General features: G+C 47.4%; 1 long non-coding RNA gene, 1 other non-coding gene and 1 pseudogene across 2 annotated transcripts; 1 reads left to right on the top strand and 2 right to left on the bottom strand.

Annotated features, from left to right (window-relative positions):
* The first annotated feature begins 23,040 nt into the window (after positions 1–23,040).
* LOC128473719 (CAP-Gly domain-containing linker protein 2-like) lies at positions 23,041–40,146 on the top strand (annotated as a pseudogene).
* On the bottom strand, positions 35,373–35,502 carry LOC128476061 (small nucleolar RNA SNORA35). The gene has a single exon (XR_008347087.1). It is a non-coding gene; the product is annotated as a small nucleolar RNA SNORA35 (small nucleolar RNA).
* On the bottom strand, positions 36,735–38,168 carry LOC128472946 (uncharacterized). Its single transcript, XR_008346229.1, has 2 exons — positions 37,844–38,168; positions 36,735–37,480 (listed from the first exon to the last, which is right to left on the bottom strand). It is a non-coding gene; the product is annotated as an uncharacterized LOC128472946 (long non-coding RNA).
* Positions 40,147–72,089: the final 31,943 nt, after the last annotated feature.

Below are 72,089 nucleotides of genomic sequence, written 5' to 3'. Positions count from 1 at the left end.
TGAAGGAGAAGTCAGGCAACAGGAAACAGGGAGGACCGAACAGGCTGTGGGGGGAACAGGCAGAAAGGAAAAGACTGGTTTCAGAATGGTGAGAAATAAGCAGCCAAGGTGGAAGAACATGCAAGCGGCAGCAGACTGAGATGTGGAGGAGGCAAATGGTAGTGGACTGGGAAAGAGAACAGGCAGGGAATGTCAGGTAGCTCTAGACCAGCGGTAGACATAGCAGACGTAGGGTCACAAGCAGGCAGCAAATTGAGAAACTGAAGGCAGAAGCATGCATGTTTTGGGGGCAGGTAAGAATAGACTGGGTAGTGAACAGCAGACTGGGGGAATGGAGAGATGGCCGACTTGGGAGGGGGACAAGCAAGTGGCAGAGGAATGGTGGTGAAAAAGGCAAGCTTGGAGAGGTAGCAGGCAGGTTGCCGTTTTACTAGGGCATGCAGGAAGGAATGGGCAGGCAGCAGACTGTAGTGAAATTGACAGCTAGCAAAGTGAAAGGGGGACAGCAAGTAGGAGGCAGCAGACTGGGAGTAGGAAGAGGCAGGCTACAGTAAACTGTCTGGTAGAACAGGCGACAGCAGAAGGGAAGAGACAGGCAGCAGATTTGGTTTCCAAGAAGGCAGCAGACCTAGGGAACATGCAGGAAGGAGCAGACAAGAAGAAGACAGTGATAAACAAGCAGGAGGCTAAGCAACAGGTAGTAGATTAAAGCGGTAGAACAGATCAACAGAGTAAAAAGGTGAAAGAAGTCAGCGGTAGTTGACTGGATAGGAAAACACCCAGAGAACAGCCCTGGATAGGAATAAGCAGGGGTAAATAGAGTAAGGGAGGGGGTGAGAGGTAGGCAGCAGCAATGTTGTGATAGGCAGGAAGCAGACTGAGGGGGAACATGCTGATGGCTTTATGGAACATGCAGGTGAGAGATAAGCAGGCAGCAGACTTGTGGGTCTGGCAGGAAGAAAGAGTCAGGCTGCACAGTGAAGGGGGGGGGACAGGCAGGAGGCAATGGACTTGGCAGGAGAACACTCAGGTGACAGCAGACAGTGGTATCGGGCCGGATAGAATCAGCAGACAGCAGACGAAGAACAGCAGGTGGAAGCAGACTGGGAGTGGGAAGAGGCAGTCAGCAGATTGAGTAGGGAAAATGGAGGGAGGAATAGGCAATACACAGACATGGTGCTAAACATGCAAGCAGCAGAGGGAATGGGCCATACAGACAGGCAGCAGACAGGAAGGAACAAGTAGGACAGGCTAGGCAGGCAGCAGAGTGAAGCTGGGAGAATAGGCAGGTGTTTGGTTAGCATGAGTGAAAGGTAGGAAGCAGATTAGAGGGCATGAAGGCCTCAAAGTGCAAGGGGAAGTACAGAAAATATTAGCAAACAAGGGACAAGGCAGGCAGCAGAGTGAATGGAGGAGAACAGACAAGCAGCAGCAGAGTAAGAGGCAGGCAATTGTTGACTAGTTAGGAGATCGACTAGAGAACACAGGCAGGCAGAACACAGTAAGAGAAACAGTTAGGCGCAGCATAGTGGAGTTGGGAGAACAGGCAGGGATTGCATGCTAGTGGGAAGGGCATGTGGCAGCAGACTGGGGGTGACAGATAGCAACAGACTAGTGGGGGAAACGTAACTTGGAATTAGGCAGGCAGCAAACTGGGGAAGGGTGCAAGATAAAATAAGCAGGCAGCAAACAAAGGACCAACAAGCAGTTACCAGAGTGGAAAGAAGCAGGCAGCAGACTGGGAGGGGGAAGAAGCAGGTGGCAGTAGACTGGGTAGGACAACAGTCAGGCGGTAAAAGACTGGGAGATTGACAGAGGTAGACCAAGAGGGGTAGGCGAGCAGCAGCAGATTTGGGGATATCAGGCAGGTAACATACTTGAGTGGAATAGGCATGCAGCAGCAGAAATTGGCAGAGGAATAGGGAGTTTGCAGCAGAGTGGGAGGAGGGAGAGGCAAGCTGCAGTAGGTTTGGGATGAACAGGAAGGTGGTAGCATACCAAGTAGAACGGACAGAAAGGTGCAACACGATGGGTGTAAAAGGCAGGCTGCAATAGACCTAGGCTGGGAACAGGTAGGTGGTAGGAACGGGGGAACAGGCAGGGGTGGGATAAGCAGGCTGGTTAGGTGGGGACTTCATGCAGGTAGGAGTATACAGGCTGTAAACTAAAAGAAAGAAACGGAATAAAGGGAGAAGAACATGCAGACAGCATAATGGGACTGGGAAGAAGCAGACAGGCCGGGGGGAGAAAAGACAGGAGGAATAGAGAGGACTAAGCGGGCGGAAGAGTAAAGTGGAAAGATCATACAGGTGACAACAGAGTGGGATTGTAAAGAGGCAGACAGCAGATTAGGGGACAAAAAGATAGCAGACAAGGGTGAACATGGAGGAGAGAATGGACAGGAAAGGGGAGACTAGGCATCTGTCAGCAGACTGAGAGGGGAAAGAAGCAGGCGGTAATGGACTAGTTAGAGGAACAGGCATGCGGTAGTTGAAGGGAAGAGGCAGGTAGTAGTTGACACTCAATGAACAGACCAGGGCAAAAATAGTCAGGCAGGAAAAGATTGAGAAGAGGCTGATAGGCCAGAGACAGCAGACTTGGAGAGGAAAATAAAGGTGGGAATAGGCAGTCATCAACGTTGTGGGAGCAGACAGCAGACTTTGGGTGAATATGCATGTAGAAAAAGGCAGACAGCAGACAGGAAAAGAACCAGGCTGGTGTCAACATAGCAAAGCTTGGAGAATAGGCAAGTGGTTGCATATAAAGGGTTAAAAGGGCCACTGGGTATGAGAACAGTGAGGTGGCACCAGGCAGTTGGGAACAGACTGGGGATAGAAAAGGCTGGCCGCAGTAGACTTGGGGAGGAACAAAAAGGCAATAGCAGACCGGGCAGGAGAATAAGCAGGTGACAACAGAATGAGGGGATAGTGTGGCTGCAGTAGACCTAGAGAACAGCAAGGTTGAAGCAAATGGGGGAACAGACAAATAAGGGATACACAGACTGCAACAGACTTCCAGAGTGGTATACTCAGGAAGGAAAATACATGGTTCAGACTGGGAGAAACAAGCAGGCAGTAAAGGTGGAAGAACATGCAGGCCACAGCATACTGTGTGCTGGAAGAGGCAAGAAGCAAATTGAAAGGGGTGTTAAGGCAGTAGATTGGGGGTGGACATGAAGGAAGCTATAGGCAAGAAGTAACCAGAGCTAAACAGGCAGGCAGCAGATTGAAGGGGGGGGGGGAGTCAAAGATACAATATAAAGTATAAAGACGCAGCCAACAGACTGGGGGAAGGAGATTGGGGGTGATAGAAATGCAGGAAGGAATATGCAAGAAGCAGACAGGGAGGGAAGCCAGGTAGCAGAATGAATCTGGGAGAACAGACAGGCAGCAGCAGACTGAAAGTGGGAACAGGCAAGCTGTAGTAGACTAGGTAGAAAAACAATCAGGGAACACACCAAGGCGGGAAAAGGCAAGCGGAAATAGACCAGAGGAAGTGGCAACAGACTGGGGGGGGGGCAGACTTGGTGAGGTATATGCAAGCGGCAGCAAACTAGGAGGAGGAATAGGAAGATAGCAGCAGACTGGGAGTGGGAAGAGGAAGACAGCAGCAGTCTGGGTATGAGAACAGATAGGTCAGGCAGGTGGAAACAGACTGGAGGGTCAGAGAGGCACCAGTAGACTTGAGGAGAAACTGGAAGACAGTAGCAGACTGGGTGGGAGAACAGGCAGGTGGTAACAGAATGGGGGATAGGCAAACTGCAATAGACCTAGGCTTGGAACAGATAGGATGCATCAAGCAACAGGCAAGTAAGGGATAGGCAGACGGCAACAGACTAGGAGGGGACATGCAGAAGAAGAAAGACAGGCTACAAACTGGGGGAAGCAAACGGGCAGCAGAGTGAAGGAGAGCTAACAGACAGGAAGCAGTAGACTGGCAGTAGAGGGGGAGAAGCAGGTGTCAGTGGACTGGGTGGAAGAGCAGTCAGGCGACGGGGAACAGGGAGGACAGAATAGGCTGTGGGGGGAACAGGCAGAAGGGAAAAGACAGGTTGCATAATGGGGAGAAACAAGCAGCCAAGGTGGAAAACTGAGATGGGGAGGAGGCACGTGGTAGTGGACTGGGAAAGAGAACAGGCAGGGAATGTCAAGTAGCTCTAGACCAGAGGTAGACCCACAGTAGGGTCACAAGCAGGCAGCAAACTGGTATGGGAATAGGCAGGTAGCAGATGAGGGGGAACAAGCAGATAGCATTGTGATGAGGAAAACAGGCAGGCAACAGCAGACTGTGAGCAGAAAAAGCAAGGAACTGCAGACTTGGTAGGGGAACTGACAGGTGGTAACAGATGGGAAGGGAACATACTGGTGGGAACAGGAAGATGGAATTAGACTGGGGAGGTCTAGGAAATAAGAAGTAGGAGGCAGACAGAGGTAAGATAGCAGCAAACTGAAAGCAGAAACTGGAGGCAGAAGCAGAAGCATTCAGTGCAGGCAAGAATAGACTGGTTGGTGAACAGGCAAGATTGGGGAATGGACAGATGGCCGTAGACTTCGGAGGGGTACAAGTTGGTGACAGTTTGGTTGCGGAAAAGGCAAGTTGCAGCAGACTTGAAGGGGGAGCAGTTTGACAGCAACAGACTGAAAGGAACAGGCATGCATATATGTGCATGCTGCAAGCTTGGAGGGGGAGCAAGCATGTTGCTGTTTTGGTAGTGGCATGCAGAAAGTAATGGGCAGGTAGGAGGCAGTAGTGAAACTGATAGCTAGCAAAGTGACAGGGGGACAGCAGACTGGGAGTGGGAAGAGGCAGGCTGCAGTAAACTGGTTGGTAGAACAGGCGAAGAGACAGGCAGCAGGTTTGGTGTGCGAGAAGGCAGCAGACCTTGGGAGAACATGCAGAGAGGAATAGACAAGAAGACATAGTGAAAAACAAGCAGGATGCTAAGCAACAGGCAGTAGAGTAAAGAGGGAGAACGGATAGGCATCAGAGTAAGAGGGGGAAGAGGCCAGCGGTAGTTGAATGGATAGGAAGAAGCAGGAGTAAATAGAGTAAGGGAGAGGGTGATAGGTAGGCAGCAGCAGACTGGGAGGGATAAAAGAGCAGCAAACTAAAAGGAGAAACTGAATGCAGAAGCAGGCAGTGAGCAATGTTGTGGGGGGTAGGCAGTCAGCAGACTGAGGGGAACATGCCGGTGGCCTTAGGGAACATGCAGATGAGCAGGCAGTAGACTTGGGGGTCTGGCAGGGAGAAATAGACACGCTGCACAGTGAAGGGGGGAGAATAGGCAGGAGGCAGTGGACTTGGTAGCAGAATACTCAGGCAACAGCAGACAGTGGTATCGGGCAGGATAGAATCAGTAGGCAGTAGAGTAAAAGACGAAGAACAGCAGGGGCAGCGGATTGGGAGTGAGAAGAGGCAGTCAGCAGATTGAGTGGGAAATTGCAGGAAGGAATAGGCAATACGCAGACGGTGCTATACAGGCAAGCAGCAAAATGAAGGGGCAGTACAGACAGGCGGCAGCAGAGAGGAGGGAACAAGTAGGACAGGATAGGCAGGCAGCAGAAGCTGGGAGAATAGGCAGGTGTTTGCTTAGTATGAGTGAAAGGCAGGAAGCAGGTTAGAGGGCATAAAGGCAGCAGACTGCAAGGGGAGGTGCAGGAAATATTAGGTAGGAAGCAAACAAGAGGCTAGGCAGGCAGCATACTAAATGGGGGAGAACAGACAAGCAGAGTAAGAGACAGGCAATAGTTGACTAGTTAGGAGAACAACTAGAGAACACAGGCAGGCAGAACACAAGAAGAGAAACAGATAGGCGCAGCATAGTGAGTTAGGAGAACAGGCAGAGGTTGCATGCTAGGGGGAACGGCAGTTAGCAACAGATAGCATTAGACTAGTGGGGGAAACGTAAGTTGGAAATAGACAGGCAGCAAACTGGGGGAGGGTGCAAGACAGAATAAGCAGGCAGCAAACACAGGACCAACAAGCAGTTAGCAGAGTGAAGAAGAAGCAGGCAGCAGACTGGGAGGGGGAAGAAGGAGGTGGCAGTAGACTGGGTTGGAGAACAGTCTGGCGGTAACAGACTGAGGGAATTGGCAGGTAGCAATAGACCAAGAAGGGGTAAGCAAGCAGCATCAGATTTGGGTGGAACAGGCAGGTAGCATACTTGAGCGGAATAGGCATGCGGCATCAGAAATTGCAGAGGAAATGGGAGGTTCCAGCAAAGTGGGAGGAGGAAGATACAAGCTGCAGTAGGAGAACAGACAGAATGGGAATAGGCAGACTGATGTAAACCTAGGTGGGGAAGAGGTAGGTGAGGAATAAGCAGGCTGGTTAGGCAGGGACATCATGCAGGGAGGAATAGACAGGCTGCAAACTAGGGGAAACAAACAGACAGCAGAGAAATTGGACTGGGAAGAAGCAGGTGGGCAGCAGAGTGAAGGGGGGAGAAAAGACAGGTGAAAGCAGAGTAGGATTGTGAAGAGACAGGCAGCGGATTGGGGGGGTGTATCAGACTGGGGTGAACATGGAGGATGGAGCAGGCAGGAACCAGGCTGCAGAGTGAAGGGGGAGAACAGACAGATGCCAGCAGACTGAGAAGGGGAAGAGCCAGGCGATAATTGACTAGTTAGAAGAACAGGCAGACGGTAGTTGAAGGGAAGAAGCAGGCAGTAGTAGAAGGGCAAAAATAGTCAGGCAGGAAAAAACTGAGAAGGGGGTGATAGGGAGGCGACAGCAGACGTGGAAAGGCAATAGGCAGAGAGCAGCAGACTGAAAGTGGATACTGAAGGTGGGAATAGGCAGTCATCAAAATTTTGGGTCTCACAGCAGACTTGGGGTGAATATGCATGTAGAAATAGGCAGGCAGCAGATAGAAAAAGAATCAGGCTGGTGGCAACATAGCGAAGCATGGAGAATTGTCAAGTGGCTTCATACTAAGGGTGAAAAGGTAGGCAGGAGATTATCATGTCATGAAGGCAGACTAGGGGGACATTCAGGAAGGAATAGGCTGAAAGCAGACAAGGGAGTAAACAGGCAGGCCTGTAACAACAGACTGTAAGTGGGAAGAGGAAACCAGCAGCCCACTGGGTACGAGAACAGTGTGGGAACAGACTGGGGATGGAAGAGGCTGGCCAAAGTAGACTTGGGGAGGAACAGAAAGGCAATAGCAGATTGAGTAGGAAAATAGACAGGTGACAAAAGAATGGGGGAAAATAAGGCTACAGTAGACATAGGAAACAAGAAGATCTCAGTAAATGGGGGGAAGCGCAGACTGTTACAGACGGGGGTACATGCAGGCAGACTGAAAAGGGGAGAGCCGACAGTCGTCAGGAAACAGGAGGGAATAGGCAGGACAGAATAGACAGACAGCAGACTGGGAGTATGAAGGCGCAGATAGCAGATTGAGGCAAAGAAGGCAGCAGATTGATGGGTAACATGCAGGAAGAAACAGCCAGACAGCAGACTGAAAGTGAGAAGAGGCAAGCTGTGGTAGACTGGGTAGGAAAGCAATCGGAAAAGACAGGGGGAGGAAGGAGAGTGGAAATAGATAGTGGGGTGTAGGCGCAGGTGGCACCAGATTGGGAGTGGGAAGAGGAAAGGGTACAAAAACAGAAAGGTGGCATCAGACAGGTGGCAACAGAATTGGGGTGATAGGCAAGCTGCAATAGACCTATGCCACAGAATGGAGGAATGGGGGGGAATGAGGAATGGGGGGGCAGGCAAGCAATGGATAGGCAGATGGCAACACACTTGGGAGGGACATGCAGCATGGAAAATGCAGGCTGCAGACTGGAGAGAAACAAGCAGGCAGCAGAGTGAAGGCGGAAGAAAATGCAGGCGGCGGGAACCTGTGAGAGAGAGGAGGTAGGGGGTGGTGGGGTGGGTAGGTGAACAGGCTGGCGGCAACAGACTAAGCAGGAATATCAGTTAGCACTAGACCAAGAGGGAAGATACAAGATAGACAAGTGGCAGCAGACTTTGGGGCACAGGCAGACAGCTAATTGGCATGGGAATAGGCAGATAGCAGATGAAGGGGGCAAGTAGATAGCAGAGTAAAGAGAGGAGAACATGCAGGCAACAGAAGACTTGGAAGGGGAACTGTCAGTTGCCAACAGGTGGGAAGGAAACATACTGGAGGGAAAAGGAAGGAGACGTTAGACTGGGAAGGGACAGGGAGGCAAGAATAGATTGGGTGGTGATCAGGCCAGCAGACTGGGAGAATGGACAGGGGCTGAAGACTTGGCAGGGGAACAAGAAGGTGGCAGCAGACTGAGGGGGATTAGGCAGGTGCAAGCAGACGTGAAGGGGCATCAGTTTGATAGCAACAGGAAGGCAGATGTGCAGGAATGTGCAGGCAGCAAGCTTAAGTGGGGACATGCAGGATGCAGTTTTGGTGGGGCATGCAAAAAGGAGGGAAACAGACAGCTAGCAGAGTGAAAGGGGGACATCAGGCAAGACTGGGACTGGAGGGGGAAGATGCAACAGCAGAGGGAAGAGGCAGGCAGCAAAAGGGTGGGCAAGAATGTATCAGACTTTGGGGGCGTGTGCAGGGAAGAATACACAGGAAGAAGACATAGTACTAAGCAGGCATGAAGCAGAGTGGAGGGGGGAGAATGGACAGGCAGCAGCAGCCATAGGGTAAACATGCAGGAAGCAATAGTCAAGAAGCAGACAGGGGCTAAACAGCCAGACAACAGACAGAGTTGAAAGAGGCAGGCTGTAGCGGACTGGGTAGGAGAACAATAAAGGAGCAGACCGAGGCAGGAATAGGCCAGCAGAAATAGATTATTGGTGGGAGCTGGTGATAGGAAAGTGACAGCTGACTAAGATGAGAAACAGAAGGCAAGAATATGCAGACAACAAGGTTATGGGTTGCAGTAAGGCTACAGGCTGATGGGGGCATGCAGAAAGTAATAGGCAGGCAGCAGACAGGAGGAGAAACATATAGCATTATAGTGAAGCAAGGAGAATAAGCAAGCTGTAGCATACCAGGGGGGAAAATATGCGGCAGGAGTCATAGTCAGACAGCAACAGACTAGGAGACCGGCAGACAACTTGGTAGGCAGCAGCAGACTGGGAAAAGAGGAAGGTGGTAGCAGTAGAAAGGGGGGAGCAGACAGACAGCAGCAAAGTCAGGCAAGGAGCAGACTCGGGGAACAGACAGATTGCAGTAGACTGCGGAGGGGAACAGGCAGGTAGCTTTAGACTGGGTAGTGGAAAAGGCAGGTGGCAGGAAAGAATAAGCAGGCAGTATACTGGGAGAGGGGAAGAGGCAGGCGGCAGCATGCTGGGTTGGAGAACTGGTCGCTGTCAAAAGTAGGGGGTCAATAAGCAAAATAGATAGGGGACAATAACCAGGCGTCAGCAGACCGGATGGGATCAGGCAGGGAGAACAGTAATAATAATAAGGCAAGAACAAACTGGGTGCAGGCAGGGTAGCAGTAGGAGATTAAGGGTGTACATCCAGGCAGCAGCAAGCGGTAACCAACTGGGGAAATAGGCAGGAGGCAGCATACTAGGTGGGAAAACGGAAGGTAGGAATTGTCAGACAGCAAACTTGGAAAGGGAAGCAAGCAGCAGACTAGGGAGGGAAATGCAGATAGGCATGCAGTAGACAGGGTGGCCTGACAGGAGGCAGCATAGTGAAGGGGAGAACAAGAAGGCAGCAGCAGACTGGGTCGGTGATCAGTTAGACGGCAGCAGGTGGGGAAACAGGCAGGGGGCAACAGACTGGGAGATAGGGAAACTGCAATAGTCCAAGGTGAAGAGGGGGATAGGCAGGCAGCTGACTAGGAAGCAGAAGTGGGAGCCAGCCGTTAACTGGGCATAAGAACAGTTAGGTGGCATCAGACGGATGACGAGACAGACTAGGGTTAAACAGCCAATCAACAGCAGACTGTGGCTGGGGAGGAACAGGAAGGTGGGAGCAGACTGGAAGAGTTGAAGATTGGTCAGGCAACTGCAAGTGAGGGAAATCAGGCAGGCAGCATCAGACAAAGATAGGAAGTGGTGGCAGGTAGGAGCAGACTGGGGGAGCAGGCAGGCAGTAACATGCTGGGGGAACTTGGCAGTAGTATGCTATGAGTCACCAGACAGGCGGTAGCAGAGTGAGGTAGAGAGATGGCAGCAGACAAGGGGCAACAGGCCGGCAGCAGTAGAGTGAGGGCAGGTAGAATGTAGCTGACTAGAGGAGAAACTTGCAGGAAGGAACGGGTAGACAGAACAGTGGTGATCAGGAAGGCAACAGACTGGGAGGGAGGACAGTCAGGCCGACACATTCAGGTATCAAAACACTGAGTGGGGAAAGATAGACGGGAATAGACCGAAGGGGGCAATAAGCAGGCGTCAGCAGACCAGATGGGATCAGGCAGGGAGAACAGTAATAATAATAATAAGGCAAGAACAAACTGGGTGCAGGCAGGGTAGCAGTAGGAGATTAAGGGTGTACATCCAGGCAGCAGCAAGCTGTAACCAACTGGGGAAATAGGCAGGAGGTAGCATACTAGGTGGGAAAACAGAAGGTAGGAATTGTCAGACAGCAAACTTGGAAAGGCAAGCAAGCAGCAGACTAGGGGGGAAATGCAGATAGGCATGCAGTAGACAGGATGGACTGGCAGGAGGCAGCAGAGTGAAGGGGAGAACAAGAAGGCAGCAGTAGACTGGGTAGGTGATCAGTTAGACGGCAGCAGGTGGGGGCAACAGACTGGGAGATAGGGAAACTGCAATAGTCCAAGGTGAAGAGGGGGATAGGCAGGTAATTGACTAGGAAGCAGAAGTGGGAGCCAGCCGTTAACTGGGCATAAGAACAGTTAGGTGGCATCAGACAGATGACGAGACAGACTAGGGTTAAACAGCCAATCGACAGCAGACTGGGGCTGGGGGAGGAACAGGAAGGTGGGAGCAGACTGGTAGAGTTGAAGATTGGTCAGGCAACTGCAAGTGAGGGTAGGCGGTAGCAGAGTGAGGTAGAGAGATGGCAGCAGACAAGGGGCAACAGGCCGGCAGCAGCAGAGTGAGGGCAGGTAGAATGCAGCTGACTAGAGGAGAAACTTGCAGGAAGGAACGGGTAGACAGAACAGTGGTGATCAGGAAGGCAACAGACTGGGAGGGAGGACAGTCAGGTCGACACATTCAGGCATCAAAACACTGAGTGGGGAAAGATAGACGGGAATAGACCGAAGGGGGCAATAAGCAGGCACCATCAGAACTAATGGGAACAAGCAGCAACAGAGTTGGGGGAATGGACAGGATGCAACAGACTGAGAGAAGGAACAATCCGACACTAACAGAGTAGGAGAGGTAAAGGAAGGTGAAAATAGAAAGGCAGCAAACTGCATGGGGGGAGGCAAGTAGCAGACTGGGGGGAAATATGCAGGTAGGAAAAAGTAGGTCACAGCAGAGTGAAGGGGGAGAACTGGCAGGGATCAACAGACTAGGGAATAGGGACGCCGCCATAGTCCAAAGTTGTGGGGATAGATAAGGGGAGCAGTCGTGGATCAGCAGACTGGGAGAGGGAACAAATGGCAAGAGGCTATGATAGGAAATGGAGAGTAGGAATAGGTAGGCAGCAGATCGGTGAGGGACATGTAGGAAGAAATAGGCACAAGAGTATAAGGAGGTGACTAGAAGGGGGCTGGACATGCAGCAGACTTAAGGAAGGAACAGGTTTGGTGTATAATAACTTTACTGATATTTTGTAATATAATAAAGTAATCATATACATATATATTGTCTTATGTTTTCATTTTGCTTAATATGCTGTCTGAAACAATGTCTGAAAATGTAGGATGCCTGCAAGTGGGAAATTGTGCCATTTTTGTGGTCCATATAGTGGTAGAGTGGCTATGAATTGTGTGGGCCGATTAACTCTATTAGAGAAGAATGTCTATTTATGGATGGAGAATAAATGTGTGTATGTATCTGTGTGTGATAATGTGAGTATGTTTGAAAAGAGGGTAAATCTTTGATGATTTTATTGAAAAAACTGGTATTCAGAAAGCGTAGTTACTGAATATGAAGAGAAAAATCCAAGGTATAAAAGATGGAAAGACATAAGGATGAGGATGGAGTTTGGGACCACTTTCATGGAATGCAGCTCAGTATTCTGCTGTCCACACAACCAAAGTAATATGCTGTGATAGGCATGTCTCCCCAGTCAGACAGAAAAGAGTAAGAAGGAAATGTATTTTTGGCACCGAGTTATCAAGTCCAAGTTGTAGTATTTAATGATTCCCATCTGTCGCTATTACGCTGGTCTCTTGGGGAGGTCCTCACCGCAGAATTTCTTCTGCCCAAGCTACTGCTGCTGAGAGAGGAGCTCTCGGCAAGAGTAGTCCAGCACTTAGATGATCCCAACAGTGAGATACCTCCCGCCAGCTGAAGATAGGCTCTAACTGGGAGATAGGGAAACTGCAATAGTCCAAGGCGCAGAAAGCAGCAGGTGAGTAGAACAGGATGGCCGAGTCTTAACACAAAGCAGGTAGTCAGACGAGCCAGGGGTCAGGTACACAGTACAGGTAATCAGACGAGCCAGGGGTCAGGTAAACTAAGCGGGTAGTCAGACGAGCCGGGTCGGTAAACAGGAGTTACAGGCAAGCAAGGGTCGGTAAACAGGAGTCTCAGGCAAGCAAGGGTCAAAAACTATAAGGAACAGCAAGAGCAGCAATACCATAACAGTAAGGACCACAACAGGGTGCCTGTGAGAAGCACAACCGGCTTTTTAAATCCGGTGCCAGTTCACAAGCCCCCCCCAGACAATAACAAAAACCACGCCCCCCGGCCGTCCATCAATTCCCCAGCAGCACGCAGCGTGCCAGAGAGGCAGACCCTTCCTAGGATGACGATCTGGGGAACAGACCGATTCCCCAGATCGTTGTGTATCTCGGGTGGAGGGTTGTCCGCTGCCCGGGGAGATGGTTTCCTGAGACCCGCGGCCAACCCTCCTCCCCCTAGTAACACATGTGCCGCGGGTGGAGGACCGGTCGTGAACACCATCATTCTGTCTAGTAGACATGTGCATGGCAAGCAGAATTCAGATTAAATTCAGATTACCTTTTCATTTTTATTTTGCCCCATTGCTTTTGAGCAACAAATTTAATTTCCCAACCCTTTAATTTGGATAAAATTCTGAGAGTTTTTTCAACAAAATTCAGGGGGAGTTTCAAGGTGGGAGGTCCCTGCACTGATCTTTAACTTACAAGAGCAGCATCTCAAGGTTTAAAAAGAAATCCAGAGTAGATTTTGCATTGTAGGACCACCAACAGCATTACTGCTCCAATAGATACACACTGTCACGACCACGAACACCAAGGCACTCACCACAGAAGTTCTTCTGCTCCGAAGCCCACACCAAGGGAGACCCTTAGTGACAGGGAGTGGAGACTGGGATGATTCCAACAGTGAGGAGGCCAGATGCAGGTGGATAAATTAAGGGCCGAGTTGGAGTGCAAGGTGTAGGAGCCCCGACAGCAGGAACCAGAAGACAAATGTAACAGAGCCGGGGTTAACTCAGGTAACGTACTCAGGATAGCCGGGTCGGTAACAGAGCGGGTAATCAGACGAGCCAAGTTGGTAACAGCGGGTAATCAGACAAGGCAAAAAACTGGTAACCAGGATAAGCAGGAGAAGGTACAGAAGCGCTAGGCAAAGAATCGTCAGGCAGGCAGAGGTCAAAAACTAAAGTAACGAGCAGTAGCAATAACTCTGAATACATAGACCACAACAGGGTACAGACTAAAGCATTTCCTGGGTTTTTAAATCTGGCGCCCTTACAAGCTTCGCCCCCTGGACCTCATCAACGCAGTTCTGAGCAGTCGCCCAGAACTCCGCCTCCGGACCCGTCCAGACGCGCCCCCATTGATACAGACAGGAGGAACGCCGCTGGACCGGGAGCGGGTAAGTACAGAATACTGGGGATCAATCCTCCGTCGGGCATCATGTCCCCAGACACCGCCTTGAAACCTAGATGCCGGTGATTGGGGACCTGACCGTCCGCATCAAGGGAGACATCCGTCACCCCCCGGTAACGGCTGCTCGCGAACGGTCCTCTGCCCGCGAGCACCCGACACCGAGGGAGAGATAGTGACACATACATCCAGCAGAATGCTGAATTTCTCCAAAAGAAAGGCAGGCCATTGGTACTGGACAGAATTTCCCCAGGATTCAGAATGTAAAATAATTAATCCTACCTCCAGAACAAGGAAGGTGATAGATGAGCAGCAGCTGAGCTTGGCTAGTCAGCTTTCTGATACCAATTTATTAAAGGGTCACCACTTTAGGGCGCTGGTCTGGCTTTGGGATGGTTAGGTGGTGTGACGGACCGACCAGGGACCTCAGATTGTCCCTCTCGCCAAGAGCGACTTCTCCCTTCAGGACAATAATTCCCCGCAATCCGTAGGCAATATCCCCAAGCAAAGTAAAGGCATATCGCTAATCAGTACCCAAATAACCAGGCAAGACAAGTCTTTAGGTACAACAAAAGGAATAACTGATTTATTTTAGACACAGGCGGACGGATATATCCAGCAAAACACACATTAACATAAAACAAGATACTGGGATACAAACCGCCCCCATAATCTGCCTCCCAGAGACAACAGAGGCAGTAAAGGGATTAACAATACAAAAGGACACCAGCACCACCAAATCTGGGAGATACACACATTATCTTTATTAGATTATCTCTCAGACCTTAGTGTGTCTTGTGCAAACTTTTACAAAATAAGGTATTAATATACGTTTCTATTAATAACACATTAAAGAGTTTCATGTCACTGGATAACATTAACGGAGGGGACTTTGGAAATCAGGGCAACAATAGCGGAGGGGTAGGGTGACTTTAGGAACCGTCACAGGTGGTACTTACCAAAGAATGAAGGGCCTTTGCCCATATCGCTGCTGCTCCAGTGGATCTAGCACTGATGCTGCAAGGGTTTGGGTATCAGTGGTACTAATGCTGCTGCTTGCACTTTCCACGTCCAGCCTCTGCATTTCTCTGCGTCATTTCCCTTTTGTGCTGCATCCCACATACCCTACAGATAAGCAAGCCCCTCCAAGTTTTAAAATTGTTTTTTAGGGACCAACTGGAGGGGTTCTTACCTGCCAACACTTTCTATATTATCTATGCTAACTTGCCCTTAACTCTTGGGTCACAAATCATGCCCATTTAAGGCTCATTTAAACCTGATCTGATCAGTGTTTTAACATCCTGGTGTAATCTGTCACCCTGTTCTGCTCTGAGGACATGGAGTGAAGATGGCTCCAGGGCCCCGGCGTTCTGAGGGGTCCTGCATTATTTACTCCAGCCCTCTGGGTTCCGATGGGCCCATACATCTTATCTGTCTGACGAAGTAATGTCATTAATGGGCACGCAGCACAATGAGGGAGCACAGCACAGTGAGGGGGCTACAGACCACAAGAAACATACAGGAGGGTCCTCCACAAACAAGTAGAGGATGCAGTAGATACTGTGTATGTAAATATATGTGAAAAAAGGAGAAATGAGATAGCAGAAAAGGTGAGGAAAAGACAGTAAATGTGGTACAAAGAAGACATAGGGCAAAACAAAGAATAGAACAAAAGTAAAAAAAAATGAGAAAATAGAACAGAAGGAAGAAGACTGCAAGAGGCTGAACGCAGAGGAAAGGGAGCTTGCTAAATGTAGGTGATACAGATTACAGATTCCTGTGTAATTACTCCAGAGATCAAAGGTCCTTAAACTTGCCTCAGTCCTGACGTAAATGATGCTGGCGTATACCTCTTCCCCTCCATATGTACATATGTTTCCTTTAAATAAAATGGAGGAAAAGAAGGGAACTGTATCCCAGAACACGCTGAACAAAATAACAAGCTATCCTGGGAAAAAGGTATCCACTCCTCAAGGTAGGGTATTCTATTTTTCTTTTTTTACATATGCTGTATATATAGTCTTTGGTTCCTTCTAGAGGGGCTTGTCTGTGGCAGTCCTGCATCTGTGACCCTTTGAATAGGTATGTGTAACGGGTTCACCAAGAGAGCTGTAGTAACTCCCAGAGATCACCCACATGTATCCTCTTGTTGTCCCCGAAATCACTTCCAGCACCAAACAGCATGCACACCTTGGAACCCTGCTATGTGTACCCAATAAGTAGACACAACTACCTTGAATTGAGTACAGCAGGAATGAACAGTTTATTGTTGTAAAACATGGATTTATATAGCCACAGAACTTCATTAACATAAATTAACATTGATAAACAGGTACATGTAGACAACCCAACTGTAACGGGTTCACCAAGAGAGCTGTAGTAACTCCCAGAGATCACCCACATGTATCCTCCTGTTGTCCCCGGAATCACTTCCAGCACCAGTCAGCATGCGCACCTTGGAACCCTGCTATGTGTACCCAATAAGTAGAGACAACTACCTTGAACTAAGTACAGCAGGAATGAACAGTTTATTGTAGTAAAACATAGACTCATATAGCCACAGAACTTCATTAACATAAATTAACAGATACATGTATTCAACCCAACCTTTAATCCCCAATCAGCAATCCTATTGATGGGATTAGTTTATGCAATGGGGTTCCTGCCTCTTTGGCAGCCAGGCTGGAGCCATCTCTGAGTACCTTGGGACCCTGTATGACAGGTCATTCTGTCACACATCTTCCCTTTTAAAAAGAAGACTGAACTGGGGCCAGATCCCAACCGGGTCTGCAACCAGTTCAGTCGGGGAGCACAGCTCCGTCGCTCCTAGAGTTGTGGATGCATGGGGTTGGCAAAAGGCACCTGTCCCACTAACCCGTACCGGGGTGCACTCAATGACTGGGGAGTCTGGGTCCCAGACGAGGACAACAGTCCCACTCGCCATGGCAGGGAGGCAGGGTCCATAATCTGTGGGTAGCAGGCCTGCTTTCAGTCCTCTCCAGGGGCCCCAGTGATGGACCATTCCGTCACACACTCCATCACATATCTCCTTTTTTCTGGGGGAGACTGACGTCTGATAAGACCCCACACGGTTTGACTCCGAAGTCAGTCTGTAACCACCACTGCCAGCCACAAATTGGTACTCCCCAAAACAATTTAACAAAAGAGCATTACTCACCCAGCCGCACTCTGCTTCTCCCAAACAACGTAACTGCCGCTGGGAAGAAGGGCCAAATGTGCCTTCTCCCTGGAGTTCTCTCAGCCGCTGGGGAGGAAACAGAGAGGCTGGGGTCCCTTCCATATGGGGTTCTGGGCTGACTGCCCGGCACCTCTAGGGACTGCAGGTGGCAACCGTAGTCCAATCCACCTGCATGGTACAAATGTTTGCATGATCCACTGCGAGGGGAGGGAAGCCACATGCATCCCCTCCTGTATACTCCATCTGCTGATGAGAGATGTCGATCTGCCTCTCCCCCATTGCCAACACTTCTGCTGGGGATACAGGATCCATAGAAAACACTGCCTCTGGGCAACATTGCGGGGGTAAAGCCAATGGAGCTGGGGTCACAGAGAGGAGCGGGCAGAGGCCAGCGGCACTTCAGCTGCATTTGTAAAATCCAGGGGCACCACCAACTCTGTGGCTGCCTGACCAGATCCTCCTTGGTTGCTGCGGTCAGGCTTGGGAACAAGTGGAAGGGGTGGGCAGAGGCCAGCAGTGCTCTGCCTCGATGCCAGCAGTTCAGCTGGGGGATCTGGCTGGGACATGCAGGGGAGGTTTCGGTCAGTTTCCGGGCCATATTGCGGGGAATAGGGCAAAGTGTCTGGGGTGAGAGAAGGGAGTGGGCAGGGGCCAATTGCGCTCTGCTCGGCTGTTTGTGCTTCTGGTAGGGGCACAATACTCACAGGATCCACTGGGGCACACTGCTGAGCACGGTCAAAGAGTTCTTGGTAGGCCTGCTCCAGGTTCCATTCCTGGTAAACCAAATAATCGAAATCAGCCCACAAGTCGGACAGGTAACAGGGCACATCTGCGAGAATCCCTTCCCTGAACTCCCGGATCTCCTCGTACCGATATTTCGATGGGCTCCCAAATTCTCGGTCCTCCTGTAGGTTTCCATTTTCAATCCTGGGCCACCAAAGTCATCGCCCTCTGGCATGTAGTCATCCTTCAGCTCTGGACACCACTGCACGGCCTGCCAATACAGGGCCCGGTATCCACAGTCATTTCAAGTGGAAGCAACTTCTCCAACCCAGCCACTAAGTCCTCTTGGGGCTGTTCTCCCAGGTACTGCATTCGCCAATCTAGTTGAAGCACGTACCATTCCTTGGAGGATGGAAGGACTATTCCTCGGACACCCTGGTCCACTCTGAGAGCCTCCATCCAGGCATTTATGTAACTCATGACTCTGCTGCGCACCAACACGTCCTGTTGTGCTGGAACCATCTTTAGCTTGCTGCTGGTATACCCGATGGTACTCCGCTGGGACGTTTGCAAGGAGGTTCAAGCCGCTGCCGCCAATGTAACGGGTTCACCAAGAGAGCTGTAGTAACTCCCAAAGATCACCCACATGTATCCTCCTGTTGTCCCCGAAATCACTTCCAGTACCAGTCAGCATGCACACCTTGGAACCCTGCTATGTACATGTACCCAATAAGTAGACACAACTAGGGCTGAAACAACTAATCGATAAAAATCGATAATTAAAATCGTTGACAACGATTTTCATTATCGATTAGTCGAATCGATTTTTATCGATTATAAAAAGAGCAAATGCTCTGAAAAACTCCTCTCCTAATATAATCCGACCTTAAACAGAGATCGGATTATAACACTAGAATCCAGACCTGGATTCCCCTCACTGTCGGCCGGTGGATGTCCGTGCGATACGCACAGACAACTTCCGTCTCTCCCCTCCACTTCCATACACCCCTCTGACTCCTTCCCCCTCCCATACACCACTCTGCCTCTCTCCCGACTCCCTGGTGTTTTGTGAACCTCCGTTGCAGACAGGCACTTTCACTGCAGCTTCATAGAAGCCTCAGCGTAAGTGAAGGTGAGTAACGGAGGCTGTCTGTGCACATCACGCAGACTCCCACCAGCTGACAGAGAATTGAGGTCTCCTGCAGAGGATCATCCTCTCTGTGAGCTGGTGGGTGTCTGCGCAATGCGCACAGACAGCCTCCGTTAATGCCCTTCACTTACTCTGAGGCTTCTATGAGGCTGCAGTGAAAGTGCCTGTCAGCAACGGAGGTTCACAAAACACCAGGGAGTCGGGAGAGAGGCAGAGTGGTGTATAAGAGGGGGGAGGAGTCAGAGGGGTGTATGGGAGCCAAGCTTCCATACACCACTCTGGCTCCTCCCCCTCCCATACACCACTCTGCCTCTCTACCCGGCTCCCTGGTGTCTTGTGAACCTCCGTTGCTGACAGGAGGCAGAGTGGTGTATGGGAGGGGGCAGAGTGGCGTATGGGAGGGGGAGGAGGCAGAGTGGCGTATGGGAGGGGGAGGAGGCAGAGTGGTGTATGGGAGGGGGGAGGAGGTAAAGTGGTGTATGGGAGGGGGAGGAGGCAGAGTGGTGTATAGGAGAGGGGAAGAGGCAAAGTGGTGTATGGGAGGGTGAGGAGCCAGAGTGGTGTATGGGAAGGGGAGGAGACAAAGTGGTTATGGGAGGGGGAGGAGGCAGAGTGGAGTATGAGAGGGGGAGAAGGCAGAGTGGTGTATGGGAGGGGGGAGGAGGCAGAGTGGTATATGGGAGGGAGAGGAGGCAGAGTGGTGTATGGGAGGGGGAGGAGGCAGAGTGATGAATGAGAGGGGGGGAGGAGGCAGAGTGGTGTATGGGAGGGGGAGGAGGCAGAGTGGTGTATGGGAGGGGGGAGGAGGCAGAGTGGTGTATGGGTGGTATTATGAATTTCACGATAGCAGAGTGGTGTATGGGGGTGTAATGAATTTCAGGGAGGCAGAATGGCATATCTGGGGGAGTTAGAGTGGTGTATAGGGGGAGGTAGAGTGGTGTATGGGGGGGTATAATAAATTTCAGAGTGGCATATCTGGGGGAGGCAGAGTGGTGAATCAGGGAGTATAATGAATTTCAGGGTGGTGCAGGGCATTTATGGGGGTCGGAGTGGCATATCAGGGTGCACAGTGGCATATAGGGAGGTATAAGGCATAAATGGGGGCAAGTGGCATATTGGAAGTTATAAGACATATAAGGCATATCAATATTAGGCATATCAGGGGGGCATAAGACGTATCTGGGGGTAAAAGGCATATTGGGCGCTCATTTGCATATCACTGGCATATAACGAGTATAAGGCATATCGGGGGCACAGTGGCATATCAGGGGGCACAGTGGAATCTGGCACATAGGAGGTATAAGGCATATATGGGGGCAGAGTGGCAAGCTGGGGGTCAGTTGTGCATAACTGAGGGCAGTTTGGTAAATAAAAGAAAATATAAATAAGGCTTTTTTTGTCATAGTTTTTATTAAATATGAAAAATAGTTAACATATTGTCACGTACAAGTAATAGGAGGCACCGTGGTCAGGTTGGACTCCAGGACAGAACAGTTCATACGAGCCGAGGTCTGGATTCCGGAGAGCAGGATAATCGATAAACGGAGCCGAGGTCAGGATTCAGGAGATGGGGATAAACAATAAACGAGCCGAGGTCAGGATACAGTAAAACAACGTAGTCAGGCAAGCCGAGGTCAAACACAGGAATCAGGAAGGTAAACGCTATCTGGGCACTAGCACAAGGCATAGATGACCATCAGAAGGCAAGGTGTAGCTGGTCTGAGAGGTTTAAATGGGGAACCGCGGAGGAAGTCCGAATCTCCCATCAACCCATCATGACATCACTTCCGGTGTCCGGGAATCTCAACCATTTTGAGTGTGGCGTAGCCTCCCTTCATAAAGCCCTGCAGTTAGGGAGTTCGCCACTAGAGGGCGGAAGCAGGACACCACTTCAGAGGATGACAGCGGAAGTGACCGTGCGGTGGAGGGGGGTCTCCCTCTCCTTCCTGGCGGCTGCTGCGGAGGTGGCCGTGCGGTGGAGGGGGGTCTCCCTCTCCTTCGTGGCGGCTGCTGTGGAGGTGGCCGTGCAGTGGAGGGGGGTCTCCCTCTCCTGCGCGGCGTCTGTTGCGGCAGCGTGGGAACCGGGGACAGGTGAGTAACAGTACCCCCCCTCAAAAGGACGCCCTCAGGGCGACCACTAGGACGAGAAGGATGTCTTGCGTGGAACGCACGTATCAATCGTGGTACCGAAAGCCGTGCCGCTGGTACCCAGGAACGCTCCTCGGGACCGAGACCTCTCCACTGTACAAGGTATTGCAGACTGCCTTGTTGCCGCCGGGAATCGAGAATGACCTGGGGGGTACGTCCCTCCAAACCCCTCCTGGAAGTCTCAGCTGTAGAGTGTTCGCCTCGGGTAAACTGATTGCAGACCAGAGGTTTCAGCAAGGAGGTGTGAAATACCCGAGGAATACGAAGTGTTCTGGGTAGCGAGAGTTCGTACGCCACCGGATTAATCCGACGCAGAACCGGAAAGGGCCCAATAAATCGCGGAGCCAGTTTCATAGAAGGAACCCGGAGTCTCAGGAACCGTGTAGACAACCAAACCCTATCGCCAGGCTGATACGAGGGATTGGGAGGCCGCTTCCTATTGGCCTGACTTTGCTGGAGCTGAGCAGCACGTTCCAGAGCGGAGTGAACAGAAGCCCAGGTGGCACGGATGGAAGCGAGTCTCTCCTCCAGATCTGGAACAGGTGAAACTGGTAATGTCCCTGGGAGAGACTGCGGGAGTCGAACAATGTCCCGAATAAAAACATCTGCCAAGGTAGAACCGTTAGGAAGCTTCTTGAGCGGAATAAAGTGAGCCATCTTAGAAAAGCGGTCAACCACCACAAGGATCACGGTATGACCCTTAGAAGGAGGCAGCTCGACGATAAAGTCCATGGCCACATGAGTCCAAGGAACCGAGGGACAGGGAAGCGGCCGCAGAAGCCCAGCAGGACGTGTGCGGCAGGACTTGTTGGCAGCGCATTTGGTGCATGATTTGGTGCAGTGGGGCCACCAAAAAGTCAGAGAAATCAGATCCTTAGTGCGCGCCACTCCAGAATGTCCCGAGGTTCTGGTGCCATGGAGCGTACGTAGTACAGGAGTACGCAAACTAGGAGACACAAATAGTCTCCCTGGAGGTAAGGAAGCCAGAGCTTGTCCTTGAGAACGGGAAATGCGATCCAGGAGGGGAGTGTAGCCACATAATCGAATGGCATCGATGACTTTGGCAGAAGGAATAATAGGTTCAGGTTCCCTACTCTCCTCCTCCGGTTGTGTGTGCATGCGAGATAATGCATCTGCCTTGGTGTTCTTTGAACCCGGACGGTTTGTCAGCACGAATGGAAATCGGGATAGGAACAAAGCCCATCTGGCCTGACGCAGATTGAGGCATTTAGCAGATTCCATGTACTGGAGGTTCTTATGATCGGTCAAAATCAAGTACAGAAGCTCCCTCCAGCAGGTGACGCCACTCCTCCAGAGCCAGGCTGACACCCACATGGGTGCACCGGTCCACTGTACGATGCTCGTTGAGAGAGTACAGCTCCAACCCCAGATTCAGAAGCATCCACCTCCAGGACGAACGGTAGGTGGGGGTTGGGATGCCGTAGCACCGGGGCCGACGTGAATCTATCCTTGAGAAGGGCAAACGCTGACACCGCCTCAGGCGACCACTCTGCGACTTTGGCACCTTTCTTTGTCAAGTCTGTTAAGGGTGCAACAATCTTGGAGTAATTTCGAAGAAAAAGCCGATAATAGTTGGCAAATCCAAGAAAACGTTGAAGAGCCTTGAGGCTCACAGGCTGCGGCCAGTCCTTGATTGCTTGTACCTTTGATGGGTCCATCATGTCGAACCCCTCAGGCGTGATAATGTATCCCAAAAACATCACTTTACGAGTCTCGAAGACGCACTTCTCTAATTTAGCAAACAGTCCGTGTTGCCGAACACAGGAATCAGGAAGGTAAACGCTATCTGGGCACTAGCACAAGGCATAGACGACCATCAGAAGGCAAGGTGTAGCTGGTCTGAGAGGTTTAAATGGGGAACCGCGGAGGAAGTCCTAATCTCCCATCATCCCATCATGACATCACTTCCGGTGTCCGTGAATCGCGACCATTTTGAGTGTGGCGTTGTCTCCCTTCATAAAGCCCTGCAGTTAGGGAGTTCGCCAGAAGCAGGACGCCGTGTACGAGGAGGTCTGCCTCTCCTGCGCGGCACTTCAGAGGATGGCAGCAGAAGTGACCGTGCGGTGGAGGGGGGTCTCCCTCTCCTTCCTGGCAGCTGCTGCTGCGGAGGTGGCCGTACGGTGGAGGGGGGTCTCCTTCTCCTTTGTGGCGGCTGCTGCGGAGGTGGCCGTGCGGTGGGGGGGTTCTCCCTCTCCTTCGTGGCGGCTGCTGCGGAGGTGGCCGTGTGGTGGGGGGGTTCTCCCTCTCCTTCGTGGCGGCTGCTGCGGAGGTGGCCGTGTGGTGGAGGGGGGTCTCCCTCTCCTTCGTGGCGGCTGCTGTGGAGGTGGCCGTGCGGTGGAGGAGGGTCTCCCTATCCTGCTCGGCGGCTGTTGCGGCAGCGTGGGAACCGGGGACAGGTGAGTAACACATATGAATTAATATTTACTAATAACTTTGTATTAAAACTTAGTTTGAGAAACACTGTGTTTGGGTTCTTGTAGCTTTTATTATTATGTCAGTAAAATAAGAAGGTGAATAGAGAGAGGCCATTGCGATAAAGAGATGAAAGTGTAAATTGTACGTTTTTTATTACATTATTTAAAATTTTAAAAAAATTGCATTTTTTTATCCAATTAATCGAAAAAATAAATCGCCCAACTAATCGATTATTAATATAATCGTTAGTTGCAGCCCTAGACACAACTACCTTAAATTGAATACAACAGGAATGAACAGTTTATTGTTGTAAAACATGGACTCATATAGCCACAGAACTTAATTAACATAAATTAACAATGATAAACAGGTACATGTAGACAACCCAACCTTTAATCCCCTTTAGCTACTGAATCTCGTCCTGGCAGCAATCCTGTTAATAGGATTAGTTTACACAATGGAGTTCCTGCCTGTTTGGCAGCCAGGCTGGAGCCATCTCTGAGTACCTTGGGCCCCTGTATGACAGGTCATTCTGTCACAGTATGTTTTACAGTGAAGAACTGCTATATTTTCTCTTTTTGGGTTTTCCAATGTAGGGGTTCTGTCACAATAAGGGAAAATGTATCAAGATCCAAAAAGAAGTCTGAAATGGCTCTTTAACCTCTAGGTATTTGCAATATTTTGTGCTTTTCTTGTAGGATTACAATATGTCACACACACATTGACTAGGTACACCTTTTCACTAATTTGCACCCAGTGCATTATTTGTTTCCTGGATGAAAAAGATATTGTTAGACAATTACCGAAAGTTTTCCTCCCCAGATACATTGTATAATATGGTAAAGCCATGCCTGTCACTGCTTGACTGGAAATCAGTGAAAGACCAGCATGCTGTAAAATCCATCAACGTTATCATAGCTAATGCCATTTCTTTTTTTTTTCACTATGTGAATATAGCTGGGGCAACAACTTTCTTCTCTTGCATATTGTGTCATTATTCTTCTCTACTCAAATTTGGTGGGGGGGCAAAAGGGGGGAAATGAATAATCTAGGGGGGGCAATTGCCCCACTGCCTCCCCCCCTGTAGCGACGCCTATGGAGAGGAGGACTAACCCCCACACCACATTTCATCTGATCCCCTCAATCCTTTGGATATTTGTGATATTTCTTTTCCTATCCCTACTTCCTTTTCCACAGGTACCATTCCTACCATAATACCAACATTTTTGTGCCCCTGTGACTGTTTACATGTTTTGTCATGACAGCTATTGCTTCTTTCTAATATTATTTCACATGAATGTATAAATGATTGTTGGTGCCGTGCTGCAACATAGTAGAGTACTTTCATGGTGTACAGTTTTTAGTATTACTGACACTACACATGTTATGTCTGCATATTGTCACAAACTGGGTCCATACAGACGAGTGTAATGACCCAGAGTGCCCAAAGATGGAGTGCAGGAGTTATTGCGCAGTAGCGGAGTAGGACAGGGCCTGATGCCCGAGTGGGCATCTAGGGTTTTACAGCCACATACCAGCGTCCTGATATAGCATCTGATGTTAACCAGAATTTGGAGATATCCTGCAGGCACCTGCAGGCTGGGAGTATGGAAAGCTAAGCAGAGTACAGGAGAAACATAGCAAGCAAGGGGAACAGAGAAAGAAGCAAGGGACAGCGAGACCAAGCAAGAAACATAACCAGACAAGATATACATAATACAGGGTACCACAGGGAACAAGACAAGGAATACTCAAGATCTGACATGAACAGGACACCCCTCTACTGGGGATACAGGACAGGACACCCCTCTACAGGGGATACACGTTACATAACAGACTGACACACATAAATACAGGAACTAGCCTAGGACTGTATGACAACTATTGGAAAATCTGTCACATCTTATGGCCATAGTATGCTTAGCCCACCACTACTCCAACGTACTCCAATGAGGGTGGGTCCTAACGCTAAACCCTGCTTACTGAATCACTAATAAACTGAAACCAAACATTGAATCTAAACCTTTAGACTGATGACTGAGACAAACAGAACACGTGGGTGGGGTACACCTTATAAAGGGAACAGAGCTAAAGCAAAGAGCAAGACTGGAATCAAGGAATCAGAAGTACAGGACAGAGCATAGGAAAATCCAGGAATGGATTACGGCAAAGAGAGAACTGTAGCAAGGACTAGGGAAACTAAAGACATACAGCACTGCAGCCTGGATGAGGCCTGACACATATACTTGGTATGGCTGTTGATGTTTGCCCTTGAGCTACAATAAAGTGTTTTAGCTCTATGTATTGTTTTTTTTAATAAACACAATCAAGCCTATACTGACCCCTTTAGAATAACATGGACTGAGTGGGCACTCACTGGTTTCACTGGTCACCCTTCCCCATAGCATAATGCCAAGCATCAACTGGATTTATGTAGGATAAACTACTCCCTAAAAAAACTATATCACTTTGCTACAGCAGTGAGTAGCAACAAAGTTCTACTGGGACCCTGGAAGAAAAAGCGCAACCTGGCAACCCGGTTTTCCATCACACGTGCATTCTATATATCAAATCATCGCCCCCTCAGCCATAAGGCGAGAGGACCACATGTTCCCATTCTCACAGGTATTCGCTTGATTTTATCTAAAAGGCTGAGAGACTCCGTTTGTCCCCAACTCACTAAAATCTCACTCTAGAACACAGTGATGCAGAAACTCGGTTCTGCATTCCTGATAACAGTATGTGTGATCAGCTGTCAGTGGGTTACCAGAGACCCCAGCAGGGTCTGTGCAGAGTGTGCAGAGTGTCTAATGCAGGCGCCAGCATTCACACCACCTAAACACTTATTCTGGGAAGGAGCTAGGCTGTCATAGAATGCAAAAGCTCAGGATGTCCTATTAAATCCTTGTGGTAGTGTGTTCATGTTTTACAGGACACAACACTAACTCCTAAAGTCATAAAGGAGTAATCAAACACTGGCAATGACATATGGGCCCTGTAGGGTCACTTGTGTATCCAACAGTCCACATACATTTGGTTATATAGTGGAGCTAGAGGGCAAGAAGAACACCACAAAAGTCTAAAGTGCATATGATGGCTGGAGTGTCCCTTTACAAGGACATGGCAAATATCATATGCAATTTAATACATATGACAACTGAGTGTCCACTTTAAATTAATGTGTTTTTCTTACCCCTTGCAAATACATGGAGTGATTCATTAGAGCTGCCCCTATACATTTGCTCTCTTTTTCTGAACTCTACCTCTGTGGCTTGCATAAGATGCATTTGACCAAACACATCTCTTACTTACCAGTGCACAGCCAAAGGTGGTGGTAAAAACTGATGGAGTTATGGGCAGTTTGCTGCAGTGTTTTTACAAGACAAATTATTTTTATTTGTTTATTTATAGGTAAAACATGCATTAGATAGTAAAAAGCTGTGAATGGAGATATATGAGACATTAAACTATTTCCTTAATCTTAATCAATGTATCCTTCTGATTTCTAAAAAACCTGTCTGGCACCATAGTTTAACTTAAACCCCAATTATCACAGGATAATTGTAACTTCCACATAAAGGCTACAGGATTGATAAGCATGCCTATAAATGTTTGTTTGTTTGTTAATATTGCCTTGCTTGTTGCACACAGGTTCTCCATTGCATAAACAGGGATCTACCTCTTCAGTTGGTGCAGAAAAATCAAGTTCAAAGATCACTGAGGTTGGAGATGAGTTCTTGGGAGACTTTGTGGTTGGTGAACGTGTATGGGTCAATGGAGTAAAGTCTGGAGTGGTACAATACTTGGGAGAAACCCAATTTGCCCCATGACAGTGGGCAGGAGTTGTTCTGGATGACCCAGTAGGAAAGAATGATGGATCGGTTGGTGGAGTTCGCTATTTTGAATGTCAACCATTACAGGGGATTTTTACTCGTCCATCCAAGTTGACTCGCCAGCCTGTGGCAGATGGTGCAGGAAGTGATTCTCATTCTGTGGAATCATTGACTACACAAAACTTGTCCCTGCATTCTGGAACTGCCACCCCACCTCTAACTACACGCATCGTTCCACTCCGAGAAAGTGTGCTAAACAACACTATAAAAACAGGAAATGAATAGGGATCAAATCTTTCAGACAGTGGGTCAGTTAAAAAAGGTGACAAAGATTTACGGATTGGAGATCGTGTTTTGGTGAGTCAAGATTTCCAGAAATATGTCATTTAGTGGAATGAATATATGTTCCATAGTGTCAATATGATTTCATTGAGGAATATTATGAATAAGTATCTGGGAGGCTTTTATTGAAATGAGATATTTTGCATATGATTTAAACAATGACACATTGACCTCAGACTCCTGGAGTAATGTACATTTAACCTGTATTTTATTCAAAAGCATAGGCTTGAAGAGTCGATTCTGCTACTGATATTCTAATAATGTTGTACTGTAGTCATTCTTAAATTTTGGTCCATTGACCTTTGCAAGGTGGTCCTTATGATGATTTAGGGATTGTTACAGAGTTTGAAAGTTTATGTGCACATAATCCAAAGTGAGAACAATATTTTAAAGACAGAAGATTTTAGGTACTCACAGGCACCCACAAAGGCAAGAGGCCAAAGACCGGTCATGGGTATTCATAAGTTAGCATCTAGGTAACATATATACAAGATATTTCTTAAAACCTCTATGGATATAGGGTGTTCGGTCAGGTCTCTTTAAATGGGCCTGGGTAAGCCTTAAGAGTCTTTTGTTTCACTTATCTTTTGAACCGAGATATTGGTGTATCTACTGTAGCACCATTGCCCCTCACTTTAACTACCATTATATTTATTTTACATTAAAAAATATAATGGTTATCTCAAATTGTGCCTATGTGGTACAAAATGCAAACAATAAATGATATGCCTCAGATTGGGATTGTTTTACTTGAATAAAACGCATACAAAATATCATGATACCTTTCTATCTGCTCTTTGGATGACCAGATTTGACTTTTCTGGTAATAATAGTACCAGTAATCATTCATAAAGCACATTTAAAGCGTAATATGTGCTGGTTTGCCGTTATTAGCCTATAGCTAATATAGGCCAAATTCTTAGTGTTCTTTTTTAGGTTCACAGTTACTATTTGGCTCACAAATCCCTTTGTCTCTCATCCTATCCTTGATGTCTCTCTTTCCTAGGAGCTCAGAATATTTGATGGATATGAGTGTATCACATTGTTCTACAACCCTTAAAGTTACAACGTGTAAAGAAATGTGTTCACAAACTAAATTATAAATCAAATCCAGTGTTTATATTAGTCAGTAGGTCACAGTCACATAAATAGCATTAGTAAAGATTTGCTCCTTTTCCCTCTATCCATACCCCTAAAGCAAGTGTCTTTCTTTGGTCATTTTGAATGTAAGGGGGTATTTTTTTCAAACATTGAACAGCTTATAACTAGTCCTTTGGAGGGAGGGGGTCTTTTCAGTCTGCTGTATTCTTTAACAAATTATAGCTCTATTTGTGTGATAATACATTAGGAGTGGGAAATAATAAGTGAATGTGGAAATGTTGCTGTACCTGGGCCTGTGGCTGGTAGGACTGGATTCTTAACTATGGTACTGCCCCAGCAGCATACCTGGTCCTGTGGTGTGTGGTCAATGGATGGATACGTGGGGCTGCTCTCGGTCTTAGTAGAAAAACGTGTGCCCTAAAGTGCCAAGGCCGCTAGGTCATCCCCAGTCTGGCCCTGAACGTGGCATTTATGTCAATATATAAAATAAGACTTGGGGACACACTGGCACCAGAAGCCATACTCTGAAGCCATGTCAATAATATCATGAGAAAATGGGAAATGATCTAGACTTACACTGAACGGATTAAACATTATTACCTTTATGCACTCATTTTAATGATAGAAATACAATGAATTAGCAGTTTCAGCATGTGTTGCAAGCACATTGTCTTTGTTTCCTCTTAGCTGTAAGGACAGTCCTTTTTTAAACGATCCAGCTGAACAATGTGCGGCAAGGCATCCACATTTATTTAATTTTAATGCGGTATCCTCTTACTCTTAGCTGAGAGCAAATCATCCTAACACTATGGTCTCATTAGCCACATCAAAAAGGTATTGAGAATTAAACTGTTAGCAGATTCTGTCACTTCTTAACTTTGAAACTGTACAAAGCCGAGACTGTCAATCTGTGCGCATAATCTCTGCAAGACGTTACTGTGCTTTTGTGTTGGTGTGATAATAGTACAGACAGCAATTATAATGCCTTTGTCTCCAGCCTGCTAAAGTATTTGTAGTTCTACCTAAGAGTCAACCAAAATCTTAAAGTTTATCTAAAATTCTGAGTAGGTAATTACAATTTTTCTCCAACCTTCTTACTATAATTAGCAAAAGGAACGGAAATGTATTGTTTAAGCTCCTTCAGTGTTTCCTTCATATATACATATCCCAAATGTCCCTCTTTTGGACCCAAGCCAACAGCCATGCTTCAGACCATACCCGCTAAATCGAAAGTGTCCCTCTTTGGCTTTAGTGGAAAAGATATATAGTTAAGCTATACATTGACAATGTAACTGGCAAGGTGGATGTACAGGTCCACAAGACTGATGAAAGTTGGTAAGGGGTAAGCATGAATATGTAACTCATTACAAGGTCTGAGTCAATAATCCACGTGATTATTTGGAAATAATTATTTGAAAGTGTTTGGAACATGCACTGTATGTGTAAATGAAAAAACAAATTGTTTAGCGCTTTGCATCATACATCATTGTTTAGTAAATCACATTTGACACAGAAAGGCACCTGGTTGGAAGTTTAAATTCACAATTTGATACCTTTTTTAAGGGTTTTTTGTGACTGACTGTAATGTGTGTTTTATACACAAGAATTGACTTTGTTGTATTCTAAAAAGTTTCAGTATATTTCCTTTTGTCGTGTACAATAAAATGACAAATAAAACCAACATGATTCTCTACATACTACTACACACTGCTTTTGCTAAAGTTTACTGTGTGTTATTAATATTAAACTAAATGGCTGCGTACAAGATATTTTAATGAACATCTTAGTTTCAATTTTAAGAACACGTTTGACTTGAATTAGCTACTTTCTATATGTGTTTTGTGTCTGATTTATCCAACTCTCTCATTATTATAATGCCAATTTTATTTAATATTCAATGGCATTAAAGCTGTTAATTTCCCTTAATCATGGCTTGCAGGTTGGTGGTACAAAGACCGGAGTGGTTCGCTACGTGGGAGAGACGGATTTTGCAAAGGGTGAATGGTGTGGAGTTGAGTTAGATGAGCCTTTGGGCAAGAACGACGGTGCAGTGGCAGGAACCAGGTATGCCGGGAACATAGTAAATCATTCTCACCAGGTTTTTCACATATCACACGTACACTTGTTTGCACAGGTATGTTGTCTGGTCAAAAACTAAACATAATATAATTTCTATTAATGCATTTATAATTGTTAAGCAAGCATACACTGCAAAATGGGTCTAGATTTTAAAAATCTACTTGCATAAATGCGTTGGCTTAATTAAGAAGAAGTACAAATCCAAGCCAGGAACATATCTAAGTAATAAGGAATGAATATACCAGGGAACAATACAGAGGAAAAGTAAATAAACATCCTTTGAATTAAAAAAAAAATAGGTCAGGCTGTCTTCTCCCTTAAGCGGTTAAGTGCAACAACCGAAGTAAATACCAGGCTGTATATCAAAAGAGACTTTAATTGAGTGGGTTGGGCCAAAGCTTTCATGTTTTTTACATCAAAAATTTGACCCTGCCATCTGAATGTCGCAGCTGGAATCGAGACTCATCAGACCAGGCAACGTTCTTCCACTCTTCCATTGTCCAATTTTGGTGAGCCTGTGTGAATTGTAGCCTCAGTTTCCTGTTCTTAGCCGACAGGAATGACACCTGGTGTGGTCTTCTGCTGCTGTGGCTCATCTGCTTCAAGGTTCGACGTGTTGTGCATTCAGAGATGGTATTCTGCATACCTTGGTTGTAACGAGTGGTTATTTGAGTTACTGTTGCCTTTCTGTCATCTCGAACCTGTCTGCCCATTCTCCTCTGACCTCTGACATCAACAAGGCATTCTCGTCCACACAACTGCTGCTCACTGGATATTTTCTCTTTTCTGGACCATTCTCTGTGAACACTAGAGATGGTTGTGCTTGTAAATCCCAGTAGATCAGGAGTTTCTGAAATACCCAGACCAGCCCGTCTGGCACCAACAACCATGCCACGTTCAAAGTCAGTTAAATCCCCTTTCTTCCCCATTCTGAGTTATTATGGAACTATATTGATAAAGCTGCCTTTTCAGGCTGAAATTGTAGTTAGAAGTGTTTTTTGGTTACACGTAAAAGAGAAATTGCCCTGATGAAGAAGAAGAAGAGGTTATTGTAGGAGGTTGCGCTGCCAGACATGATTGCACTTAGTCTGATAATGACCTGTAGTGTAGCAGAATAGAGTAGCGCAAAATGAATTTCCTAGACCCAGTTAAGGGTAATGTTCATGCTATACCATACAAAGACATTTAAGACAATTGTATGCTTTCAACTTTGTGGCGCCAGTTTGGGGATGGCCTTTTCTTGTTCCAGCATCACTGTGTCCCTTTCATGGATTCACAAACTTAGTCAATTAACCCCATTGAACATCTTTGGGGTGAATTTGAACACCGATTGTGAGCCAGGACTTCTTGTCCAACATCAATGCTAAATGCTCTTTTGATTAAATGGACACAAATTCCCACAGACACACTCCAAAACCTTTTGGACAGGCTTCTCATTGCATTTGGGAAACAGCCAATACAGACGAGATGTACCGTATTTGCTCGATTATAAGACGAGGTTTTTTTCAGAGCAAATGCTCTGAAAAATACCCCTCGTCTTATAATCGGGGTCGTCTTCTAATCAGACCTCAAATAGAGGTCTGATTAGGAGACTAAGATCCAGATCCCCCGCACCGCTGCAGGGGACCTGGATCCTCCTGTCGTCGCCCCCCCACACACACACACTTACCGGTGCTTCCGGAGGTGAAGTTGGCAGCGGGGGTTTGTATGCGTCCGTCGCAAATACCTTCCCCGACTGTCAGAGATCAGAGTTCAAGAGTTCCTGATCTCTGACAGCCGGGGAAGGTATTTGCGACGGACGCATACAAACCCCCCGCTGCCAACTCCACCTCCTTCCGGCTGCCGCGGAATGAGACGTCAACCCGCTGGCCCGGCAATACAGCAGGAAATTGGAAGCACCGGTAAGTGTGTGTGTGTGTGTGTGTGTGTGTGTGTGTGTGTGTGTGTGTGTGTGTGTGTGTGTGTGTGTGTGTGTAGGGCATTTCTGGAATGCTTTACACCCCTATATGCCACTCTGGCACTTAGGGGGTTAAAAGGCATATTATGGGGCAGAGTGGCATATAGGGAGGTATAAGGCATTTCAGGAGGCAGAGTGGCGTTAAGGGGGCATTTAATAGTGCACTCTGCCTCCTGAAATGCCTTATACCTCCCTATATGCCACTCTGCCCCATAATATGCCTTTTAATCCCCTAAATGCCAGAGTGGCATATAGGGGTATAAGGCATTTCTGGAGGCAGAGTGCTCTATATAATGCCTTTTAACTCCCTTAATGCCACTCTGCCTCCTGGAATGCCTTATACCTCCCTATATGCCACTCTGCCCCATAATATGCATTTTAACCCCCTAAATGCCAGAATGGGATATAGGGGTATAAGGCATTTCTGGAGGCAGGGTGGCACATAGGGGGTCAAAAGGCATACCATGGGGCACAGTGGCATATAGAGGGTTAAAAGGCATATCATGGGCCACAGTGCCATATTGGTGTGGCAAGCCTGGGGGCAGATGTGCGTAACTGGGGGACAGGTTGGAAAATACAAGAAATAAAAACAAAAAAAAAATATTTTTCTCAATCATAGCTTTTATTAAAAAAAATAGTTTACATGAATTAACATTTCCTGGTAAAACTTTTTTCCTTTAGGGTCGTCTTATATTCAGGCTTTTTCTTTTTTTCCTAAGTTAATATTCAGATTTTGGGGGGTCGTCTTATAATCAGGGTCGTCTTATAATCGAGCAAATACGGTACTTTGAGAAAAAAATATTAAGCTGATGGTCGAGATGCGTGTTTTAACATCAGAGAAGCCCAACACAAAGAAGTTCATGGGTAATTTTGTATTCAGTGGCGTGACATTTTCCATGCAGATGGACATTACATGGTGACAGAATAATACTATTTGCTTTAAGTGGAAAAGATTCCTTCGTGGAGAAACACTGCATATGTTGTAATGGGTGGGTATCCTAAAACAGCTTGTTTATGTCTTTTGGCAGTCTTTGATATACAGCCTGTACTCACTGGAACTTTATTTTCCATAAACATACCGTATATATAAGGGACTAAGGTACTAAATGTATTTAAAATACTTCCCACTGGCAGATCACATGCTCTATTATGAGTAGTCATCCTCTATTCTGAGTCATCACTAGTTTTGTTAATATATAATGAAAATTCAACTAAAAGCTCAAAGGAGGATACCAGAGAACACACAACTCACTATTATATAAGAATTAAAGCATTTATGATGTTTGATCTTTTTTACTTGACTGAAGATGTCATCAGTTGTTGGCAAATATCCAAAGGGAATGAAGTGTAAACATGGAGTACACTTATGCTTACTATATATTTAACTTTAAAGATGATGGGAGTTATAGCCTTCAAATAGACATTGCTATTTCATATAGGACTCTGGGACTTGGTTAGTTTTGGTTATAGTATGCCTCCATGACAGCAGTTGTGTATAATTTGATGGAATAGTTTTGTAGCGTGCTTACTGTCTAGACCAGTGATGGGCAACCTTTTTGGCGTGGTGTGTCAAAAATCGGCAAAAAATCGAGCATAACTCGCGTGGTGTGTCACTTCGACAAAAAAACATAATTTTGCGCAATTTATAGTTTAACCCCTTCGTGACAAAGGCTGATTTTACTTTTTGTACCCTTTGTGACAATGGCTGTTTTATCGTTTCTGCGGTGTTTGTGTTTAGCTGTAATTTTCTCTTAACCCATTTACTAAACCCACACAAGTTATATATTGTTTTTTTCAGGACAAGAAGGGCTTTCTTCAGACACCAAAATTTTTTTCATATGATGTAATTTCCTATAATAAAAATAATAAAATATGACGAAAAATTGAAAAAAAACCACATTTTCTCACTTTTATTTGAAAAATCTTTTATTCATCATAAAAAACTACTGAAAAAACCTGCTAAATAGATTCTACTATTTGTCCCGAGTTTAGAAATACCCAATGTTTTTATGTTTTTTTGCTTTCTTCTACACGTTATGGGGCAATAAGTACAAGTAGCGTTTTGCTAATTCAAAACCATTTTTCTCTGAATCTGGTAATTCTGTCTCTATGTGGTATTTGGGGCATCTTTGAAGCCAGCAAATTAAATTTACCCCACCAAACCATATATTTTTGAAAACTAGACACCCCAGGGTATTTTAGATGCTGATAGTTTAACCCTTTCCATGCACTAATCCTACCACCAACCCTTGTCAAAGTTTGGGATAGTAATTGTTTTTGGTGTTTTTTTTCCACATACTTTGTACTTCAGGTGTGAAATTACAGCTCCTGGTATATGTTGCTGTCACACAACACCCCGATATGTGTCCAGCAACATCTCCTGAGTACATTGATACCCCACATGCATGGGTTTGTCAGATTGTTTGGGGGCAAAAGGGCCACATTTGGAACATGAGCAATTCAAGTTCAGTAGGAATTTTACATCTGGGTAAAGAAAAATGCTTGTACCCAACTATCAGTAGGGACAGGTTACAAGAAAGCCTGGCCTATCTCCAAGAAGGGATTTGATCTAGCACCTTAAGTGGTCCCTCATGCCACGGAATGGACACAGGGTTCACTTGACAGTGCAAATAAAAACGCTTAAAAATGGTGGAGCAAATAAAAGCTAAAAAACAGTAAATGTAACAAAAAATAAAAAAAAAATACAAAAATGGAGCAGGAACAAAAAAAAAATTAAAAATGGGAAACTGTGTGATACAGCTTGAAGCAGTCACCGACACAGAGTGCAGGTTTTCCAGGGCAATCTGGACAGTAAAATGTGGTGTCCTTTCTTTGCCCCCTGCATCTCTTTTGGGGATTCTGCTTCTTTGCTGTAGGGGGGATTTTAAAAATAAAATGGGTAGCCCCAATTCTGTTGGTTCCCATCACTACTTGGGGACCAGGTGCATCACGGTACAAGATACCTGAAATTACTTCGAGCTGAAACTGCAAAAAAGACAGCTTCAGCCCAGTGTCTGCTTTTTTGTGCAGCAAAAAAGCGTTATAGGTTGCAATTTGCATTAGATAAATTGCAACCTTCTTGTACCAGGCCTTTGTCTTCCTCATAATGAGGTAGGGCTGTAGGAGTTGATCTGACAGATCAACTCCACCCATGTGCTTGTTATAGGCCCTGATGCACACTGGCTTTCTAGTGACCCCAGCTCTGCCACGGACAGAAACCTCCACGGTTCTTTCATCGTGGATGGTGCTCAGCATGCACACCTCTTTTCTGTCCTTGAACTTCAATGCCAAAAGCTCCTCTTGGCGTAGAGCTGAGGTCTCCCCCTTTCCTAGCCGGGTTCGTACCAGGCGTTGTGGGAAACCCAAGCGGTTCTTTTTTATAGAACCGCAAGCTACCGTATCGAAACAATACAGCAGCTTGAACAAAGGGACGCTTGTATAGAAGTTATCTACATACAAGTGGTAGCCTTTGTTCATAAGGGGGAATATTAGGTCCCAAACAATCTTGGCACTGGTGCCCAGATGATCTGGGCAACCTGGAGGGTCAAGGTAGCTATCCTTACCCTCGTATACCCGGAAGGCATGAGTATATCCTGTCTCGCTCTCGCAGAGCTTATACACCTTCACTCCATACCTGGAGCGCTTGGAAGGAATATACTGCTTGAATCCCAACCTTCCTTTATATTTCATTAGGGATTCATCCACGCAGATATTCTTTCCAGGTGTATAAACCTCTGGAAACCTGGCAGCGAGATGGGTAATCAGGGGGCGGATTTTGTACAGCCTATCAAACTGGGGGTCCTCCTTAGGGGGCACAGGCTGTTGTTGCTAAAATGCATGAAACGAAGAATCATTTCATACCTTTGCCTAGTTATAGTTTGGGCAAAAATGGGGGTACTAAAGATGGGGCTGGTGCTCCAGTAGGAGCGGATGGAGGGCTTTTTTATAATGCCCATTAACATTGTGAGTGCCCAGAATTTAAGAAATTCTGGCACGTCAATGGGAGTCCATGGCTGTTTTGCCCAAAAAGAATTAGGGCTAGCAGCACGGTGCTGCTGGGCATAAATGTTTGTTTGTGTGACAATGTCTCCCAAGACATCGTCTCCCAAAAAAACCTGCACAAATTGCAGTGGAGTGAATCCTGTAACATCAATATTGATGCCAGGAATTCCAGAAAAAGGAGGGATAGCTGGCTTGTACCTATTAGGCGCTACCCATGCCTCTGGTGCACTGCCACGACTACGTGTGGCAGGCGTCCTAACAGCCACAGATACATCACTAGATGTATCTGTGAACTGACCAACGTCAAAATCTGACGCTGTATCAGTGGCCTCAGAATCTGTGGCCAAAAAGGCATACGCCTCCTCAGCCGTATACCGCTGCATGGTAAGAATTGCAGCAAAAATAGTGGGGAAGGAAAGGGTTAATGGCTATAATAAAAAAAAAAAAAAAACTAAAAAAAAGTAAAAAAACCTAAAAAAAAGTTAAAAAAAATGTAAAAAAAAAAAAAAAACCCCAAAAACAATTGCCACTATGCAAGATCACTGTTTATGCAGTGATCAATGGCAATGAAGGGGTTAATATTATATGGGTGGCTCTTATAAGAGCCTTTGGATCAATATATATATATTTTTATTAGGGAATACCTGAAATACCAGAACACACCGATCTGTCTCTCTCCCTCACTAGAAGCAAGTGAAGGAGGGGGGCAGATCCAATACTGATCAAAGGCAATGTTTAGAAAACATTGCCTTTGATTTATCAAATCATGATCACTCTTATGTCCATGACATCCAGCAACACCCCCCGATGATGTCATCAGGCTCCGCCCCCCGGCTTGATAGGCGCCGCCATCTTGAAACACCGCGTGTGTTTCGAAGACACCGGCACCGGGAAGGTAAGTTGAGCATTTAGGAAGCGATCGCGAGTCGCTTCCTTTGCTAAACAGGTGTTGCAAAGATGCCTCGATACTGAGGCATCTTAGCAACACCAGCTAAGCAAAGGAAGCGACTCGCGATCGCTTCCTAAACCCGTTTTTCGGCGGCGGGTGCCGCCATGTTTGAAAGACGTGCAGTCTTTCAAACATGTTTTTTTTTTGCTCCTAGGAGCGATCGGGGGGGGGGCGGGAATGTTTTTTTTGGTGTTGCTCAATGCCTCGATGTCGAGGCATTAGAGCAACACCGTTTGAGTGAAAAAATCGATCACGGATCGATTTTTTCACCCGTTTAAAGACGTGCCGGTCCTGGCACGTCAATTGTCATAATCGTCACGATTTTCAGTGACGTGCCCGGACCGGCAATTGTCACGAAGGGGTTAAACTATCTCCCAGCTCTGCCACTGTATGGAACAGTATAGAGTGATGGGAGTTATGATGTACTTTAGAGCATAATTATATAATGAAAAATACATTGGAAATGGTACAGCATAACACCCATCACTCTCACACACTTACCAATCCACACGTATATACCAATCCACACGTATATACCAATCCACACGCATACCAATCCACACATATATACCAATCCACACACATATACTAATCCACACACATACCAATCCCCACATACCAATCCACACACATACACCAATCCACACACATACACCAATCCACACACATACACCAATCCACACACACACCAATCCACACACATACACCAATCCACACACACACCAATCCACACACACACACCAATCCACACAGATACCCCAATCCACACACATACCCCAATCCACACACATACCAATCCACACACATACACCAATCCACACACATACACCAATCCACACACATACACCAATCCACACACATACACCAATCCACACACATACACCAATCCACTCTCACTGTATGCTTTCCTACCTTTCCTCTTTTCTCCTTACAGCTCCTTTTCCTGCTCTTCGCTCCTCTTCTTCTTCAGTTCTTCTGTCTTCTTCCGAGGGCACGGGGTTCAGAGGGCACGGACAGCGGTGGGCGCGGCTTCAGTGTTGTGCGCCGGGATCTGACAACAAACCCCGGCGCACAACAGCTGTTGCCGCGCGGATCGCAAGGGAGCGGTATCGGAGGTCTTTAACAGACCTCCGGCTCCCTTGAGTGATTTTAAGCCGGGTTCAAGGGAGATCCTTGAACCGGCTTAAAATCACTCAAGGGAGCCGGAGGTCTGTTAAAGACCTCCGATACCGCTCCCTTGCGAGCCTGCTCCTCATTACTGTCCGTCTCTGGAGGGGTGCCGGGTGCCGGCAAGTTGGCACCCCCCTGATAAGCGGCACCCGGTGCGGACCGCCCCCCGCTAGGTACGCTACTGCACGTGGCGCCCCCCCCCGTTCCTCCAGCACAGATTCTTTCATCCTCGGCGGCCGTGCAGGAGCCGAGGATGAATCGCATGAAATCCTGCGCGTCACCCCAAATGGCTACGCGTGTCAGCACTGACACGTGTGTCATAGGTTCATTATCACTGGTCTAGACAATATTTTATAGTGGATAATATGGTGAGAGTATTGCAGAGTTAATTGAAAATGCAATACTGTCAGGTTGTTACAGTCTCAGCTCAGCTTGAGATGCCGCATGCCTAATTTGTAGAGTTCCTTACAAGTTATCAGTCATCTCCTGAGGGAACCATCCTTCCAGAATCTAGGATTCTATATCCACAGACCTTATGAGCCTTCTACGTGTGGAGCGGCTCTGCTTGGCAGTATGCTCAAATGTAAAAAGCATCTTAATAAAGCCAAAGAGTATTGACTACTATTAGCTAGCATTGTATGGAACTTCGGTAGCTATTGTGGCTGTTTTCAAGGCAGCTGCATATTAGCCATTGGTATGTTGTTTTTTCTAGCCCAAACTACACCATATCATAGAATTGCCAAAGTGGTGGTGGTTGAGAGGCAAAGCCATCCAAAACTTCCCCTTTAAAATGAAGTAACTGTAATGGTGAATGCAATGGTAGCTATAATGTTTTCCCAGCTCTTGCTTGGTAAACCTATTCTCACTCTGCAAGTGAATGTATAGCAATGATGACTTTACTTTTACATTTTCCAGGTACTTTCAATGTCCACCAAAATTTGGCCTTTTTGCTCCTATTCACAAGGTGATCCGTATTGGGTTCCCATCAACAAGTCCTGCCAAGGCCAAGAAAAGCAAGAGGATGGCAATGGGTGTGTCGGCACTGACACATAGCCCTAGCAGCTCTTCCATCAGTTCTGTAAGCTCGGTGGCATCATCCGTAGGTGGCAGACCAAGCAGAAGTGGCCTAGTAAGTAATCTGTCCTGTTCTTAAGTTTCTACCTACTAGTTATACATTTTTGTATTGCCCACAAAATATGTGGAAAAGTGAGTTTCAGTTTGTACCCTGGAACCTGGAAAAATACTGCATTATATGTTTTTTCTTTTTTAATAATTGTTTTATGTACCGTATTTGCTCGATTATAAGACGACCCCCCAAAATCTGAATATTAACTTAGGAAAAAAAGAAAAAGCCTGAATATAAGACGACCCCAAAGGAAAAAAGTTTTACCAGTAAATGTTAATTCATGTAAACTATTTTTTTTAATAAAAGCTATGATTGAGAAAAATATTTTTTTTGTTTTTATTTCTTGTATTTTCCAACCTGTCCCCCAGTTACGCACATCTGCCCCCAGGCTTGCCACTCCAATATGGCACTGTGGCCCATGATATGCCTTTTAACCCTCTATATGCCACTGTGCCCCATGGTATGCCTTTCGACCCCCTATGTGCCACTCTGCCTCCAGAAATGCCTTATACCCCTATATCCCATTCTGGCATTTAGGGGGTTAAAATGCATATTATGGGGCAGAGTGGCATATAGGGAGGTATAAGGCATTTCAGGAGGCAGAGTGCTCTATTAAATGCCCCCTTAACGCCACTCCAGAAATGCCCTATGCCCCCATTTAACACACACACACACCCTATACCCCCATTTAACTAACACACACACACACACACACACACACACACTCTCTCTCTCTCTCACCCCTCTCTTACCGGTGCTTCCAGCCGGGGCAGCGGGTTGACGTCGGCTTCCGCTGCAGCCGGAATGAGGTGGAGTTGGCAGCGGGGGGTTTGTTTGCGTCCGTCGCGTATACTTTCCCCGGCTGTCAGAGATCAGAGTTCCCCGCACCGGTGCGGGGAGCTCTGATCTCTGACAGTCGGGGAAGGTTTACGCGACGGACGCAGACAACCCCCGCTGCTAGCCACACCTCCTTCCGGCTGCAGCGGACGTTGTCTACGCGGATCGCGTAGACGTCAACCCGCTGCCCCGGCAACACAGCAGGAAGCACCGGTAAGTGTGTGTATGATGGGGGGCGTGAGACAGGAGGATCCAGATCCCCTGCAGCGGTGCGGGGGATCTGGATCTTAGTCTCCTAATCAGACCTCTATTTGAGGTCTGATTAGAAGACGACCCCGATTAGAAGACGAGGGGTATTTTTCAGAGCATTTGCTCTGAAAAAAACCTTGTCTTATAATCGAGCAAATACGGTATTTAAAGTGAAGGCATTGTGTACCAGCGTAAATTGCGGAAGAGTGGCCCATTGAATTTTGACATCACAGCTGTAACCTAATCCAAGGAGGTAATTTAATTTGCAATTTGGCCTAGGTGCTAGTCTGCAGTCCATTTATGATCATATGCGTACAGTAGTGACCAAGGTCTAGTATTGCACACGACAAGTAAGTGAATTAAGCAAATATTAATGGGAATACCTCAATATTAAAATATTGGATTCTTGAGTTCTTAAACTTTCTTGATCCTTTGTTTGACGCTTAATCAGCGTTAGTACATGTAAACAAAACATATCCCATGGTGCAGATCTCAAGAATACATATATATTAATTAGATTAATAATATTATTATATGTGGCAATTGACTAATTAAATGCTTGCCTGGTATAGGAGCAACCCACTGCTCCTATGTTTGAGGAGCAACCCGAATGCTGTGATGACTTATCTCCATTTGCACATAGGTTCCCAACTGTGTTGCTTTGTGCAGGTTTCCCAAAAGCACCAACAAGGAGAAGAGAGAAGTTCCAGTAAAATATTATGTAATGAAAATACAATCAAAACAAGTATCCACTTGTATTAGAAGTCTAAAAAACACACACCTCACTGCTGCGTTTTATGGATCAAGCCGGGTCAGTCTTCCCCTACAGTTGAGTCAATTCCCAATACTTCACTTCCGGGTGACGTTGCAAGGTTTCACGGATGCGCACTGACATGTTGCACCAAGATCTGGCTTCTTCAAAGTGCTGTGATCGTAGATGGTTCTTGGCCAGGGGAGCATTCTCGGGTTATCTCCATGTATTCCTCGCTTAAAAAGGAAACTTATCCAGGCCCTAAGGACTGCAGTGGGCCACTTCACCAGAAATGTATGTGTCCATGGGCTGCACTCATTTTGCATTGAGATAAAATATACAACATGACTCCTATTGTTATATAGTGAGCCAGACCCAGACGGTCGTACAGCATGGCTCCTATTCTATAGCAAGCATGACTCCTAGGATTACATAGCAAGTCAGACACAGATGGTGGTACATCCAATGACTCCAATTTCATAAACCTCAGAAAAATGTAGATAGATTCGTGGAGAGAGAGGTGCAGAAATGCTTCTCTTTCTCAGCAAATCTTTCTTCATTATGCTGCTCTCTCGGAGTACTTTCGCAAATGGGCAGAGCCACAGGTACAGTCTCTCCCCGTTCCTCCAATCAGGGGAGACGTTGTGCTCCTCCCTTTTGTAGAAGTGCTCTATGAGGCCTGGTTCTCGGTGGAGGTGACAAAGAAAGAAGCCACGGAGGAGCTGACAAAGAAATAAGAAACAAGGCAAGAGAAGAAGGAGCTACAGGAAATGAGACAGGAAAGGGAGAAAGGCCATCAGAGAAGGTAGGGAGACTCACCCCATGCACCCACCTAGGCATTGCTCCAGTACTTACATTTGGCCCATGGGCCACATGTTGGATGCAGTTGACCTAGCTGATAACCACCAGATCACCAACGATTAGAGAGGCCTTTAACTGGCCGTTTAAGGAGATGATCATGGAGGCATCCCTGAGGGATCCTATGGGCTCAACCAGGGCTGGTTCCATCAATTGGTCATGGAGCTGCCCTGATGGCTCAATGCAGCAGAGGACACACTTTGTGTTCACTTCCTCAACAGTGAAGCATAGGCAATACTGTATGGACCCTGCTATTTCTCTAATCATGGAGCCCTGTGACTCGAGGCTAACCTTGGGCATAGGATTCATCCTAAGCCTAGTTCCTACAAGTTAAACACTGTACTGTTTTAGTGTTTATGATATTGTGGAAGAACTGAAATTATTTCTTTCATTTGTAGCGCATTAGTTCTTGGACAAGAATTCTGTTTCCTGACTTTGGACAAAATGTCAAAACAAAATTGGTGCAATATTTTCAATGGCTGAGGTCCCTGTCACCTTCTGGCCTCACATTTCAACAAGATTTACTTCAAGCAGCATCCTATGGATTAGGAAGAGCCAGACTAGATTTCTTATTGTAGAATCACCAGCATTATACCAATGGATAGGCAGATCCAGCAGCATGCTACAGCATTGAATTTCAACAGAAATGACACCACTTATTCAAATTGATCCCTCAAAATATGGAAATGATAGAACAGAAACAACAGCAGTAAAGGAGCAATGGGCAGGCCATGGCAGAAAGACATACCCAAGCACATGATATGGGACTGAATTTCCCCCAAAAAATGCTCTACAGCAAGGCTGACACTGAGTTTAGTCTCTACACTGTCTATATTGCAAGAAACTTTGGTGATCTAACCCTAACCTGTTTCTGGTTGCTACTCACAAGTTAAAATTGTGTCAGCAAACATATATGACTATGGTTATGCCTTTGCCTTGCAAATGCAGATTAGCCAGAATGATAAAGTAAACAAGAAAAGCTTCTGGAAATAATTATAGCCATAACCAATAAGACTGCCCCAGGATAACTTGTTGTACCCTCCTATACACAGTTCCTTCCCACTTTTCGCTGAACAATATTCTGAGGTTTCTTGTTCATTTAGTTTGTTTGTTTGGGGTCCCTCCTCATTTTCAGAGATTTGTACGGATGCAAGAACTATGCAAAATGTGTTAGAAAAGAAGTCCATCTGAATCTGAACACAAAAGTCTAGTGCATGTTGTATGTAATTGAGCTGAAACGGCTGCTACTCAACTGTAGCTCATGGTGAAAGTACAACAAGGTAAAGCTTCACAACTTCTTTTGGTTGCAGAGTCAGTAAGAAGGACCTTAGAAGGCTGCAGTGCAAGTTACAGTCACTATTGGACTATTGGATCCTTAAGGATCTGAATAAGCGCTTTGAGGAGAAAACCGGTCAAATCACCTTTTGTGCCAAAATGGAGAATCTTGAGAAGGGAGAGACATGCAGCACCTTCTTTAGAAAACTCCACTTCAAACAAAAGCCACTGACTCAGCTGCCAAATAGCTTAGATGTAGTAAGGCAGAGAAAAGAGGTTCAAAATGTAGTCACCAACACTAACATAAACTGTACGCTGCCGCTAAATCCATCAGGAAGGGTAGTTATGGCAACCACATATATTTACCGCATTTGCTCGATTATAAGACGATCAGACAAAATCTGAATATCAATTTAGGAAAAAAAAGAAAAAGCCTGAATATAAGACGACCCTATAGGAAAAAAGTTTTACTAGGAAATATTAACTCATGTAAACTATTTTTTCATATTTAAGAAAAGATATGATAAGATAACCTGCCCCCCCCAGTTATGCACACCTGCCCCCAGGTTTGCCACTCTGCCTCCTTGATATGCCTTATACCCTCCTTTATGCCACTCTGCTTACAGGAATGCCTTTTAACCCCCTATATGCCACTCTGCCTCCAAAAATACCTCACACCCCCTATATGCCACTCTGCCTTCAGAAATGCCTTATAGCCCTATATGCCACTCTGGCAGCCAGGAGGATCCAGGTCTCCTGCAGCGCTGCTGGGGATCTGGATATTAGTCTCATAGTCAGACCTCTATTCAATTATAAGACGAGGCTTGTCTTATAATCGAGCAAATACAATATATTTAACTCTGTGGAACCTCCTTGGCCTGAACCTGCTGTACAAAGAGGTGGCGATGGAAGGTAAGATGTGACAATTTTTGCAAGGATACAAAAATATAATGGAAATTTTTCAAGGATATTTCAAGGATATCGGGAAAGCTTTAAGTGTAAAGGTCAACTTTACCAGGATTTTGCCATGTTTATGAGGAAACACTGCTTGAGGAAGTGAAACCCGACTTGCGGTCAACTAGCTCACCTAGCCCAATAAGCGCATTACACATACTACAGAAACCTGCCATAAACACACACATACACTGCCTAAATGCTGCATTTACAAATACCTGCCATAAACACACATATCCACATACACTCACCAGCTTACACACAAATACCTACACTGCTCTTACACACACCAGCCCGTACACATACACTCCACCTTACACCCATTTCTCTTACCTTTCTCATCCTTCATCCGGTTGTGGGAGCTGTTATACTCACTAATCATTACGCGCCGGCTATTGATGCAAAGGTCCGGTATAAGACGTCATATCCCGGTTCTCGGCATCAATTGCGGCGCGTAGTGATTAGGGAGTACGGAAGCCGAGGTATAAAGTGGCCGACCTTTGAGCTTCCTAATTTGCGGCCGGTTGCGGGGGTATTGTGATCTCCTAACCAGCCCTGCTCATCGGGCGGCCGCTGAGCAGTGATGGTTGGGGCCTTGGGGAAATCGCAGAGGCTTCGGCGCGGACCTGAAGACCGGCCTAGGGGAGGCGGTCTCTCCGCTCGCCACCTCCCCTGTCGAAACGCTACTGTTTTAGGGGCTACGTCACGTGGTGAATCAGTTTCCTGGCAACAATGAACGCGGGGTCCTTGGGCAACTGACCAATGAGCCCATAGTTTTTAGATTGTACGGTGTTATTTGGCACTGCAGCTGGGGGTGCAAGGAATAAACTTGGGGGGGGGGGGTAGGCGTCGCTACTACAGGGGGGGGGGGGTGCGTCAATTTTGGTATTTTTTCCACCTACTGTTACATTACCAAAGGCATTATATACGATGCCACTTCATTTTAAAGCAGAAATCCCATAGAAAATAAAACCCATTTTTCTATGAGTATAAAAACAAGTGCTGTATCACGTTTTAAACGTTTTTTTTTCTTTAGTAGGCACAACGTATTACAGTGACCGTTTAAAGTGAGGTCTTACTGACTAACCACTGAGTTATACAGAGGGTGGGTGGATTAAAGCGCCATCATGTTCCACAAAGCTGTTACCTTTTCAAATAATTGTTTTGGGGCCAACATAATGTGTTACATTCCTGGATAAAAGCTGCACTTTATGCAAACGTCTGGGCATTCTGGGGTAAGTGCCCTTACTTACTAGTAACCGGCTTATTGTTTGAATCAGTTTATTTTTAATTGCCTATATTATGACCATCTTTCTCCCAACCAGTAAACTAATTACATGACATGTGTACTATTCTACTCAAATATAAAATCTAGCTCAGATCTTAATTTACATTATGGTTTTTGGATTGATTTAGATGATAATAGTTAAAAGAAGAATGCATCGTGAAGGTGGTTATATTGTACTAGGTGGTTGCATTGTACTGTTTGCTAAATCCATTCAAGGCATAAGATGTTTTATTAGGTAGTGTAAAAGAAAAACAGTTCATACAGAAATATGTTTGTATTATGCCAATTTCAACTGTGAATGATATTGAAATAGGTTAAGGAATAGTGAGTGAAAACAGGACAATAAACATCATGAAGGTGATAATGCTGTGATGTCACTGTGGCAAACACTGATAACTGCTGCAACGTTCCATTAACTCTCAGAAACATTTGAGGCTGCCACTGAGATTCACTTCATACCCCATCTTCAAGGCAAAAAGAGTTTTATTTGGATGTGCCTGCAGTCCTGGAGCTTGAATACCAAAAATCTAACTTTGAGCTTCATCATTTTTCCATATGGAAGAAACTGAGTGCAGCTACTCCCTTTACCTTTCTTGGAGATCGGTGCTTTCACGGCAGGATTGATGAGTACCCAACCAATTTTGTTGTTAACCAGAATGTATCCTTAAATATTATCCCTTAGCAAACACTCAAATAATTGTTCTGGGGCCCAACATATTGTGTTCCATTCCTGCATAAAAGCATAATTTTATGCAAAATGTATTTTGGGATAAATGCCTTTACTAGACCCATTAATCCAAGTTATAGTTGGAATCAGTCTATTTTTAATTATCTATATTATGACCATCTTTTTATCATCTTTTTTAGTAAACTAATTACATGACGTGTACTATTCTATTCAAGTAAAAAAAATTTACTCAGGTCTTAATTTACATTATGGTTTTTGCATTGATTTAGAACAAATGAAATGGCCAAATAGAAGACTTATAATATAGAATGCATCATGAGAATGGTTAGACCTGGTATTGTATTGTTTGCAAAATCCAGTTAAGGCTTAAACAGTTTTATTTTGGAATGGGAAACAAAACAGTTCATAATGTAGATTGTGTATCGTAAGTATAGGTTAAGGAATAGTAACAGAAAATAAATCATTAAATATCATAAAGCGATAATGTTGTGATGTCACAGTGGCAAATACTGATAACTGCTGCAAAAGTCTATTTACTCCTAGCACTGCCCAAAGAATTCTGAACCCATCTCTAGGCCAAAAAGAGTCTCACTTGGATGTGTCTCCAGAGTGTGTCTACAGCTACTCCTGTACCCGGGTGTTCTTGGAGATCGATGTTTCCACAAAGGGGATGAGTGCCCTCCTTTCGCATGCTGCTTTGAGAAGGACAGAAACAAGGTGGTAATTCAAATATTGTGTTACATTCCTGGAAAAGAGCTGCACTTTATGCAAACGTCTGGTCAGTCTGGGGTAAGTGCCCTTACTATACCCAGTAACCGGCTTATTTGAATTAGTTTATTTTTAAATGCTTTTTTATGACCATCTTTCTACCAACCAGTAAACTAATTACATGACATGTGTACTATCCTCCGAAAATATAAAATCTAGCTCAGATCTTAATTTACATTATGGTTTTGGATTGATTTAGAACATATGATAATAGTTAAAAGAAGACTCATAATATAGAATGCATCATGAATGTGGTTACATTGTACTGGGTGGGTGTGAAGGTGGGTGGTTGCATTGTACTGTTTGCTAAATCCATTTAAGGCATAAACTGTTTTATTAGGTAGTTAGAGATATGTTTGTATTATGCCAATTTAGACAGTGAATGATATTGAAATAGGTTAAGGAATAGTGACTGAAAACAGGACACTAAACATCATGAAGGTGATAATGTTGTGATGTCACTGTGGCAAACACTGATAACTGCTGCAACATTCCGTTTACTCTCAGAAACATCTGAGGTTGTCACTGAGATTCACTTAATTTTGGATGTCCCTGCAGTCCTGGAGCTTGAATACCAAAAATCTAACTTTGAGCTTCATCATTTTTCCATATAGAAGAAACTGAGTGCAGCTACTCCCTTTACCTTTCTTGGAGATCGGTGCTTTCACGGCAGGATTGATGAGTACCCAACCAATTTTGTTGTTAACCAGAATTTATCCTTTAGCAAACACTCAAATAATTGTTCTGGGGCCCAACATATTGTGTTCCATTCCTGCATAAAAGCATAATTTTATGCAAAATGTATTTTGGGATAAATGCCTTTACTAGACCCATTAATCCAAGTTATAGTTGGAATCAGTCTATTTTTAATTATCTATATTATGACCATCTTTTTATCATCTTTTTTAGTAAACTAATTACATGACGTGTACTATTCTACTCAAATACAAAATCTTACTCAGGTCTTAATTTACATTATGTTTTTGCATTGATTTAGAACAAATGAAATGGCCAAATAGAAGACTTATAATATAGAATGCATCATGAGAATGGTTAGACCTGGTATTGTATTGTTTGCAAAATCCAGTTAAAGCTTAAACAGTTTTATTTGGTAGTGGTACTGATAACTGCTGCAAAAGTCTATTTACTCCTAGAACTGCCCAAAGAATTCTGATACCCATCTCTAGGCCAAAAAGAGTCTCACTTGGATGTGTCTCCAGAGTGTGTCTACAGCTACTCCTGTACCTGTTCTTGGAGATCGATGTTTCCACAAAAGGGATGAGTGCCCTCCTTTCGCATGGCGCTTTGAGAAGGACAGAAACAAGGTGGTAATTCAAATTGATTTAGAACAAATTAAATGGTCAAATAGAAGACTTATAATATAGAATACATCTTGAGAATGGTTAGACCTGGTATTGTATTGTTTGCAAAATCCAGTTAAGGCTTAAACTGTTTTATTTGGTAGTGGGAAACAAAACAGTTTATATATTGAAATACATTTGTATTAAGCTAATGTGGACTGTGTATCATAAGTATAGGTTAAGGAATAGTAACCGAAAATAAATCATTAAATATCATAAAGCGATAACGTTGTGATGTCACAGTGGCAAATACTGATAACTGCTGCAAAAGTCTATTTACTCCTAGAACTGCCCAAAGAATTCCGATACCCATCTCTATGCCAAAAAGAGACTCACGTGGATGTGTCTCCAGAGTGTGTCTACGGCTACTCCTGTACCCGTTCTTGGAGATCGATGTTTCCACAAAGGGGATGAGTGTCCTCCTTTCGCATGCTGCTTTGAGAAGGACAGAAACAAGGTGGTAATTCAAATATTAAAGGTATGTTAACTTACATACTTACATATGTGTTTGCCTCTTAAAGCCCAGAGGGAGGGCAGTTCTTCATGCCATGGTCCCTCAGAGGTTTCCCCCACAGGGGGTTTTTCCTCTCCTGAGTGCTGAAGGACGACTCTTCGTGAGTCCAGAGGTAACCTTTTGTCAGGACTTTAGGGAACCAGGTCAGATAGGAAACTTTGTACAAGGATAAGTTCTTACAAGCAGATGGGAGTAGACTTTGGGGGGACAGACAAGTGACAGCCGACAGTGACAGGCAACAGTAAACAGGAGAGGAACAGGTAGGCAGCAGCAGACTGGGGTCACAGGAAGATGGCAATAGACTGTGGGGAGCAGGTTGCTGGCAACAGATAATGGGGGACAGGCAAGTGGCAGCAGACTGTTGGGGGCGAGCAAGCAGACAGCAGTAGGCTAGGGGGACAGGCAAGCAGGAACAGACTTGGTAGTACAAGCAAGCTGTAGCAGGGTGGCAGCAGACAGTGGAGCTACAGTCAGGGGGCAAGCAGTCATCACCAGACTGGGAAGAAGAGGAACAGGCAGGTGTCAGTAGACTATGGGGTGGGAACTGGCAGAATGCAGCAGATAGGTAAGGGGAGTAAAGGATGGTTAAGCCAGGCAGCTACAGACTGCTGAAGACTCAGGCAGAAAGGCATTAGCAGACTGGGAAGGAGAAAAGGCAGGCGGTGAGAGAATAGTGAGGAATGGGGAGATGGCAGATAACTAGGAGGTGGAATAGGCAAACTACAGATGACTAGTAGGTAAACAGGAAGGCTGGAATAGGCAGGCAAGAAACTTGGGATGAAACAGGCAAGGAGCAATAGGCATAGGGGAAACAGGCAGCTCCAGAGTGATGGGGTTTGAACAGGCAGCATAATAAGTAGATTGACTGGGAGGGGGAAATGCAGGCAGCAGAATGGGTAGGGGAACAGGCAGCAGCAGATGGTATAACAGAAAGATTGGGAAAACAAACACATGGTAGCACAGCGGTGGGGGGGTGAAAACAACCTGAAGGGACATATACAGGTGGCAACAGACTAGAGGGGGAAAGCAGGCTGCATATGAAGCAGAGCCGGCATGTAGAAGTGGAGGCAGCAGCAGGCTGGGGAGCAGGCAAAAGGCAGCAGACTGGGTGATGGAGCATCCAGGCTGTAGCCGTGGGAGGTTTGGGCAGAGGACAGCAGAGTAGAATGTAACAGGCTTGCGGTAGCATGCTAGGGGAAACAGGCATCCATCAAAAGACTGGGGTGAAAATGGGCAGGCAGTCTACAGACTAGAGGTGTCATGCAGAAGGGAATGGGCAGGCTTCGGATGGGGGAAGAAGACTGGAAGCAAAGTGAAGGAGGAGAACAAGCGGATGGTAGCAGATTGTATAGGAGAGATGTCAGCCAATAGCATATTAGGAGGAACAGGCATGCGGCAGCAAACTGTAGGCAGCAGGCAGCAGACTGGAAGGGGGAAGAGGCAGCCACAGACCTGGGGATATAAGCAGGTGACATTAGACCAAGGGGGATACACAGAAAGCAGCAGACAGGGGGTTGAGAAAGGCAGGCGGTAGCAGCAGAAAGTGAGGGAACAGGCTGATGGTTCAGACTGAGAGAGGGAAGATGAAGGAAGCAGCAGACTGGGCAGGGGAACAGGCAGCCAATAAGAATGAGGAAGGACATGCAGGCAGCAGCAAACAGGGGTGAAAACATGTAGGCAGCAGACTGTGGATGACGCAGGCATCAGACATGGAAAGAGAACAGTCAGACATTAACAGACTAGGAGGGCAAAATGAAGACAGGAATATGTAGGCAGCCAGCAGACTCGAGGGGGAATATGCAGAAAGGAATAATGCTGTATAGCAGAACATAGAATAAATTGGTATGAAATGAGCCCACAAGGTCAAGAAAGTGTTTTAGAGAAAGATATTAGAAAAAAAGGCTAGCCCAAAACACAGCAACCCCAAGCTTTGTTAATCAATGGTGCATATACTATATTTATGAGCTGCTTAATCTTAAAACATCATCAAGATAAACAAGGGGAGAAGAAAAAGAGAGTGACATATAGATGCAGTAAGATAAAACAAATTTTATTATAAACCACATGTGCCAAATAGCTCACTATTAAACTAATAATCCAGATCCGAATAAATCAAGTGCTGAATCATGTTCAACAATTAATTAAAACTGAAAATAAATAAATAGAAAAATAATCAAAAAAATCTGAATTATTTAAGTTTCATAGGGAGCTATTTGTGGTTTATAATAAAATTTGTACCATACTGCATCTGTATGTAATGCTCTTATTCTTCTTCCTTTGTATATCTTGTTATTGTTTGCAGCAAAATAAAAGGAGAAACTGAAACTGGAAGTAGGCAGTCAGCAGTGTTGTGGGGGCTGGCAGGCAGCATACTGAGGAGAACATGCAGTGAGGAATAGGCAGGGCGCAGCATAGTGAAGCAAGGGGAAAAGGCAGGCGATATCAGACTGGGGTAAAGCATACTTAGGTGCAACAGGCAGGTGGTAGCAACCTTGGCTGCAACAGGCATGCGTCAGCAGTCTGAAGGGGAATAAGCAGGCAGCTGCAGACTAGGAGAATGAATATGCATGCAGCAGCAGACTGGTTAGGGGTAAAATCAGGCAGCAGCAAAAGTAAGAAAAGGCAGGTGAGGGATAGACAGGTAGCAGCAGACAGGGTTGGTGCAGGAAGAATGAAATATAGAGGCTGCAGAATGATGGGGAACAAAAGGTAGGAGGGAGTGGACTGGGAGGGTAAAGAGGCAGGCAACAGAGTAAAATGGAAAGACAAGGCATGTGTTTGCATAGTAAAGAGGAAAGGCAGGAAGCAAATTAGGGGCCATGAAGGCAGCAAACAAGGGGGTGAGGTGCAGGAAATAATAGTAGAAGTAGAAGAACACTTGGAGATCATCCCTGCCCAGAACAGATGGGCATAAATAGAGTAAGTGAGGGGTAATAGCCAATTAAGAAGGGGACTGGTCAGAGAGCAGCAGACCAAGAGGGAAAACAGATAGAGGGAATAGACAGTCAGTAAAGTTGTGGGTGCAGACAGACAGCAAACTGGGGAACATACGGAACATACAGAAATAGACAGGCAGCACATAGAAGGAGAAACAGACGCGTGCAGCACAGTGGAGCTGGGAGACTAAGCAAGCGGTTGCATGCTAGAGGAAAGGCATGTGGCAGTAGACTCGGGCGAAAGACACAACAGGGTAGAAGGGGAAATGGGACTGCACAGGCAGCAGAGTGGAGAGGGTGTATATATGAAGGAAAAGGCAGGCAGCAGAGGTAGGCGGGCAAGCAGTTAGCAGAGTAAAGAAGAATCCGACAGCAGACTAGGGGGGGGGGCAAGTGACAGTAGACTGTGTAGAACAATCAGGATAGGGCTGTAGCAATAGACCAAGATGGGGGGCGGTAGGCAGGCAGCAGCAGATTTGGGGGCAGTTGGCAGGTAGTAGCATACTTGAGGGAATAAGCATGCAGCAGCAGAAAAAATGAGTGAGGTAATAGGCAGGTTGCAGCATACTGGAAGGAGGAAGAGAAAAGCTGCAGTAGATTTGGGGAGGAACAGGAAGGCGGTAGCATACCGAGTAGGAGAACAGACAGGTGGCAACAGAGAGGGTTGAATAGGCAGGCTGCAATAGACCTAGCTGGGGAACAGGCAGTTGAGGAATAAGCAGGCTGGTTAGGCGGGGACATCATGCAGTAAGGAATAGACAGGCTGTAAACTAGGGGAAACAAGCAGACAGCAGAGTAAAGGGGGAAGTACATGCAGGCAGCAGAGTGAAGTAGGCAGAACAGACAGGACAAAAAGGCAGGACTAGGCAGGCAGTAGAATAAAGGGGTAGGAACATACTGGTGACAGCAGAGTGGCATTGTGAAGAGGCATGCAGCTGATTGGAGTCAAAAAGGCATCAGACTGGGGTGAACATGGAGGAAGGAATAGACAGTAAGCAGAGTGAAGGAGGAGAATAAGTAGGTGTCAGGAGACTAAGAAGGGGTTGCAGGCGGTAATAGCATAGGTATAAGAACAGGCAGGTGTTAGTTGACGGGAAGAAGAAGGCAGTAGCTGACTGAACACTCAGTGAACAGACCAGGCCAGAAATAGTCAGGCAGAAATAAATTGAGAGGGAGGAGATAGGCAAGCAGCAGCATAGTGAAGCTTAGAGAAAAGGCAGGTGGTTGCATACTATGGTGGGAAAGGCAGGCAGAAGATTAGCCGATCATGAAGGCAGCAGACTGGGGGGACATGCAGGAAGGAATAGGAAAGCAGAACGCAGATATGTAGCAGGCAGGCATGTAGCAGCAGACTGGAAGTGTGAAGAGGAAGGCAGCAGCAGACTGCGTACAAGAACAGTTAAGTGGCATTAGGAAGAACTTAGGCAATAGTGAGGGGTTAGTGAGGCTGCAGTATACCTAGTGAAACGAAAGGTTACGGCAAACGGGGAACAGGCAAGTGAAGGATAGGCAGACTGCAAAAGACAAGGAAGCGGGTGGTACATGTAGGAATGAAAGACATGCGGCAGGCTAGAGAAAACAAGCAGGTAGCAGGGTAAAGGTGGAAGAACATGCAGGCCGCAGCATACTGTGAAGTAGGAAGTGGCAGGAAGCAGATTGCAAGGGGCATGAAGGCAGGAGATTGGGAGTAGGCACGCAGCTAGCAGACTCAAGGGTGGCAGCAGACAAGAGGAAATAGGGAGGACAGAAGAGCAGGCTGACTAAAGGGGGAGAACATGCAGGCAGCACATGCAGGAAGCAGAGTGAAGATGGGGAAGAGGCAAGCTGTAATAGACAGGGAAGTAAAACAATCAGGGTGGGAAAAGGCAAGCAGATATTGACCATGAGGGTGGCAGCATACAGGGTGGGACTATAGGCAGGCACCAGACTGGGAGGAGGAATACAAAGGTGGCAGCAGACTTGGGGCGAAAACAGATAAATTATGTCAGGCAGGTGGGAACTGACTGGGGGTTGGGAGAGGCAGTAGTAGAGTTGGGGAGAAAATTGGCATGGAAATAGGCAGTTAGCATATGAGGGGGACAAGCAGACAGCAGAGTGATGTATGGAAAACAGTCTGGCAACAGTAGTCTGGCAGCAGAAATAGCAGGCAGCTGCAGACTTGGTAGGGTAACGGCAGGTGGCAACAGATGGGAAGAGAATATACTGGTGGGAACAGGAAGACGGAATTAGACTGGGAATGCAATAGACTGGGTGGTGATCAGGCAAGCAGCAGACTGGGGAAATGGACATGTGGCTGTAGACTTGGGAGGGGGACAAACAGGTGGCAGTGGACTGGAGGTGGAAAAGGCAGGTGGCAGCAGACTGGAGGGATTAGGCAGGTGCAAGCAGACTTAAAGGGGCAGTAGTTTGACAGCAACAGACTGTGAAAGGAACAGGAAGGATGATATGCGCAGGCAGCAAGCTTGGAGGTGGGGGGGCAGGCAGGGTGCAGTTTTGGTGTGGCATGCAGGAAGGAATGGGCAGGCAGCAGACATGAAAGAAACAGACAGCTAATAGAGTCAAAGGGGGTGGCAGGAGGCAGCAGACTTGGAGCGGGAAGGGGCAGGCTGCAGTAAACTGGTTGGTAGAACAGGTGACAGCAGGGAGTGGAAGAGACAGGCAGCAGATTGGGTAGGCAAGAAGGCAGCAGACCTTGTGGGGAATGTGCAAGGAGGAATAGATAAGAAGAATACATAGTGCTAAACTAGCAAGCAGCAGAGTAAACGGGAGAACAAATAGACAGCAGACTGGGAGGGGAAGAGGCTGGTGGCAGATGATTGGGTTAAAACAGGAAGTAATAGGCAGTAAGCAGGCAGGGTGCTAAGCAGGTAGGCAGCAAAGTGAAGAGGCAGTACAGACAGACGGCAGCAGACAGAAGTGAACAGGCAGGACTGGATAGGGAGCAGAATTAAGATGGGAGAAAAGGCAGGTGTTTGCATGGTATGGGTGAAAGGCAAGAAGCAGATTAGGAGGCATGAAGGTAGCAGACTGTGGGGGGGAAGGTGCAGGAAATAATAGGTAGGATGCAAAAAAGGGGCTTAGCAGGCATGCGGCAGAGTGAAGGGGGTAAAGGCAGGAGATTGGCTGGTTAGGAGAACAACCAGAGAACAGCCCTAGGTGGAAATGAGCAGGTGGAAATAGTGTAAGGGAGAGAGTCATAGGCAGATGGCAGCAGACTGGGAGGTGTATGAGAGCAGCAAACTAAAAGTAGAAACTGAGGGCAGAAGCAGGCTGTCAGAAATGTTGTGGTTACAGGCAGCAGACTTTGGGGCACATCTGGGAAAAATTAGGCGGGCCGCATACAGAGGAGAAACAGGCAGGTGGCAGCATAGTAAACTAGGGAGACAGGCAGGGGGTGACAGCCTGGGGTATCATCAGGTAGCACTAGACCAAGAAGAGAGGTAAACAAAAGGCAGCAGACTTTGGGGCAAGAGGCAGGTGGTAACATACTTAGCTGCAATATGCAAGTGACAGCAGACTGAAGGGGAATAGGCAGGCAGCAGCAAACTGGGAAGAGAAATACGGAAGCAGCAGCAGACTGGGTAGGAAAACAAGCAGGTGGCAGGAAAAAGGGAACGGGTAGGCGAGGGATAGGCAGGTGGCAGCAGACATGGGGGGTTCAGGGAGGATGGAACAAAGAGGCTAGAGAATGAAGGGGGGAACAGACAGGTGGCAGTGAACTGAGAGGACAAGAGGCAGGCAGAAGAATAACGCTGAGAGAAAAGCTATGTGTTTGCTTAGTAGGGGCAAAGTTAGGAAGCAAATTGTAAGCATAAAGGTAGCGGAGTGCAGGGGGAGGTGCAGGAGGAAATAATAGGTAGGATGCATACAGGGGTCTAAGCAGCATCCAGGAGAGTAAAGGGGGAGAACTGACAGGCAACAGCAGACTTGAAGGGAACTTGCAGGAAGTGATAGTCAGGAAGCAGACGGGCATGTGAGCGATGAGCAGACAGCAGACCTGGGGGTATGGCAGGAAGGAATAGACAGGCTGCAGAGTGAAGAGGCAGGAGGCAATGGACTGGGTAGGAGAATAGTCAGGCGACAACAGACAGTGGGACCAGGCAGGGCAGAATCAGCAGGCAGCAGAGTAAAGGACCAGGAACATGCAGACTGCAGCAGATTGGGAGCGGATTGAGTGGGGAAATGCAGGAAGAAATAGGAAGTAAGCAGACAGGGTGCTCAACAGGCAGGCAGCAGTAATGTAAAGGGGCAGAACAGACTGCTGGCAGCAGAAACGAGGGAACAAGCAGTACATGATAGACAGGCTGCTGAGTGAAGCTGAGAGAATAGGCAGGTGTTTGCATAGTATGAGGTAAAGGCACTAAGAAGATTAGGGGGCATTAAGCAGACTGTGGGAGAGTAGGTGCAGGAAATAATAGGTAGGAAGCAAACAGCCGAGTGAAGGGGCGGAAACAGACAATTAACAGCAGAGTAAGAGCGGGAGGAAGTAAGGTGATAGTTGACTGGGTAGAACAACCAGAGAACAGCCCTAGGGTAAATGAGTAGCGGATATAGAGACAGGGAGAGGATGATAGGCAGGCGGTAGCAGAATGGGAGGTGTAAGAGAGCAGCAAACTTAAAGAAGAAACTGAGGGTAGAAGCACACCGTCAGCAATGTTGTGGGTGGCAGGCAGCAGACTAGTGGAACATATAGGAAGGAACAGGCAGGCCGCATACAGGAGGAGAAACAGGCAGGCGGCAGCATCGTGAAGCATGGAGACAGGCAGGAGTTACCAGACTAGTTAAATAGGCAGGTAGCACTAGACCAAGAGGGGAGGTTGACAAGCAGCAGCAGAATTAGTGGCAACAGACAGTCGATAGACAAGCATGTGGCAGCAGACTGGGAGGATAAATACGCAGGTAGCAGCAGACTCGGTAGGGGAACAAGTATGTGCCAGGAAAAGGGGAAACAGGCAGGCGAGGAATAGACAGGTGGCAGCAGAATTGGGGGAATAAGGAGGATGTAATAGAGATACTGCATAATAATAAGGCAGGGCACCAGGCAGCAGAGTGAAGCTGAGGGAAGAGCCATGTATTTGCATAGTAGGGGGAAAGGCAGGAAGCAGGGGAGGTGCAGAAAGTAATGGGTAGAATGCCGACAGGAGACTAAGTAGGCAGACAGCAGAGTGAAGGCGAAAACAGATATGAGGTAGCAGAGTAAGACAGGAAGAGGAAGGTGGTAGTTGACTGGGTAGGAGAACACCCAAAGAACAGAGATATAGTAAAGGAGAGGGTGATAGGCAGGCAGGCATAGACAGAGAGGGGTAATAGGCAGAGAGTGGCGGAATGAAAGTGGAAGTAAGCAGTCAGCAATGTTGTGGGGATAGGCAGGCAGCAGACTAGCAAGCATTGAAGGAAGCAGGCTGTTGAGAAATGTGCAGTAAAAGAAAGTTAGGAAGCATAAGGGGGCTAAACAGGCAGTCAACAGATTGAAGGAGGGAGGACCAAAGACACAGTATAAAGTATAAAGACGCAGACAGCAGACTGGGGGAAGGAGATTCGGGGGTGACTGACATGCAGGAAGGAATATGCAAGAAGCAGATGGGTAGGGTGGTAACCAGGTGGCATAGTGAGTCGTGGCGAACAGACAGGCAGCAGGAGACTGAAATTGGGAAGAGGCAAGCTGTAGTAGATTGGGCAGGAAAACAATCAGGGAATAGACCAAGGCGGGAAAAGGCAAGCAGAAATAGACCAGACGAGGTGGCAGCATACTGGGTGGGGCAGACTTGGTGGTGTATAAGCAGACGGCAGCAAACTGGGAGGAGGAATAGGAAGGTGGCAGCAGACTTGGAGTGGGAAGAGGAGGGCAGCAGACTTGGTGTGGGAAGAGGAGGGCAGCAGAAGACTGGGTACAAGAACAGATAGGTAACGTCAGGCAGGTGGAAACAGACTGGAGGGTGAGAGAGGCAGCAGTAGACTTGAGGAGAAGCTGGAAGACAGTGAGGGGTAATAGCCAAATAGGAAAGGGACTGGGTGGAGAGCAGCAGACCAAGAGGGCAAACAGATGATGGGAATAGGCAGTCAGTAAAGTTGTGGGTGCAGACAGACAGCAAACTGGGGATCATACAGAAATAGGCAGGCAGCACATAGAAGGAGAAACAGACGGGCGCAGCACAGTGGAGCTGCGAGACTAAGCAAGCGCTTGCATGCTAGAGGAAGGGCATGTGGCAGTAGACTCGGGCGAAAGACACAACAGGGTAGAAGGGGAAATGGTAGTACACAGGCAGCAGAGTGGAGAGGGTGCATTTATGAAGGAATAGGCAGGCAGTAGAGGTAGGCTGGCAAGCAGTTAGCAGAGTAAAGAAGAATCAGACAGCATACAAGTGGGGGGCAGGTGACAGTAGACTGGGCAGAACAATCAGGCAGTAACAGGCTGGGGCATTCGGCATTTAGCAATAGACCAAGAGGGGTGGTGGTAGGCAGGCAGCAGCAGATTTGGGGCAGTAGGCAGGTAGTAGCATACTTGAGGGAATAGGCATGCAGCAGCAGAAGAAATGAGTGAGGTAATAGGCAGGTTGCAGCATACTGGAAGGAGGAAGAGACAAGCTGCAGTAGATTTGGGGAGGAACAGGAAGGCGATAGCATACCGAGTAGTAGAACAGACAGTTGGCAACAGAAAGGGTGGCAGGCTGCAATAGACCTAGCTGGGGAACAGGCAGTTGAGGAATAAGCAGGCTGGTAAGGCGGGGACATCATGCAGTAAGGAATAGACAGGCTGTATACTAGGGGAAACAAGCAGGCAGCAGAGTAAAGGGGGAAGAACATGCAAGCAGCAGAATGGGACTGGGAAGAAGCAGGCAGCAGAGTGAAGTAGGCAGAACAGACAGGACAAACAGGCAGGACTAGGCAGGCAGAAGACTAAAGGGGGAGGAACATACTGGTGACAGCAGAGTGTCATTGTGAAGAGGCAAGCAGCTGATTGGGGCAAAAGGGCATCAGACTGGGTTGAACATGGAGGAAGGAATAGACAGTAAGCAGGCAGCAGAGTGAAGGAGGAGAATAAGTAGGTGTCAGGAGACTGAGAAGGGGTTGCAGGCGGTAATGGACTAGGTAGAACAACAGGCAGGTGTTAGTTGAAGGGAAGAAGAAGACAGTAGCTGACTGAATAGGAGAACACTCAGTGAACAGACCAGGCCAGGAATAGTCAGGCAGAAATAAACTGAGAGGGAGGTGATAGGCAAACAGCAGTCTGGGAGGGGCAATAGGCATAGAGTAGCAGACTGAGAGGGGATACTGAAGGCAGGAATAGTCATCAAAGCTGACTTCTGGTGAACATGAATGATAAATTAAGCAGCAGAAAGGAAAGGAATCAGGCTAGCAGAGGCATAGCAAAGCTTAGAGAAAAGGCAGGTGGTTGCATACTATGGTAGGAAAGGCAGGCATAAGATTAACCGATCATGAAGGCAGCAGACTGGGGGGGACATGCAGGAAGGAATAGGCAGAAAGCAGATAGGCAGGTGTGAACAGACTGGGATTGGAAGACGCTGGCGGCAGTAGACTTGAGGAGGAATTTAGGCAATAGCAGACCAGGTAGGAGAATAGGCAAGTGGGGGTTAGTGAGGCTGCAGTATACCTAGTGACAAGAAAGTTTACAGCAAACAGGGGAAACAGGCAAGGTGAAGGATAGGCAGACTGCAAAAGACAAGGAAGCGGGTGGTACATGTAGGAATGAAAGACATGCGGCAGGCTAGGGAAAACAAGCAGGTAGCAGGGTAAAGGTGGAAGAACATGCAGGCCGCAGCATACTGTGAAGTAGGAAGTGGCAGGAAGCAGATTGCAAGGGGCATGAAGGCAGGAGATTGAGAGTAGGCACGCAGCTAGCAGACTCAAGGGTGGCAGCAGACAAGAGGAAATAGGGAGGACAGAAGAGCAGGCTGACTAACGGGGGAGAACATGCAGACAGCACATGCAGGAAGCAGAGTGAAGATGGGGAAGAGGCAATCTGTAATAGACTGGGTGGGAAAAGGCAAGCAGATATTGACCAAAGGGGGTAATAAGAGGGTGGCAGCAGACATGGTGGGGGGTATAGGCAGGCAGCAAACTGGGAGGAGGAATACAAAGGTGGCAGCAGACTTGGGGCGAAAACAGATAAATTATGTCAGGCAGGTGGGAACTGACTGGGTGGTTGGGAGAGGCAGCAGTAGACTTGGGGAGAAAATTGGCATGGAAATAGGCAGTTAGCAGATGTGGGGGACAAGCAGACAGCAGAGGGATATATGGAAAACAGTCTGGCAACAGTTGTCTGGGAGCAGAAATAGCAGGCAGCTGCACACTTGGTAGGGTAAGGGCAAGTGGCAACAGATAGGAAGAGAATATACTGGTGGGAACAGGAAGACGGAATTAGACTGGGAATGCACAGGGAAACAAGAATAGACTGGGTGGTGATCAGGCAAGCAGCAGACTGGAGAAATGGACATTTGGCTGTAGACTTGGGAGGGGGACAAACAGGTGGCAGTGGACTGGAGGTGGAGAAGGCAGGTGGCAGCAGACTGGAGGGATTAGGCAGGTGCAAGCAGACTTAAAGGGGCAGTAGTTTGACAACAACAGACTGTGAAAGGAACAGGAAGGCTGATATGCGCAGGCAGCAAGCTTGGAGGTGGGGGGCAGGCAGGCGGCAGCATCGTGAAGCATGGATGCATGGAGACAGGCAGGAGTTAACAGACTAGTGGGATTGTCAGGTAGCACTAGACCAAGAAAGGGAGATTGACAAGCAGCAGCAGCAGAATTAGTGGCAACGGTCAGTCGGTACACAAGCATGTGGCAGCAGACTGGGAGGATAAATATGCAGGTAGCAGCAGACTCGGTAGGGGAACAAGTATGTGCCAGGAAAAGGGGAAACAGGCAGGCGAGGAATAGACAGGTGGCAGCAGAATTGGGGGAATAAGGAGGATGTAGTAGAGATGCTGCATAATAATAAGGCAGGGCACCAGGCAGCAGAGTGAAGCTGAGGGAAAAGCCATGTATTTGCATAGTAGGGGGAAAGGCAGGAAGCAGGGGAGGTGTAGAAAGTAATAAGTAGAATGCAGACAAGAGACTAAGTAGGCAGACAGCAGAGTAAAAGGGAAATATATGAGGCAGCAGAGTAAGACAGGAAGAGGAAGGTGGTAGTTGAGTGGGTAGGGGAACACCCAAAGAACAGCCCTGGGAGAAGCAGGCAGAGATATAGTAAAGGAGAGGGTGATAGGCAGGCATAGGCAGAGAGTGGCAGACTAAAAAGGGAAACTAGTGGAAGTAAGCAGTCAGCAATGTTGTGAGGGTAGGCAGAGAGCAGACTGGCAAGGATTGAAGGAAACAGACTGTTGAAGAATGTGCAGTAAAAGAAAGTTAGGAAGCATAAGGGGGCTAAACAGGCAGTCAACAGATTGAAGGAGGGAGAACCAAAGACACTGTATAAAGTATAAGGACGCAGACAGCAGACTGGGGGTAGGAGATTCGGGGGCGACTGACATGCAGGAAGGAATATACAAGAAGCAGACGGGTAGGGGGTAACCAAGTAACATAGTGAATCGGGGAGAACAGACAGACAGCAAGAGACTGAAAGTGGGAAAAGGCAAGCTGTAGTAGACTGAGTAGGAAAACAATCAGGGAATTGACCGAGGCGGGAAATGGCAAGCAGAAATAGACCAGAGGAGGTGGCAGCATACTGGGTGGGGCAGACTTGGTGGTGTAAAGGCAGGCGGCAGCAAACTGGGAGGAGGAATAGGAAGGTGGCAGCAGACTTGGAGTGGGAAGAAGAGGGCAACAGCAGACTGGGTACAAGAACAGATAGGTGACGTCAGACAGGTGGCAGCAGATTGGAGGGATTAGGCAGGTGCAAGCAGACTTAAAGGTGCAGTAGTTTGACAGCAACAGACTGTGAAAGGAACAGGAAGGCTGATATGTGTAGGCAGCAAGCTTGGAGGTGGGGGGCAGGCAGTGTGCAGTTTTGGTGTGGCATGCAGGAAGGAATGGGCTAATAGCGTGAAAGGCTAATAGCTAATAGCGTGAAAGGGGGTGGCAGGAGGCAGCAGACTTGGAGCAGGAAGGGGCAGGCTGCAGTAAACTGGTTGGTAGAACAGGTGACAGCAGGGAGTGGAAGAGACAGGCAGCAGATTGGGTGGGCAAGAAGGCAGCAGACCTTGTGGGGAATGTGCAAGGAGGAATAGACAAGAATAATACATAGTGCTAAACTAGCAGGCAACAGAGTAAATGGGAGAACAAATAGACAGCAGACTGGGAGGGGAAGAGGCTGGTGGCAGATGATTGGGTTAAAACAGGAAGTAATAGGCAGTAAGCAGGCAGGGTGCTAAGCAGGCAGGCAGCAAAGTGAAGAGGCAGTACAGAAAGACGGCAGCAGACAGAAGTGAACAGGCAGGACTGGATAGTTAGGGAGCAGAATTAAGATGGGAGAAAAGGCAGGTGTTTGCATGGTATGGGTGAAAGGCAAGAAGCAGATTAGGAGGCATGAAGGTAGCAGACTGTGGGAGAGGTGCAGGAAATACTAGGTAGGAAGCAAAAAAGGAGCTTCGCAGGCATGCGGCGGAGTGAAGGGGGGAAAGGCAGGAGATTGGCTGGTTAGGAGAACAACCAGAGAACAGCCCTAGGCGGAAATGAGCCGGTGGAAATAGAGTAAAGGAGAGAGTCATAGGCAGATGGCAGCAGACTTGGAGCTGTGTGAGAGCAGCAAACTAAAAGGAGAAACTGAAGGCAGAAGCAGGCTGTCAGAAATGTTGTGGTAGCAGGCAGCAGACTAGGGGAATACCTAGGAAGAATTAGACAGGCCCATGCAGAGGAGAAACAGGCAGGTGGCTGCATAGTAAAGCAGGGAGACAGGCAGGGGGTGACAGCCTGGGGTGACAGCCTGGGGTATCTTCAGGTAGCACTAGACCAAGAAGGGAGGTAGACAAATGGCAGCAGGCGTTGGGGCAACAGGCAGGTGGTAGGAAAACAAGCAGGTGGCAAGAAAAATGGGAACAGGAAGGCGAGGGATAGGCAGGTGGCAGCATACATGGGGAGGTCAGGGAGGATGGACCAAATAGGCTAGAGAATGAAGGGGGAACAGACAGGTGGCAGTGAACTGAGAGGACAAGAGACAGGCAGAAGAATAAAGCTGAGAGAAAAGCTATGTGTTTGCTTAGTAGGGGCAAAGTAAGGAAGCAAATTGTAAGCATAAAGGTAGCAGAGTGCAGGAGGAGGTGCAGGAAATAATAGGTAGCATGCAGACAGGGGGCTAAGCAGCAGGCAGGGGAGTAAAGGGGGAGAACTGACAGGCAACAGGAGACTTGAAGGGAACTTGCAGGAAGTGATAGTCATGAAGCAGACGGGGCTAAACAAACAGGCAGCAGAGTGAAGGGGGAAGAGGCAGGAGGCAATGGACTGGGTAGGAAAATAGTCAGGCGACAACAGACAGTGGGACCAGGCAGGGCAGAATCAGCAGGCAGCAGAGTAAAGGACCAAGAACATGCAGACTGCAGCAGATTGGGAGTGGGAAGAAGCAGGCAGCGGATTGAGTGGGGAATAGGAAGTAAGCAGACGGGGTGCTCTACAGGCAGGCAGCAGTAATGTAAAGGGGCAGAACAGACTGCTGGCAGCAGAAACGAGGGAACAAGCAGTACATGATAGACAGGCTGATGCGTGAAGCTGAGAGAATAGGCAGGTGTTTGCATAGAATGAGGTAAAGGTACTAAGCAGATAGGCTGCAATATGCAAGTGACAGCAGACTGAAGGGGAATAGGCAGGCAGCAGCAAACTGGGAAGAGAAATACGGAAGCAGCAGCAGACTGGGTAGGAAAACAAGCAGGTGGAAGGAAAAAGGGAACGGGTAGAAGAGGGATAGGCAGGTGGCAGCAGACATGAGGGGTTCAGGGAGGATGGAACAAAGAGGCTAGAGAATGAAGGGGGGAACAGACAGGTGGCAGTGAACTGAGAGGACAAGAGGCAGGCAGAAGAATAACGCTGAGAGAAAAGCTATGTGTTTGCTTAGTAGGGGCAAAGTTAGGAAGCAAATTGTAAGCATAAAGGTAGCGGAGTGCAGGGTGAGGTGCTGGAGGAAATAATAGGTAGGATGCATACAGGGGGCTAAGCCGCATCCAGGAGAGTAAAGGGGGAGAACTGACAGGCAACAGCAGACTTGAAGGGAACTTGCAGGAAGTGATAGTCAGGAAGCAGACGGGCATGTGAGTGATGAGCAGACAGCAGACCTGGGGGTATGGCAGGAAGGAATAGACAGACCTGGCAGGGCAGAATCAGAAGGCAGCAGAGTAAAGGACCAGGAACATGCAGACTGCAGCAGATTGGGAGCGGATTGAGTGGGGAAATGCAGGAAGAAGTAGTAAGTAAGCAGACAGGGTGCTCAACAGGCAGGCAGCAGTAATGTAAAGGGGCAGAACAGACTGCTGGCAGCAGAAACGAGGGAACAAGCAGTACATGATAGACAGGCTGCTGAGTGAAGCTGAGAGAATAGGCAGGTGTTTGCATAGTATGAGGTAAAGGCACTAAGAAGATTAGGGGGCATTAAGCAGACTGTGGGAGAGTAGGTGCAGGAAATAATAGGTAGGAAGCAAACAGCCGAGTGAAGGGGCGGAAACAGACAATTAACAGCAGAGTAAGAGCGGGAGGAAGTAAGGTGAAACAGGCAGGCGGCAGCATCGTGAAGCATGGAGACAGGCAGGAGTTACCAGACTAGTTAACTAGGCAGGTAGCACTAGACCAAGAGGGGAGGTTGACAAGCAGCAGCAGAATTAGTGGCAACAGACTGGGAGGATAAATACGCAGGTAGCAGCAGACTCGGTAGGGGAACAAGTATGTGCCAGGAAAAGGGGAAACAGGCAGGCGAGGAATAGACAGGTGGCAGCAGAATTGGGGGAATAAGGAGGATGTAATAGAGATGCTGCATAATAATAAGGCAGGGCACCAGGCAGCAGAGTGAAGCTGAGGGAAAAGCCATGTATTTGCATAGTAGGGGGAAAGGCAGGAAGCAGGGGAGGTGCAGAAAGTAATTGGTAGAATGCAGACAGGAGACTAAGTAGGCAGACAGCAGAGTGAAGGGGAAAACAGATATGAGGTAGCAGAGTAAGACAGGAAGAGGAAGGTGGTAGTTGACTGGGTAGGAGAACACCCAAAGAACAGAGATATAGTAAAGGAGAGGGTGATAGGCAGGCAGGCATAGACAGAGAGGGGTAATAGGCAGAGAGTGGCGGAATGAAAGGAGAAACTAGTGGAAGTAAGCAGTCAGCAATGTTGTGGGGATAGGCAGGCAGCAGACTGGCAAGGATTGAAGGAAGCAGGCTGTTGAGAAATGTGCAGTAAAAGAAAGTTAGGAAGCATAAGGGGGCTAAACAGGCAGTCAACAGATTGAAGGAGGGAGGACCAAAGACACAGTATAAAGTATAAAGACGCAGACAGCAGACTGGGGGAAGGAGATTCGGGGGTGACTGACATGCAGGAAGGAATATGCAAGAAGCAGATGGGTAGGGAGGTAACCAGGTGGCATAGTGAGTCGGGGCGAACAGACAGGCAGCAGGAGACTGAAAGTGGGAAGAGGCAAGCTGTAGTAGATTGGGCAGGAAAACAATCAGGGAATAGACCAAGGCGGGAAAAGGCAAGCAGAAATAGACCAGACGAGGTGGCAGCATACTGGGTGGGGCAGACTTGGTGGTGTATAAGCAGACGGCAGCAAACTGGGAGGAGGAATAGGAAGGTGGCAGCAGACTTGGAGTGGGAAGAGGAGGGCAGCAGAAGACTGGGTATAAGAACAGATAGGTAACGTCAGGCAGGTGGAAACAGACTGGAGGGTGAGAGAGGCAGCAGTAGACTTGGGAAGAAACTGGAAGACAGTGAGGGGTAATAGCCAAATAGGAAAGGGACTGGGTGGAGAGCAACAGACCAAGAGGGCAAACAGATGGTGGGAATAGGCAGTCAGTAAAGTTGTGGGTGCAGACAGACAGCAAACTGGGGATCATACAGAAATAGGCAGGCAGCACATAGAAGGAGAAACAGACGGGCGCAGCACAGTGGAGCTGCGAGACTAAGCAAGCGGTTGCATGCTAGAGGAAGGGCATGTGGCAGTAGACTCGGGCGAAAGACACAACAGGGTAGAAGGGGAAATGGGAGTACACAGGCAGCAGAGTGGAGAGGGTGCATATATGAAGGAATAGGCAGGCAGTAGAGGTAGGCTGGCAAGCAGTTAGCAGAGTAAAGAAGAATCAGACAGCATACAAGTGGGGGGCAGGTGACAGTAGACTGGGCAGAACAATCAGGCAGTAACAAGCTGGGGCATTCGGCATGTAGCAATAGACCAAGAGGGGTGGTGGTAGGCAGGCAGCAGCAGATTTGGGGCAGTAGGCAGGTAGTAGCATACTTGAGGGAATAGGCATGCAGCAGCAGAAGAAATGAGTGAAGTAATAGGCAGGTTGCAGCATACCGGAAGGAGGAAGAGACAAGCTGCAGTAGATTTGGGGAGGAACAGGAAGGCGATAGCATACCGAGTAGTAGAACAGACAGTTGGCAACAGAAAGGGTGGAATAGGCAGGCTGCAATAGACCTAGCTGGGGAACAGGCAGTTGAGGAATAAGCAGGCTAGTAAGGCGGGGACATCATGCAGTAAGGAATAGACAGGCTGTATACTAGGGGAAACAAGCAGGCAGCAGAGTAAAGGGGGAAGAACATGCAAGCAGCAGAATGGGACTGGGAAGAAGCAGGCAGCAGAGTGAAGTAGGCAGAACAGACAGGACAAACAGGCAGGACTAGGCAGGCAGAAGAGTAAAGGGGTAGGAACATACTGGTGACAGCAGAGTGGCATTGTGAAGAGGCAAGCAGCTGATTGGGGCAAAAAGGCATCAGACTGGGTTGAACATGGAGGAAGGAATAGACAGTAAGCAGGCAGCAGAGTGAAGGAGGAGAATAAGTAGGTGTCAGGAGACTGAGAAGGGGTTGCAGGCGGTAATGGACTAGGTAGAACAACAGGCAGGTGTTAGTTGAAGGGAAGAAGAAGACAGTAGCTGACTGAATAGGAGAACACTCAGTGAACAGACCAGGCCAGGAATAGTCAGGCAGAAATAAACTGAGAGGGAGGTGATAGGCAAACAGCAGTCTGGGAGGGGCAATAGGCAGAGAGTAGCAGACTGAGAGGGGATACTGAAGGCAGGAATAGTCATCAAAGCTGACTTCTGGTGAACATGAATGATAAATTAGGCAGCAGAGAGGAAAGGAATCAGGCTAGCAGCAGCATAGCAAAGTTTAGAGAAAAGGCAGGTGGTTGCATACTATGGTAGGAAAGGCAGGCATAAGATTAACCGATCATGAAGGCAGCAGACTGGGGGGGACATGCAGGAAGGAATAGGCAGAAATCAGATAGGCAGGTGTGAACAGACTGGGATTGGAAGAGGCTGGCGGCAGTAGACTTGAGGAGGAATTTAGGCAATAGCAGACCAGGTAGGAGAATAGGCAAGTGGGGGTTAGTGAGGCTGCAGTATACCTAGTGACAAGAAAGTTTACAGCAAACAGGGGAAACAGGCAAGTGAAGGATAGGCAGACTGCAAAAGACAAGGAAGCGGGTGGTACATGTAGGAATGAAAGACATGCGGCAGGCTAGGGAAAACAAGCAGGTAGCAGGGTAAAGGTGGAAGAACATGCAGGCCGCAGCATACTGTGAAGTAGCAGGAAGCAGATTGCAAGGGGCATGAAGGCAGGAGATTGAGAGTAGGCACGCAGCTAGCAGACTCAAGGGTGGCAGCAGACAAGAGGAAATAGGGAGGACAGAAGAGCAGGCTGACTAATGGGGGAGAACATGCAGACAGCACATGCAGGAAGCAGAGCGAAGATGGGGAAGAGGCAATCTGTAATAGACTGGGTGGGAAAGGCAAGCAGATATTGACCAAAGGGGGTAATAAGAGGGTGGCAGCAGACATGGCGGGGGTATAGGCAGGCAGCAAACTGGGAGGAGGAATACAAAGGTGGCAGCAGACTTGGGGCGAAAACAGATAAATTATGTCAGGCAGGTGGGAACTGACTGGGTGGTTGGGAGAGGCAGCAGTAGACTTGGGGAGAAAATTGGCATGGAAATAGGCAGTTAGCAGATTAGGGGGACAAGCAGACAGCAGAGGGATATATGGAAAACAGTCTGGCAACAGTTGTTTGGGAGCAGAAATAGCAGGCAGCTGCAGACTTGGTAGGGTAAGGGCAGGTGGCAACAGATGGGAAGAGAATATACTGGTGGGAACAGGAAGACAGAATTAGACTGGGAATGCACAGGGAAGCAAGAATAGACTGGGTGGTGATCAGGCAAGCAGCAGACTGGGGAAATGGACATGTGGCTGTAGACTTGGGAGGGGGACAAACAGGTGGCAGTGGACTGGAGGTGGAAAAGGCAGTTGGCAGCAGACTGGAGGGATTAGGCAGGTGCAAGCAGACTTAAAGGGGCAGTAGTTTGACAGCAACAGACTGTGAAAAGAACAGGAAGGCTGATATGCGCAGGCAGCAAGCTTGGAGGTGGGGGGGCAGGCAGGGTGCAGTTTTGGTGTGGCATGCAGGAAGGAATGGGCAGGCAGCAGACATGAAAGAAACAGACAGCTAATAGAGTCAAAGGGGGTGGCAGGAGGCAGCAGACTTGGAGCGGGAAGGGGCAGGCTGCAGTAAACTGGTTGGTAGAACAGGTGACAGCAGGGAGTGTAAGAGACAGGCAGCAGATTGGGTAGGCAAGAAGGCAGCAGACCTTGTGGGGAATGTGCAAGGAGGAATAGACAAGAATTTTACTAGCAGGCAGCAGAGTAAACGGGAGAACAAATAGACAGCAGACTGGGAGGGGAAGAGGCTGGTGGCAGATGATTGGGTTAAAACAGGAAGTAATAGGCAGTAAGCAGGCAGGGTGCTAAGCAGGCAGGCAGCAAAGTGAAGAGGCAGTACAGACAGACGGCAGCAGACAGAAGTGAACAGGCAGGACTGGATAGGTAGGGAGCAGAATTAAGATGGGAGAAAAGGCAGGTGTTTGCATGGTATGGGTGAAAGGCAAGAAGCAGATTAGGAGGCATGAAGGTAGCAGACTGTGGGGGAGAGGTGCAGGAAATAATAGGTAGGAAGCAAAAAAGGGGCTTAGCAGGCATGCGGCAGAGTGAAGGGGGTAAAGGCAGGAGATTGACTGGTTAGGAGAACAACCAGAGAACAGCCCTAGGTGGAAATGAGCAGGTGGAAATAGAGTAAGGGAGAGAGTCATAGGCAGATGGCAGCAGACTGGGAGGTGTATGAGAGCAGCAAACTAAAAGGAGAAACTGAGGGCAGAAGCAGGCCGTCAGAAATGTTGTGGTAGCAGGCAGCAGACTAGGGGAACATCTGGGAAGAATTAGGCGGGCCGCATACAGAGGAGAAACAGGCAGGTGGCAGCATAGTAAAGTGGGGAGACAGGCAGGCGGTGACAGCCTGGGGTATCATCAGGTAGCACTAGACCAAGAAGGGAGGTAAACAAAAGGCAGCAGACTTTGGGGCAACAGGCAGGTGGTAGCATACTTGGCTGCAATATGCAAGTGACAGCAGACTGAAGGGGAATAGGCAGACAGCAGCAAACTGGGAAGAGAAATACGGAAGCAGCAGCAGCAGACTGGGTAGGAAAACAAGCAGGTAGCAGGAAAAAAGGGAACAGGTGGCAGCAGACATGGGGGGTCAGGGAGGATGGAACAAAGAGGCAAGCGAATGAAGGGGGGAACAGACAGGTGGCAGTGAACTGAGAGGACAAGAGGCAGGCAGAAGAATAACGCTGAGAGAAAAGCTATGTGTTTGCTTAGTAGGGGCAAAGTAAGGAAGCAAATTGTAAGCATAAAGGTAGCGGAGTGCACGGGGAGGTGCAGGAGGAAATAATAGGTAGGATGCAGACAGGGGGCTAAGCAGCATCCAGGAGAGTAAAGGGGGAGAACTGACAGGCAACAGCAGACTTGAAGGGAACTTGCAGGAAGTGATAGTCAGGAAGCAGACAGGCATGTGAGTGATGAGCAGACAGCAGACCTGGGGGATGGCAGGAAGGAATAGACAGGCTGCAGAGTGAAGGGGGAAGAGGCAAGAGGCAATGGACTGGGTAGGAGAATAGTCAGGCGACAACAGACAGTGGGACCAGGCAGGGCAGAATCAGCAGGCAGCAGGGTAAAGGACCAGGAACAGGCTGCTGAGTGAATCTGAGAGAATAGGCAGGTGTTTGCATAGTATAAGGTAAAGGCACTAAGCAGATTAGGGGGCATTAAGCAGACTGTGGGGGAGTAGGTGCAGGAAATAATAGGTAGGATGCAAACAGCCGAGTGAAGGGGCGGAAACAGACAATTAACAGCAGAGTAAGAGCGGGAGGAAGTAAGGTGATAGTTGACTGGATAGAACAACCAGAGAACAGCCCTAGGGGAAATGAGTAGCGGATATAGAGACAGGGAGAGGATGATAGGCAGGCGGTAGCAGAATGGGAGGTGTAAGAGAGCAGCAAACTTAAAGATGAAACTGAGGGTAGAACCACACAGTCAGCAATGTTGTGGGTGGCTGGCAGCAGACTAGTGGAACATCTAGGAAGAAACAGGCAGGCCGCATACATGAAGAGAAGCAGGCAGGCGGCAGCAGCATCGTGAAGCATGGATGCACGGAGACAGGCAGGAGTTAACAGACTAGTGGGATTGTCAGGTAGCACTAGACCAAGAAAGGGAGGTTGACAAGCAGCAGCAGCAGAATTAGTGGCAACAGACAGTCGGTAGACAAGCATGTGGCAGCAGACTGGGAGGATAAATACGCAGGTAGCAGCAGACTCGGTAGGGGAACAAGTATGTGCCAGGAAAAGGGGAAACAGGCAGGCGAGGAATAGACAGGTGGCAGCAGAATTGGGGGAATAAGGAGGATGTAATAGAGATGCTGCATAATAATAAGGCAGGGCACCAGGCAGCAGAGTGAAGCTGAGGGAAAAGCCATGTATTTGCATAGTAGGGGGAAAGGCAGGAAGCAGGGGAGGTGCAGAAAGTAATAGGTAGAATGCAGACAGGAGACTAAGTAGGCAGAGAGCAGAGTAAAGGGGAAACAGATATGAGGTAGCAGAGTAAGACAGGAAGAGGAAGGTGGTAGTTGACTGGGTAGGGGAACACCCAAAGAACAGTCCTGGGAGAAGCAGGCAGAGATATAGTAAAGGAGAGGGTGATAGGCAGGCATAGGCAGAGAGTGGCAGACTAAAAGGGGAAACTAGTGGAAGTAAGCAGTCAGCAATGTTGTGGGGGTAGGCAGGCAGCAGGCTGGCAAGGATTGAAGGAAAAAGACTGTTGAAGAATGTGCAGTAAAAGAAAGTTAGGAAGCATAAGGGGGCTAAACAGGCAGTCAACAGATTGAAGGAGGGAGAGCCAAAGGCACAGTATAAAGTATAAAGACGCAGACAGCAGACTAGGGGTAGGAGATTCGGGGGCGACTGACATGCAGGAAGGAATATACAAGAAGCAGACGGGTAGGGGGTAACCAAGTAACATAGTG

The sequence above is a fragment of the Spea bombifrons genome, chromosome 2, assembly GCF_027358695.1.
Source record: "Spea bombifrons isolate aSpeBom1 chromosome 2, aSpeBom1.2.pri, whole genome shotgun sequence".
Lineage (NCBI taxonomy): Eukaryota > Metazoa > Chordata > Amphibia > Anura > Pelobatidae > Spea > Spea bombifrons.
This window is presented reverse-complemented; position numbering and strand designations above follow the sequence as displayed.